At 33.3% G+C, this 68,352-nt stretch overlaps 6 protein-coding genes across 22 annotated transcripts in view; 4 read left to right on the top strand and 2 right to left on the bottom strand.

Moving 5' to 3' along the window:
• Positions 1-63: 63 nt before the first annotated feature.
• On the top strand, positions 64-6,305 carry LOC105152020 (pyruvate dehydrogenase phosphatase regulatory subunit, mitochondrial). 2 transcript variants are annotated; one of them, XM_011066056.2, is made up of 15 exons: positions 64-225; positions 793-1,074; positions 1,205-1,417; positions 1,487-1,650; positions 1,754-1,917; positions 1,986-2,169; positions 2,292-2,497; positions 2,574-2,889; positions 2,969-3,126; positions 3,209-3,357; positions 3,618-3,825; positions 3,888-3,977; positions 4,189-4,368; positions 4,448-4,648; positions 5,999-6,305. In XM_011066056.2, exons 2-15 carry the CDS (start codon positions 827-829, stop codon positions 6,206-6,208), a joined length of 2,691 nt encoding a protein of 896 aa, XP_011064358.1. In that variant the 5' UTR covers positions 64-225; positions 793-826; the 3' UTR covers positions 6,209-6,305. The 2 variants fall into 2 exon arrangements, with proteins under 2 accessions (XP_011064358.1, XP_011064363.1); XM_011066061.2 differs by having other exon boundaries at positions 64-313.
• A 1,361-nt stretch (positions 6,306-7,666) lies between these two features.
• On the bottom strand, positions 7,667-20,847 carry Not1 (CCR4-NOT transcription complex subunit 1). Of its 2 annotated transcripts, none has more exons than XM_011066116.2 (19): positions 19,706-20,847; positions 18,607-18,819; positions 18,096-18,530; positions 17,733-18,029; positions 16,545-17,488; positions 16,295-16,448; positions 15,132-16,121; positions 14,718-15,050; positions 14,466-14,579; positions 14,135-14,383; positions 13,714-14,007; positions 13,351-13,593; positions 12,492-12,908; positions 12,119-12,382; positions 11,803-12,023; positions 11,523-11,729; positions 10,567-10,690; positions 8,822-10,350; positions 7,667-8,279 (listed from the first exon to the last, which is right to left on the bottom strand). In XM_011066116.2, exons 1-19 carry the CDS (start codon positions 19,805-19,807, stop codon positions 8,204-8,206), a joined length of 7,206 nt encoding a protein of 2,401 aa, XP_011064418.1. In that variant the 5' UTR covers positions 19,808-20,847; the 3' UTR covers positions 7,667-8,203. The 2 variants fall into 2 exon arrangements, with proteins under 2 accessions (XP_011064418.1, XP_011064411.1); XM_011066109.2 differs by having other exon boundaries at positions 10,561-10,690; positions 19,706-20,846.
• Positions 20,848-24,373: 3,526 nt separating this feature from the next.
• Positions 24,374-30,218, top strand: LOC105152072 (uncharacterized). 2 transcript variants are annotated; one of them, XM_011066126.2, is made up of 4 exons: positions 24,374-24,691; positions 26,351-26,709; positions 27,379-27,573; positions 30,003-30,218. In XM_011066126.2, exons 2-4 carry the CDS (start codon positions 26,351-26,353, stop codon positions 30,013-30,015), a joined length of 567 nt encoding a protein of 188 aa, XP_011064428.1. In that variant the 5' UTR covers positions 24,374-24,691; the 3' UTR covers positions 30,016-30,218. The 2 variants fall into 2 exon arrangements, 1 of the variants encoding a protein (XP_011064428.1); XR_846903.2 differs by having other exon boundaries at positions 24,392-24,691; positions 27,379-27,633.
• Positions 30,219-31,232: 1,014 nt separating this feature from the next.
• Pop1 (POP1 ribonuclease P/MRP subunit) lies at positions 31,233-37,748 on the bottom strand. 9 transcript variants are annotated; one of them, XM_011066160.2, is made up of 4 exons: positions 36,490-36,910; positions 36,277-36,402; positions 33,964-35,412; positions 31,233-32,404 (listed from the first exon to the last, which is right to left on the bottom strand). In XM_011066160.2, exons 2-4 carry the CDS (start codon positions 36,395-36,397, stop codon positions 31,371-31,373), a joined length of 2,604 nt encoding a protein of 867 aa, XP_011064462.1. In that variant the 5' UTR covers positions 36,398-36,402; positions 36,490-36,910; the 3' UTR covers positions 31,233-31,370. The 9 variants fall into 9 exon arrangements, 8 of the variants coding, with proteins under 8 accessions (XP_011064462.1, XP_011064453.1, XP_011064472.1 ...); XM_011066151.2 differs by having other exon boundaries at positions 36,473-36,904; XM_087403514.1 differs by having other exon boundaries at positions 31,660-31,918; positions 32,299-32,404; positions 36,277-37,748.
• Positions 37,749-37,893: 145 nt separating this feature from the next.
• On the top strand, positions 37,894-66,450 carry pps (protein partner of snf). Of its 6 annotated transcripts, XM_011066184.2 has the most exons (17): positions 37,894-38,016; positions 38,101-38,377; positions 38,633-38,825; positions 39,415-39,550; positions 39,667-39,933; positions 40,153-40,385; positions 40,447-40,618; positions 40,707-41,003; positions 41,076-41,741; positions 41,827-42,258; positions 45,591-45,715; positions 48,600-48,916; positions 51,097-51,332; positions 51,410-51,853; positions 53,573-53,712; positions 56,078-58,645; positions 59,424-66,450. In XM_011066184.2, exons 4-17 carry the CDS (start codon positions 39,424-39,426, stop codon positions 60,279-60,281), a joined length of 6,882 nt encoding a protein of 2,293 aa, XP_011064486.1. In that variant the 5' UTR covers positions 37,894-38,016; positions 38,101-38,377; positions 38,633-38,825; positions 39,415-39,423; the 3' UTR covers positions 60,282-66,450. The 6 variants fall into 6 exon arrangements, with proteins under 6 accessions (XP_011064486.1, XP_011064508.1, XP_011064501.1 ...); XM_011066206.2 differs by having other exon boundaries at positions 37,967-38,377; positions 40,153-40,364; XM_011066199.2 differs by having other exon boundaries at positions 37,967-38,377; positions 40,153-40,370.
• A 1,249-nt stretch (positions 66,451-67,699) lies between these two features.
• LOC105152257 (dynein regulatory complex subunit 2) overlaps positions 67,700-68,352 on the top strand; it is a 6,701-nt gene continuing 6,048 nt past the window's right edge. Inside the window, exon 1 of the mRNA XM_087403519.1 lies at positions 67,700-68,049. Within this exon, the coding sequence (XP_087259645.1) occupies positions 68,038-68,049 (12 nt within the window). The 5' untranslated portion in view covers positions 67,700-68,037. The remainder of the gene's footprint in view (positions 68,050-68,352) is intronic.

Genomic DNA, 68,352 nt, shown 5'->3' with positions numbered 1-68,352 from the left:
AAATTGTATCTACGCATAAAATTATTATCCAACAAGAGATACAGAAGTGACACGATATGACACGACAAATCGTTACATCCTTGTTGTTCGCCAATGTTAAATAAGGATGAAGTGATCGCTGTGTCGTAGATGGAAAGCACCTGATGTTAGTGCGTTAACATGCTATAATTTACGTTACGCATACTATAGAATTTCAGAAATAAAAGCGCGCTTTTATCGATAAAGGTAACTATTCAGGCAACTATTCAGGTTAGTTTAAGTAGTTAATTGTCAATTTCCATTCCATGGGACGCCGACCTCAACTGAACGCTTAGTGAGTTCTGCATCTGGCATATTCCATTAGAATTAAAAATATAATAGCCTAAGGCTACGTTCCAAAACTTCCTCTCTGAGGAAAATTTTACTCAAAATATATAGTACATGTAACGTATACTATAGCATATAGATCTTTCTTGGAGAGAAAGTTTTGGAACGTAGCCCAAAAGCCGGTTCTACATTAGTTGCAAACTGATCGCAAGTTTATTGCGATAGCCAATATGAAGCGTTGATTTCAAAATGCAAGCTTCAGAATGTAGAACCAGCTTTAAAGATCTTCACCCCTGAGCAAATTTTCAGCTGAGCTGCGTCAGGCTGCGTTTAACAGAAAAAGCAGCTTTGCAAATTGTTTAATTTTAATGGTGTTAGGATTAATAGTATTTCGATTCGCTGGGGCAGTGATTTTTCTTGTGAAATATTTATTTTTAAGTACATGTAAACAGATCGATTGAGCATATTTTTTTATCAAAATTTAAGGTGGACGGAGCATTCTTTACCTTAGGAACACCAAATGTGGAAACAATGTAAACTGTTGTGTAGTAGAGGCGTAGTGCAAGGGAGAAAGATTTTTTCTCGCAGTTACCAAACTCGGGAAACGGTCACAAAAGTAATCGACGTGACATCAGATGATTCGGAATATGTATTTCCTAAGGAAGCACGAGTTGTTATATGCGGAGGTGGAGTTATGGGTGGTGCTGTGGCATACCACTTATCCCTCATAGGACTGGGACCAGAGACTATTTTAGTAGAAAGTGGCAGGTACACAAGTATTCTGCTTTCAATTGTACTTTTCTTAACAAACTATTAAAAATATCTACACATAAGCATAAAAAAAAAATTATTACCTTTATATAGTTTTCTCTTATATATTCTTTATATTTGTCATCAGACTAGGAGGTGGAACAACATGGCATGCATCAGGATTAGTAGGAGCTTTTAAACCAAGTCTGGCACAAGTAAAACTTGCCCAGGATAGTATCGCTTTATACAAGGAGTTGGAGAAAAAAGGTCTTTCGACAGGATGGAAGCAATGCGGCAGCCTTTCTTTGGCACGAACTAGAGACCGCATGACGTCGTTCAGACGAATGAAAGCACAATCTGTGTAAATTATTTAATAAATATATGAGATACCATGGTGGACATTTCTGTTTAAACTTCATTAATATTTTAGGTCACGTAATATTGAGTGCCACTTAGTTTCACCAGAAGAAATTCATGATCTGTGTCCATTGTTACACGTTGAGGATTTAATTGGAGGATTGTGGATTCCAGGAGATGGTGTTGGTGATCCATATCAGATCTGTTTGACATTGATGCAAGAGGCACAACAAAGAGGTGTCATACAATTAAAAAAAAAATAAATAAATCAAATAAGAATATCCAGAAGAATTCAATTGTCAACTACTCTTAAATTAAATATATTCTTTGTTATATTCAGGTGTTAGAGTATTTGAGAATTGCACGGTTACCAAAGTTATTAATCACAGTGGCCAAATAGAAGCAGTAGAAACAACGCGCGGTATGATCAAATGTCAACATTTTGTAAATTGTGCTGGATTTTGGGCACGAAATGTGGGTAAACTCAGTGAGCCACATGTCAAGGTCTGATACATAATTTATTAAACAAGAAGTAGTCTGGTAAAAAATAATACCTTGCTCATTTTTTTCAGGTACCACTTCATCCAGTAGAACATTATTATTTACACACTAAACCTATTGCTAATTTAGATCCAATGATACCTGTTATACGCGACTTGGATGGATATATCTATTTTCGGGAGAACGAAGGACGCCTGTTAGCTGGTGGCTTTGAGCCAGTTGCAAAGCCAGCATTTGAAGATGGCATAATTCCTGGTTAGAATGAAAATTATGAATAAGAATTATTCTAATGTGTTATATTTATGAAAAATAACTAATTACTCGTCTAATTCCATTTCACTAAATTAACTTGTCAATATTTTCTTTCCGTTTTTTAGAAAGCATGGATAAGCGATTTTTACCAGAAGATTGGGATCATTTTCATATTTTGCTGGAACAGATGTTGCATAGAATTCCAAGTTTGGGAAACGCAATTCTGGAAAGACTCTGTAACGGTCCTGAAGCGTTCTCTCCAGATTGCAGATGGATTGTGGGAGAGGCACCGGAAATACGTAATTACTACATCGCTGCTGGAATGAAAACGGTTAGTCAATTAGCTAGTTAGATATCTAATTATATAGGCTTTCGAAATTCTTTGATATAAGTGATGATTTCCAAAGGTCGGAATATCCGCCGCTGGCGGAGTCGGTCGCGCAACGGCGGAATTAATAGTTAACGGCTCGACTTCGTTAGATATGTACGAGTTAGATGTCTCACGTTTCCTTGGGCTGCATAATAATCGCAAATTTCTACGCGACCGAGTGCGAGAGGTACCTGGAATGCACTACGCGCTGCAATATCCGCACCTCGAGTTCAAAACCGGAAGAAACCTGAGAATGTCACCGATTTATCCAAAGCTACGAGATGCGGGCGCCGTTTTCGGTCAAGTCATGGGCTATGAGAGACCCTCCTGGTTTCAGCCGGACCATGACTGTGGTAATTTTTATACATCATACAAAAAAAACTCTTTCTAATAAAATTCCATTTCATTCAATATCACAAGTATTCTTAATAGATTTGGAGTTTCCCGACGGTTTCCAGAGATATAAAATAGCTTACACGAATACTTTCGGTAAGCCACCTTGGTTCGACGCGGTTGCACAGGAATACGCCGCTTGCAGAGAAGCAATTGGTTTAAGTGATTATTCCTCCTTTACTAAAATCGATTTATGGGTAACTATTCAAAGATTCGTCTATCTTACTGCCAGTAAAATTGCAATAAGATGCTCACATCTCACTTTTGTATATGTTGCAGTCAAATGACACGGAAGTTGTGGATTTGTTGCAGTATTTATGCTCAAATGATGTGGATGTGCCTGTGGGAAGTATTATTCACACCGGTATGCAAAATTATCTTGGTGGCTATGAGAACGATTGCAGTTTAGCGCGAATCGCACCGAATCAGTAAGTCGGAATGACTGCATCGCATGGTGATAGTCTGTTATTAACACAACTAGGAAGATGAATTCTACATGAGAAAGTAAATAAAAAGCAAATTATATACACACACATATAAAAAAGAAATATATATATATATTTCTTTTTTTAAGAATTGAATTTAAATTTGAATTGTAGAATTATCATATTTTTTGTGTCATCAATAACGCGGATTTTGTGTATAAAGAAGAGAAATGTGTGAATACATTCGGAAACATTTTCGTTAGTTATATGATGATTGCACCAACTATTCAACAAACTCGTTGCAAGAATTGGATTCACCGTCATCTGCCGGTAGATGGTTCTGTTGCCGTGTCCGACGTCACATCAGCGTACACTGCAATTTGCATAATGGGACCGGCCACCAGAAAATTGTTAACTGAATTAACAGACATAGATTTAAATCCAAAGAACTTTCCATTTTTCACATTCAAGGTAATATAATTGAATTAAAAAATTTAATTTATATTATATTATCCATTGCATTCTTTCATCAGGAATTAGACGTTGGACTTGCCAATGGCATTCGTACAATGAATTTAACACACACTGGAGAACTTGGTTATGTACTGTATATACCAAACGAGGTAAAAACAACCTTAGTAATTATCTCTCTCTCTCTCTCTCTCTCTCTCTCTCTCTCTCTCTCTCTCTCTCTCTCTCTCTCTCTCTCTCTCTCCCTCCCTCCCTCCCTCCCCCCTCTCTCACTCTCTTTCAAATTATACCTCCATTGAAAACATTTTTTTCTGATTCATAAAGCATGTTTCAAATCTGTGAAACTTAATTTTATAATTTTAGTTTGCACTGCACGTCTATACAAGGCTGATAGAGGCCGGAGCAAAATACGGGATGAAACATGCTGGTTATTATGCGACAAGAGCGTTACGCGTTGAAAAGTTTTATGCATTTTGGGGACAAGATCTGGATACCTTCACTACTCCTCTAGAATGCGGAAGATCGTGGAGAGTAAAATTCGATGTAAATATTATACATTGAAGATTAACATTTCAACAATATTGTTATATATGAATTTATAAGACAAACTTTCATTTCGCAGAAGGAAGTTAATTTTATAGGCAGAGATGCTCTTTTGAAACAACGTGAGCAAGGAGTCCAACGTAAGTACGTACAATTACTGTTAAACGATCATGACCTTGAATTTGATACTTGGTGCTGGGGTGGTGAGCCTATTTATCGAAATGGAAAATATTGCGGAATGACAACTACCACGGGATACGGTTTTACATTCAAAAAACAGGTGAACATAGTTTTTCTCTATCTTTCTAAGAAAAAAGAAAGGAGGATAAATTAAATTAGAGCTGTTTTGGCCAAAATGAAAAAATACCGAGATGTATAAATTATGTATCATATTAAAGGACTACTTACAGAATCGAGTGGTATATGGCTTATCTTGAGGAAACATCGAGAATACGAGAGAAATCGTGATAAAAAGTCAATAAAACTTATGTTATCACATTTATTAATAAAAAAAATGTTAACTAAAACATCAAAATATACCGAAAATTAAGCAATAAATATTTTGCTTAAACACATAATTTAGAGAAGAATTTTCAAGCAATTGACGAACGACAAAGAGTCATTGAGATAATAATCATTTAGTTTCGAATTCTGGTTTTGAATAACAAACGCTTGCCAAATTATCGTGTTTAAATAATAATACGGTTTTTGTTATTTAATTCATGGAATATTTTGATATCTTATTTAACAATTTTTAATTTTATTGTCTTTAACAACGATTTTTGTTGATGTTTCCCTAAAATAAGCGATATGTCTCGATTTTGCTTAAGGAGGTTGTAAGGCAATATGTTAAGAATTACTTGAAAAAATTACAGATTATTTTAAATTGTACTTAAAAGTAATAAAACAAAATTAGAGACAGTTGAGCATCTGGATCAAAAGTTATTTCAATAAAAAGTAATATTTTCTAAATTTGTACTCTAATAGAAATATATGAAAATGTATTACATAATAATGATAAAAATCTCAATTTTTTAATATAGTACTTTATGAATTCAAAAATATTAGGTGTTGGAATTAATTCGTAGCGTTTTACAAGTGATGGGAAGTACTTTCATTAATGTATTTTTTAATGCTCATGTGAAATAAATAACATTCTTTCATTAAAAAACGCTACGAATTAATTCCAACACCTAATACTTATGTGAAGTTACATTGAGATGTAGACATAATTGTTCAGTAAATAAACAAATTTATTTATTCAAAACTAATTGGTGAATCTCAATGAAACTTTACACAAGTCATTTTTAGTACTTAAAATATTTACATAAAACAATTAAATTTTTATTTTAAAATTTTTTGTAACAAAACTAATATCAAATAAAATAAATAATCTATAAAAATATGTTGCTCAATAAAAACAGAATGAACATAACTTTCACATGTATGTAGTTTGTTTAAAGCGTAAATATTAATGTACCTTACAATCTCCTTTAGCCCTTTAATGATATAATTTGTACATCTCAGAATTTTTCATTTTGTGTAGTCAAGAAATAGCCTTAACTTAATATCCTTTTTACGCAACAATATTTTTTTCTCTTGGAAATAACTTGTTGACTCACGTTCACAGGTGTGTCTTGGATTTGTGCAAAATTTTGATTCGAAGGATCAACCGCAAGAAGTGACAAATGAGTACATATTATCGGGCGATTACGAAGTAAACGTCGCGGGTATTATGTACCCTGCAAAATGTCATTTACACAGTCCGAATTTACCGACCAAATTCCCCGATAAAGAGAGAGACGCTTATCATGCTACGCGCGATCAACAATCTTTATAACCTCCCATTTAGAAATATTTCAAGTCAAACAATGTATGTACAAACAATGTATATAGCAAAAGATTGAATAAATCGTTTAATAAGTATCACTCAAAAACTGCTACATCGAAAAATCTAAAAGTCGTAGTAGAAATTCTCCAGGCCAAATAATCATGTAAATAAATTACATTGGACCTGTTATATCTCATATTATTATTATGTAATAACTTTCTCTTTAAAAAAAATCATATATATATATACATATATATATATATTAGGTGTTGGAATTAATTCGTAGCGTTTTTTAATGAAAGAATGTTATTTATTTCACATGAGCATTAAAAAATACATTAATGAAAGTACTTCCCATCACTTGTAAAACGCTACGAATTAATTCCAACACCTAATATATGTTATTTATACATGCATACACAGGATGTTTCAGAAACTTAAGGTTTCGGAATATTTCAAAAAATGTGAAAGATCGGAAAAATTCAAATGAAAGTTGTACGATCTGAAGGGATGCAAATATTGGTAAAATTTAATTTTTGAATAAAATCAAATTCTCAAGATCGTATGGCGGTTACCGCCATATCATTTCTGAAAGATGAAATTGCATAATTTTTTTACATAATATAATTTCCTTGATTATTTCGAATATAAAAGTATTAAGGTAAAGCTATTTAAAAAATCCAATTTACGAGATAATTTATATATTATATTAGCATTAGAAATTGACAGAAAATATTAAATATCTCAAACTATTATTTTTTTATAATCGTACCTGATATGCTTGTGGCAATTGAATAATCAGTGTGCGCACTACATATGAGAAAGATGTAACATGGGCCAAAGACTTAACCGTAAAAGGAAAAGAAGAAGTACCTGATATTTTGTGAACAGAATGAGATGAATCAACTGATCTAAAGGAAACATATAGTTGCTTGATACTTTTGACTTCACGAGTATTTTCATAGAAGAATATCTCACTATTGGTTTTTCAATAGCTTTATCTTTTTATATACGAAATAATCAGAGAAATCATATTTAAAAAAATCATACAATTTCATTTTAAAAAATGGCGTTAACCATATGACCTCAAAAAATTGTTTTCGAAAATTAATTTTATTATAATTGCAATCCTTCAGATCGTGTAACTTTCATTTAAAACATTTTCCTCTTCATTCATATCAGAGATATTACATTTGAAATACCCTGTATGTGTGTGTGTATGCATATATAGCTATATATATATATATATATATATATATATATATATATATATATATATATATATATTGTTAATATCTACGCTATGTCACAGATTTTTAACCGTGTCATATACTTAATAATAGTTCCTAAAGCGAATACCTCTCTCTACAAATATCTATCTCTTGTACAACATATTCCATGCTTATATACCTTTCTGCAGGAATACAAATTTGCAAAATCGTACGCGAGAAATATTCGTCAATTGCATTTGTTGAACACCATTTGTTATTTTTATGAACTGTTCCACCACGATACACTTTATTATCTATATACTGACATTTGTGTTATTGTGTGTACAATGTCGTTTGGTGTGTGTGTGTGTATATATATATATATATATACACACATATATATATACATATACATACACACATACATATACCATATATATACACACACGCACACACGCGCGCGCGCGCACACGCACATACACGCACACGCACACGCACACACACACATACACACACACACACACACTATGTGAAATACGTTGTCCGAAAGACCGTTCAATGAGGTGTATGAGGTTTTGCTCCCCTTAATCGACGTTCCTTCTTATTAAAATATTAACGCAATAATTATCTCATACATTATATAAATCAATACACACTTATTTAGGATTACTTAGCATCTACCCATCTCAAAAATTTAAACGCGATAGTACATTTATCCCTACAACTTTTTACAAGCAATATTCAGTCATTAACTTTCATTTTACTATACACCAGCAAGAATTAAAACGCTCTATCACTCTGGAATCTCCGTTTCCGTTGTGGGTACCTGCTTCTGTACCATACATGACCTAGCTACAGATTCGAACAATCTGAAACAATAAAAAATGTTTAATTTATTTAAAAAAGAATGAATTGATTGCACGCTAAAATCAAGTTTATGTCTTACATTCAACGCTAAATACATTCAAAACTAATTCTGAATTTTATTTCTTTTATTAATATTTTATCACAATAAAAATCATGTTAAGTTTCAAACGCATTTAACGGCTATAAATTTTGTTCACTTTTCATCATATACGACAAAAGAAATTGAAATCTATCAAAATTAAAGTCTAATTTAAGTTTTAATTTCACATACCATATTGTGAATAATGTCGAAATGATACCGATATAATTTATAGAAATGGTTCGATATTATATCGATATCATACCAATAACGGTGTCATGCAATGCTGGATATCATTTCAAATATAACAATTTAAAAATAGTTCTATAGATAGATAGATAGATAGATAGATGGATAGATAGATAGATAGATAGAGAGAGAGAGAGAGAGAGAGAGAGAGAATTGGTATAAAATAGAAATTATCTCGGCATTTAATTTCTTCAAAAATTAGAAAATAAGACTTACTTCTCAATCTCCGGCGCGCAATGTACAAACTCGTGTGACCAAAATTTATACGTCGGATTCTTGATCAGTTCGATGAAAGTGATGAGAAGTCCCCATGGATGTGGTCTGTTTACAATCAGTCTTTCCAGAAGAACCCTCGTGATTTGTTCCTGTATCGCTTCTGTATTTGCTTCCGCGAATAAGTAGAGAATCGTACAACTGAAGTAATGCGTGTGACTATTAGGATATCGTAATTGATTCGCTATGGCGTTTAGGAACAAATATCGGCCTTCGGTATCCAGATCTACGGCCAAATTCTGGAAGATATCCATGTGTGCGGAATGTGCGATAGTAGACATGTTAGGAGCGTGACCTTTGCTGCGAATAAATAGTATAGCTTGTGTGCCTACGTAGAGCACTAGAGCATTCATCAGCTGAATATTATAACGCACGCCGGCCTCTTGCGACACTTGTAAATTGCTACGAAGTTCGGATAGAAAGGTGACTGGTGCACGAGCCTTCAGATAAGAATCGAGTTCTTTCTTGAAAGTCAACGGTTGTATTGTTGACGCGAAATTGGTGAGAACACGCGGAGGCTGCGCTATTTCCTGCAGCATATCAACCTTCAGATTCGGCGTGAACGGATCGGGTAGACGCATATTTCTCGGAAACGCACTCAAGATTAGATTTCTCATTTGTATGCAATTCGGTGGTATCACATCGCAAAATCCATAATGATAATCGCAAAGGAACTCCGGAAAGTCATGAAGCAATACGAGCAACACACGTAAGGTCCCTTTGTACAGACTCGTCACAGGCTTCGCTAGCTCCGCATTTCGAAGATAAGGTGCGAGGTACTTGAATAGATCGATAAGAAGTTGCGCGTACATCCCCCAACATTTTTGCCCGGGCGTAATAGCCAGCATGCGACCGATGAAGACTCGGTGTGAAACCAACTCCAGCCAAGCGTAACAAAAGCCTGATGCTTTTGCTGGTCGCAAAATGTGCAGAGTATGACAGAAGGCAGTTAGAACTTGGAAATTCACGGCCTCCAGTACCGGCTCGGGCGCGCATAATTCCAAGAACAGCATAATAAAGATTCTATGATACGGCAATTGTTGGAAATCGGCACCACGTATTTCGTGATCCTGTAACAACACACCGGCGACGATACCCAGCACCTTATTCAAAAGATTAATTTTAGTGTGGGTATTGGTAGCATCGCCCGAGTGCTTCACCAGAAGTGCTACGAGACGTACGAACGCATCCAATGAATGGAAGCACTTCGCACGTATTATCGAGGGAGCTAAGCCAGTTTCTGATAGAGTTCGGTAGCAAAGGTCGACGCACATTTGTGTGCTCAACTTGAAGAATCTCGTGATGAGATCGTCAGTCTTCAGGATGCCATGAATGTTCATTTGATGAACAAATATGCTAAACGCTTTCGTGGGATCTCGCGCGTACTGCGGATTATGATGCATTTGCACCCATTCACGTAATAGATATTCTGTCTTATCCATCAGTCCGGGTGGATCGTCAAAATCCCGAGCCTATAAAATGTGAATGCATACCACATGTTAATTATTTACCACATGTTAATTATTTACTTGCGATAATACCGAGAGACGTATTTCGTCTATACTATACACGCAAATTTTTAAATAAAATTATGACATCGATATAATCGATCATCGTCAACGTAATACGAAATATTGCTAGAATAATCTACTTAGATTGAATAATCTGGACAATCTACTTACTCTCACCTGCAGGATTCCAGAGTGAATGTGTGCCGTAGGTCCTGCTGGAGCTCTGTCTACCAATACGGCATTCGTATCGTGATTGGCACGTAGTGACTCTACTAGACTTGTCAATCTATAGAGTGAGATTCTGAAATGTGATGTGAAATATTTATATATGTTTGAATAAATACAAGTACAATATGATTATAACTTAATTGAATAAATATGTCATATCTATTCTCAAAAAAGTATTAAAAGATTTACTAACTGCTTTGCTCTTATTTTGTATTGTAAGGGTAATTGTTAGCGCGAAAATTATGTATTTTCGACAATTGTCGAGAAATATATCAAAAACTTCGATAATCAATAACTATATATTTAAAACTGAAATATGCCTGATATATATTAGAAAACGAAACAAATTATGTGGCAGCTGGATTGAGATAAATATTTTATTTTATAAAGGAGAATTTTGAATTTTCGATACATTTTACACGTAACTCTATCAAATGCAAATATTATTTTATAAAAATATTATTCGAAAAATGTTTGTTCCAATATATTTTGCAAGAATTTTCATGATGTATTTTCTCCTTTGACATCATCAATATGAAGATAGTGAGTAGTCAGAAATTTTAATTTAAATTTTGTATTTTATTTTATTTTTCATATATACATAGTGTTAGAGAATGAATAACAGATACGATGGCATGCGCTTTGTAACGTTCTAATAAAAAAATGAAAATAAATCTGTACGAGTCTACAAATATGTAATAAATTCCTTAAAAAAAAAATCCCCTCTAAAAAAGAACCAAAAAAAAGAACGGAAAAACTGTGATACTGTACAAGGAAAAGAAAAATTCAAAGTGATCTGAATGAATTACATCATTTGTCAAACATTTTCGGAAATTAATATTTAATATTTATAATAATAATAATAATAATAATAATAATAATAATAATAATAATAATAATAATACCCTTCCGGTGGTGTTCGGTGATGTGACATTCGAGCCAATATCTCAAGTGTATGAAATAAGTCAGTTTCGGTAACATGAGTTGCCTGCCTCTCATCAATCAAATAAAGTTGAACCAACTGCATAGCGAATACTGTTGCCAAAGCATTTCCCGCCTCTACAGCTTGCGCTACAGCTATGTCGTATTGCGGAAGACTAATCAAGTGAGATCTACGAAATACCGTCCAATAATTAATAGTGTCTTCCAGATATCTCCTGAAGGATATGATTATCAATGACGTACCTTATGAGATAGTCTACAGCTTCAAAGTTATATCGATAGTCTTCCCGACAATCGATTACACAACGAGTCACGTGCTTGTTGGTCCATTGCATACCGTACGCGCGTGGATCTTGAAGACACTTCAAGATCCGTAAGTGTAGTTCTCTATAACGTTGTATTAGATTATCAGAGTCGATGACGCCACTATTAAAGATGGGTCCGTCTAATAAACCTTCAACAGCCTGTAATAAATTATTGGTCAGTTCTGTTTTATATGCTATAATCTTTTGGTTTATTTGACTGTGAATATCACATTTACTCGCGTGTATTCACTCACTTTCTTTAATAACGTCATAGCTGCATTGACATCTCTTGATCTTCTCGTAAGTATGATCGATTCTAGAAGACTGTGAAGAATAGCATGCTGCTGTGGAGGTACCGCAGGTGCCATCGCAGTCGCCAAGACTTCAACTTCCGTCGCAAGTTTTTCCAGCATTGCACCTACTTCGTCGTTGCTAACTGCTACAGTTGCATAGGCTGTTACTTGTGCTGTAGCGACTGCCATCGCAGAGTTGGGCGTGAATGCAGTGAGAGGAGCCTCCTTTAAAACATAATGAAGAAATAAAAAAGTTAAACGATATTATATCACAAATCTTAAAATTCAGGTATGCTATAATACAATTCAGGTGTATTATAAAACAAATCCTTACAGAAATAGGTTTCGGTATAAAAAGTGTTTGCGTATCTCGTTCGGAAAGCGGTAGAAATCCTGGAATATTTCTAGCAAATTCTTCATATACAGCCATTTGCTGAGGCGTTACGCCACCGGTTTTCAGCCTTATCTGCTCTGGCATCCTCTCGGCTTGATACTTAATAATAGGATCACAGTATCTTCTCCCTTCTTGCCGAGCGAGTTTTCGCAACTCAACTTCGTTTAATAGTCGCTTGTCCATTTCAGGTACTGCTTTCTCAATAGCTGTCTTTTGTACAAATGCACATGCAAGTTCCATGTTTTCAGTAGCGACTTGATTTGCCGCAAGTTCGACAAGTTCTTTCTGCTGCGGAGTCGTACCAATCAACGCTGTGAGGAACGCTTGTTTCAGATTCGTACTAATCGATGCCAGGATCTATACGCAGATAAGAAATTAATAATCGACTGAACATTGTAATCTTTTGATTTAAACGTTAATGTGTAATTATCTTTGTATTTAATGGCAATATGAAAAACTTTTTTTGAGACAGAATTTTTTTGTTGTTAAAATGCCTAAATAGATGTTTGAAACATATTTAAATATTTATTAATTCTTCAAAAGTATTTTAAGCTCACCTATGATTTTCAAACATAGAGAAAATATATTTATTATATAATAGTTTGAATAAAGTAATTTGTTTTTACGTCCGAAATTTTTGTAACTTCTTTTCTACACATTTTTATAATTTTGTAACAGTATCTCTCATAGTGTTTTCTATTTAAAGGCATAATTCTGTCTTTACAACTCATGATATACGACGTAAGATAGAACAACGTTTGTGTCGACATGTGTCACTAAATGGTACCTATAAGTTTACCTGATCACGACATGTAATCATAGCCATGCCAGCGGTTAGATTGCGCGCCATGTGACGCGCTGCTGTACGTATTCGCAATTCTTCTGGATCCAATGCAAAATCTTTTTTCACAATTTGCTCGCTAGTTGTAAGAGCAATTTTAATGGACCTATCCACAACGGGATGGATCCATTCCTGAATTGCTCTTTCAACAGCAGGGCGAATAAATTGTTTCAAATGAGGATGTGTTTGGAATAGAGGTATCTGAAAACCATTTTACATACATCCGTGAAATATATACCCTAATTATATCTAATATGTATATGTTTCATTCTTTTAAATATCTCTTTAATAAAAATAAGAAAAATATAAATTTTTCCATACTTGATTGTTAATGGTAATGTGTTGAGATATATTAGCAATGCCCGTTACGGATATATCCATGTAATTAAATCGTGGCTCGGGTTGACCAGCTGGCAATGAGGGTGTTGTATCCGCAGGTGGTGCAGTTTGAGGATTGATAGTACCGCTCGTCGTCGATCCAACCAACTCTTCCATAGGCCCCTGAGATTGCTGTTGATTACTAGTCGGCTCTGATTTTTTGTTTGGATGTGACAACTGATAATCCAGATTTCGTAATTTTTCAGGATCTTTCAAATAAATGATCGGTTTTAGTTCCTACACAAAAGCCAGAATTCATTTTAATAAATAACAAATTATGTTACAATATCTTAGGAAAGGAAAGATCATAGGAGTTAAATTATGTTACACATTAAAATGGAACAAAGTACAAATATACACTTACCCCAACATCAATGCTGAGATTCTTGCAAAGTACCTCTATTTCAAATTTTAAGTTCAATTTTAAATCAGGCTCTTGATGTAGTTCGGCTAAAACATTCATAATTGCCATAGTCCATGGATTGGGTGGCCGAAATACACGACTTTTTGCACAACTCTCAAGTACTTTTGCAACAAAGGGAACTACATAAAGAAGCTCTTGCTGCCCTTTGTGATATGCTTCAACTAGTAAGCTTTTTAAATCTATATCTATCTGTAAAGTAATTAAAATGTATGATAAAAATTATACATTATCCATAAGTAGTGTACTATAAATATTTGCCATAATAATGTACCTGTAAAATAGGCTTGTTTCTGCCAAGTGTCAACATTCCGAGCCAGTGTCCTAAATTTTTCAATAGAGATCGGTCAGAGAAATTTGCTATTCCCTTATCGCTTCGTAAGAGAACCTAAGATAAAATAAAATTGATATAATATAAAACCGATAATATAAGAGTATTATCTGATACACACGCGCGCGCGCGCGCGCGCGCACACACACACACACACACACACACACACACACGCACAAAGCATTCATAATTCACCTTGATATTTCGGAATGTTTCTCTTGTTACCATTTTATTCACTTCAGGTAATTTTATGCAATCCAAAAAATTGGAGTATAGAGCATGAAAGTTTAATTCTATACTGGCACGTTTCATCACCAAATACTGTGCCATCCACGGCCAGTATTCTTCCGTGACAATCTCACGGATCTCGTCACATTTCTGTTGTAGGTTCAATTGACTGAGATTATTGAAGATGAAAGCAGTTTTATCTTGTAAAGCTTCTGGTGGTGTTGTAATTTTTTCCTCCTTGTCTGTTGCCACAAGTAACGTATCGATATTAGTTGCATTGGCGACCGAGGGCATAGAGGGCTGCGGAAATATGTTGTGTTATGTATGAAATAGAATTCTGAAGCTAAAAAAGATTTCAACAATTTTTATTATTGAACTTACTCTAGCCGAAAGAGACGTAGTCGGAGTCGTAGATGGTTTCGCTTGTGTAGTGCTAGTTGTGATGGTAGTTGTAGTCATAGTTTTATACGGGGTTGTTACTGGAGCCAACATTGCCGCTAAAGTTTTTGGACCTTGTGGCCTCGATGGTGGTTCTTGTCCTTGTAACCCGTATTCGATATATTCCACTAAGTGAGGCGGAAATTCGGTGAAATGCGAAATCGTTCGGACATGTTCGCAATATGTTTGATATTCCTTCAAACGACTCTTAAATCGATCCAAAGCCGTTATACCAAAATAATACATCTTGCTACCTTCAGGTTTTTTAAGCGCATCAAGAACGAATCGTAAAGCTAATCCAAGTGTCATATAACTATTGACAAGACCTTTTTCGATAATACCACCGAACAATTGCGCTGTTATTTGCAATTCCTTTTCTGGGTACTGTGGGAAAAATCTGTATTCTTCGAATAAATTTCGCAACATACAATTAAATACTTCTCTCTCCCGTCTAATACCAGATTCTTGGAATTTTTTCAACATATCAAGCACTTCGTCGATCGATAGAGTCGGATGTGGAGGATGATTGTAAATACGTTGAAAATAACTATTAGCTTCGTCTTCGACCTCTTTGGATACATTTTGTCCCATATCTGGAAACAAATTAGAGGTTTCCGGCATTCTCGCTTTCTCAATACCAGCTGGCGGTCCGAGACGTCCCAATCCACCTATTGTACCACCGGGAAGCACAGATGGTCCCTGAGTACCAACTGGACCTGAGTGTAATTGCGAAGATAACGGCAACATAGGAAATGGACTGGGAGAAGGTCCCATGAGCCGTGAAGGAGATCCGGGTGCCGAAACCAGAGGACCTAGCGCGCCAGGCAAATTGAACGCGGAGCTACTTGGTGGTCCAAGGCCTGTGCCTAGACCCATGGAAGCAAGACTTGAACCAAGATTTCCAAGAGGATCCACTTGTTTTGAGGAAAATAGCTGTGAAAAACAATATAAGTCACATACACATATGATCTTAAATAAAATTTTTAATAGGTAAAAAATTTAGAGAAAGAAAAGAAAGCGGAAAAACAAGAAAAGGAAAGGCTATAAACAAGAAATAGTTTAATATATATTAACAAAAGAATTTACAAAAAAAAAAATCAAAATACTTGGCTTCCCAAAGTTGCCGGATTAAACGGTTCTAATCCTCGATGCCTCAGAACTCCCGGTGGTGGTGGTCTGTTCATAGTGCTCTTACTCAGCATTAGACTACAATTTTGTACCATCGTCATTATTAATTCCGAAAGTTCTTGGGAGACACTTCTACAATATAAAAACAAAAATCTAGATGTAATTACTATTATATAATTAAATATTTATATAAATAATGAATTATATATAATTCCAAAGAAAATATACCCGGCGCAAACTTGCAAGCAAGCCAAAATTGTAGTGAGTGTTTCCTGTGGCAGTTGGCTTGCTTTGGGGACTGTTGGATCTTCTTTGATACCAGGGCCCATGACTTGAGGACACCGTCGTTGTAGAAATTTGACACATGCAGCAACAAAAACTTCTCCATGGTCCCTAATCTTGTCTGTTAACCATTTTTCAAGTTTCAGATACTCTCGTCGAGATGCCAAACAAGCAAGATCAATGACAAATGGAAAAGATTGTGAATTAAGTAAAGCAGATAGTGCTTTTAAATCCTGCGCAACATCCAAGATGCGCGATAATCTCGTTTGATCGTGATCACCACGCGTATACCAATCTGCCATAGCATGCATTATAAGTGTTTTTATTTTGGGATTATTAGCATGCCACGCATGATGCAGTATCACAGCAGAATTTGGATGATTGCCAAGAAAGATTGGCAACAGCGTGGTAAACATTTCCTGCCTCAGTAATGTGAAAGGTGGATTTATCTGTAATAATGCTAAGATGAGCACATCCGGGCAATGTTGGAGTGGCCATTTGAAGATTTCTTGTACGGGATTGTACAAGCCTCTTTCAGCCATATGTAAAAGTAACTCGACTATGTTCAATGATCGCCAAGTTTGCCCTTCCTTACTATCGCCTTCAGGAGCTGCTTTCAATACATCGACTGTTACCGAATGATACGGATAATCAGCGAAACAAAATATGTCTGGGCACTTAAGAATTTGCTGAATTAAAGAAAATTGGCCTTCTATATTTTCCCAGTGCCGATACAAAAGCTCAACAGGAAACATATCGGGTGGATATCCCTGATGTTGTAAACCCAATTTGAGACCTGTGATCAACAAGTTTAAACCTTGCCTATCCTTAATAAGGAATTCTGCATGATCCAATTTCACGATGACCTCGTTCCAAGATAATGTAGATTGCTGGAATGTAAAAAGATAATATTAATAAAAACTGCATCATGTATAATTGAAACTATCAATAGGCATGTTCTTTTGCAGCAGTTTATCTTTCTTCCTTTTCTCTTCAGGAAGAGAACCGGTGCAAAAATTGAGCTAAAAAGAACAGGCCTAGTTTAGAACATAAAAATACAGAATTAAAATTAAAATATAGGATTAAAAAAGATAAATCTTATACATATATATCCTAGACATATCCTAAACTTACTATCTCTTTCAATGTTAGGACGAATACTTCAATGTTCCATGTTGTGGGAATAGTACTGTCCGATGATTTCTCCTTATTGGAGTCTTGCGAGGTAGTTGAATTGCCCCAAAATGTTTGTAGGCCTCCAGCATCATCCAGGTTGCTACAGCTACGTGCCATTTGTGACAATACACGAGCAACACATGCTGGGGATATCTCCCTAGCACCTAAACCTGTTAACGCCGATCGACATTCTTCTATATTACTAGTAAAGCTGTATCCTAATTCCATAATCAACTCTACAAGAGTGTTGCTATCCTAAAATGAAAGAATATAAATGTATTGCAATCTATCAAACCTCAACAAAATAAATAATATTTTTACCATTTGAGTGACGGCCATGTTTAATTCAATTTTGAATTGCAGAGTTTCCTCGTCTGCTGGATACAAGAATGGTGCTAGTACCACTGGTACTAGTTCACGAGGAAAGTCACGTCGCAAATGTTTAAGAAATTTTTCTTTTGTTTCCACAGGTAAATTGTATGGATTGGCAGTATGGAAAGCTTGGCTGAGTATCAAATGAAGGACCTGAGGCAAAGAGTCGTGCAAACCACCTTCCTGATGCTTGTTACTAGTCTCAGAGTTTATATAATTCTTTATCAATTCAGGCAGCTGCTTTTGAGTATGCTCTAAGGCTGAAGCACGAATTTCAGCGTTTTCTGAATGCTGTAATGCAATCGCAAACGTGACCTCTTGTACCAAAGTCAAGCCAAGTGTTTTCTTCAAATTAGTAAAAAACTTTGGAGAGAAATTCAATGACTGAAAAAATATATAGATCATCTTATGTAAATGTATAACCTATTTACAGTAATAGTAATAATGTTTCATAATGTACCTTTTGATGATGTAAAGGATTATCTATAGCAAAGCACAAAGTAGATATAAATGAAGGTTTGCTCAACAAGCTATTGCACTCCTGTTTTAGCAACTTTGTTTGAAAATAATCTTTCGCACTCGAATCTGACAGCTCACCCTTGGAAAAGTCAACGCACGATATCAGACAGCGGAACAAATGTCGATCTGCCTCTAGACCACCACACTGCACCAACTGCAGAAATATGAGAATTAGTCGATAACTGTTTGACCTTTGACGACTTTGATACAAAGGATGTGTTCCATTTGGCGCTCACAACATTCGCGAGCATTTGTTCTTGTTTTAACATTTATTGAATAAGAATAAAATAAACGTTACAAGCGTTAAGTGGAACATATCCATAATACAATATACATTTGTAATTTGTTTATTTGTTACCTACTGATCTAACATTTAACTGTATTTTATAATAAATTGATATTAAAAGTTTAGAAGAAATCTTGATAAATAGTAATAAAAAAGGTAACAAAGAACAGAATATATGTCAGAATGAAAGAATAGAGAGATCTGCTTATGAGGTTAAGATAGAATTAAAGTAAACACTACATTAGTATACAACGCGCGCGCGTGCACATACACGCACACACACAAAAAAAGATTATGTCGCAAGGATACGGTAAGAAGATAACTAGACAGATATTGGTTGGCCAAGCATTTAAAAAAAATGACGTGAATAACACATAATTTCACATGCTCGCCTATATAATTTCCACGTTATTCCGTGAGCGTATATAATGTTCAATCTATTTACTAGGCATGTTCTTTCTTTTTAGTTGAATTTTTGCATCAATTCATCTTTTATCTCCTTCTTTTGTCCTGGAGAGAAAAGGAAGAAAAACTGGTGTAAAAGTTGAGCTAAAAAGGAAACAGGCTTACTGACTGAAGGAAGTCAAAGGCATATCAACATACCACTTTGTGAGAATTATGATCAATGTTAGAAGTAGAAGGGTGAAGAGAGAATTTGTAGAAAATTTTTTGAAAGACATGCATAGGTATAAGGGGGAAAGACAAAGGTGAAAAAGCTTTCTAACTTCTTTTCCAGGATCAATTTGTTACTCACATCCGATATCTCTTGACAGATGTCCTCGAAATTTTTTTTACTCAAATTCGCAACCAAATAACTGATTTGTGACAAAGTAAAAGACAACGAGTCCAGGTTCATAGTTCCATGAATACGACCTCGAAAGCTTCAAACGCGTTTGAAGCTTTCTTCGGTATCCACGAGTTGCCGCCGCCGCCGTCGCCGCCGACGTCGCCGTTGTCGCTGTCGCCGCTGCCGCTGCAGCCGACACTACTACCACCGCCGCCGCTGTTTCTGCTGCTGCTGCTGCTGCTGCCGCTGCCGCCGCTGCCGCCGCCACCGCCGCCGCCCCGGGTTCTCTCCACCACGTTAAAAGCACGAAAGTTACATTGGCACAATCCTATGGCCAACATCGGGATTGATATTATAGATAAGATACGGATTTCACAGCAACGTCATGGCGAGCGCAACGGATGAGGCTCACGAAGACAAATCAGTCGCTAGCACAAATCGGTTCTCCCTTCTCTCCAGCTGACTGTCGCTACTGCTAACAAATTGCGAGATCCGCAATCTTCGTTGGAGATCCGCACGTCGTATACACAGAGCGACACGAACGCGAGTCACTATTGTTCACACTACACTGAGTACCATTCAGTATCGTTACCATCGATGTGCCGTCTCTTTGCGGTCAGATTCGCCCATGATGATGTAAAAATAATACGATAAAGGCTGTACGGAGTCCCTTGAGGATGCGCCTTCGTTCAAGATCAAAGTAATGATACAAGCTGCTTTAGCTCTCCCCCCCCTCTCTCTCTCTCTCTCTCTCTCTCTCTCTCTCTCTCTCTCTCTTTCCTTTTTTCTGTCTTATCGAGATCCGTCGAAAACCAAAACCCAAATGTTGAAACGCAATATGGCACCCAATTGTACAACCGTTTACTGACGAAAAAAAGTCGCATGCGTGTTGCACATTATTCTTCCTGATGCGATATATATTTCTTCCGCGAGATATATTTCTATTCTTATTTAGACGTAACACAATCCCACTTTCACACAAGTAATGATCCCGCACTATTTCGCATCGATTTGCATCGACTTGCATCAACTCGTGTAAACGATAGACCATAGACACCATGGACTAGAGAAAGAGATCATTGGAGAATTCAAAATTCTAGCCTAGTTTACATCGTGCACTTGATATATAGGTACTAACTAGTAACGTTCTACTGAATTAACTTAATTTTAGCGATATGTGTAAATACAATATATTGTATAATATATTATATATATATATATATATATATATATATGTATATATACATGTATGATATGAGCATTTGATTAATCATTTTAATGCATAATTGTACATCATGTATTACGTTTATACAGCTCAATTTATGGCTTCTGTACGTATGTGCATATACAATATATATACATATACCTGACATGGCAACGCTTGCCGCGTGGCAAAATGCGACGCGGTAGCCAATAAGCTTACTCCTAACATGTTCATTGGTTACCACGTTGCATTTTGCCGGGTGGCATTTTTTACGTGTAGCAAACATTTCCACGCCTAGAGCCCAGATTTATCAGAAAAGAGTCGATCGACTTATGTCAGTATCGCAAAAGAATTGAAAAAATATTAGAAAAAATATTAATAATGATGTCGTTTGCAAGATGGATTATAAAACCAATGGCTTAGGCTGGAATCACACTACGCATTGAAAAATGAGATTGAAGATTAAAGATTGAAATTTGACTAATCAAAACAATAAGAATTAAAATTCCTTTGTCCTTATAGGTTGAATTTCAATCTTTAATCTTCAATCTCGATCTTCAATGCGTAGTCTGATTCCGACCTTAAATTTTTTACGAGCTCTGACCGGCTGTTTCAGCGACAAAAAGGATCACGTGATCAAATTGGACGCTTGATATTTGCCAATTTTGACGTGATTCTTTTTTATCGCTGAAGCAGCCGGTTTGCTCATAAAAATTTACCTTTAAACTGCGGAAATTTACAGCGGAACAAAATGGCGCGACCAATCACAACTCTGCAGTAATTAGGCCAGAATCAGATTATGTATTGAAAAATGAAATTGAAGATTAAAAGTTTGAAGTTTGACTAATCAGAACAAAAGGAGCCAAAATTTCTTTGTCCTCATTAGTGAAATTTCAATTTTTAATCTTTAATTTCAATCTTCAATGCGTAGTCTGATTCCGGCCTTACTCTGCTTACTTTTTTGTGATTGTGATTGATCTCGCTGTTCCGTTCCGCTGTAAATTTCTGCTCATGGAACGCCTGCCGGGGCGTTTACACCTTGACGGATAAGCGGAAAGCGAAAAAGCAGCAGCCAATTAGGATAGCGATCATGTAACTTTTGACTCCCGCACATAGAAGGTAGCAACACTTGCCGCGCAACGAAAGATTGGCGAGATAGCCAATCAACGTCTTGCTTGCTCGGAAGTAATAGATATATAACTTTCACCGCGCGACAAAGTTGAACTCGATCCAATAGCTCCTGTACAGAGAACGCGGCAACGGTTGCCACGCGACGGAAGTTGGCACGATAGCCAATTAACATCTCACTTGGTCGGAAGTAATAGATATATAATTTACATTTAATATTACATCATTTCTAGATGTTTTGCATGATGAGGCCGATTTAAGAATATAGAATTATTGGTTACGATAACTTCCGCCGCGCGGCAAGCGTTGCCGCGTTCTGTGTGCAGGAGCCATAAAAGAGACAGTTTTCTCTGTTTAAATCAGCTTAACTAGGTTAGTTTTTATAAATATTCTAAAGATTAGAAAAAGACAAAGAGTAAGTCGAAGAGAGGTTAAAATCAATCTACGTTGGTGCAAATGGGCATTACTACGACACTGGAGCGGTTCAAATATGACGCAGGTGATGGTAGGGATCCGATCTGGTGGTGGGGATTCGATGTCGAATCTATATATAGGACTCTAGCTCCCGCCGTATATAATTAATGTAATCAGCATTAAAATAGATGATTATTTGTGTGAGAACATCATAAAATTAATTCCCGAATTCAGGAAGAAACGTTTCTATTTTTTTAATGATAATTTTAATCGTATTCTTGAATATGCTAATCAATATTATTTTTTAGTAAAATTAGATAAATTAATTTATTTCTCCGAAATTTCATTGAAATTTCATTGAAAAATATTCGAAAACTTAAAACCATTTTCGCGAAATTTCAACAAATTTTTTCCACTAGAGAAGTAATAAGCAAAAAATAGTAATTAAAAATAGAATTGAAGCATGGAAATTAAAATATTTCTGATATAATTTTAAAAATCAATTTTATGACAAATTGTTATAAACATTATTAAATATTGACTGTCGAGATAAATTATATATACCCCAATGGATTTTGCAGGAAAATTAAATTACAAAAAAAAACATAATTTTTACTTTTTCACATATAAGTTTACTGATATCAAATTAAAAGAGTAAAAGTATTATAAATGTAGTTTCATATATAATATATATATATATATATATATATATATATATATATATATATTATTTCATGGCACTTCCAAATGGAAATGAAGATACTAAAAAATAGAAAAAAAGAATCAATGTTCCGGATAAAATGTTTCGGAATTCCCTGTGTACATTCTTATGTTAATTCTATCTAGCATTTATTATGCATTACGTAAAAAAATGGAGACGCACCTGTTTGAATGTACCAAGGTCGCAATGAACATAGCGCGATGAACATTATTTTTTCACACTGATCGTCGCAAATTCGTTCACTTTCTCACTTCAAATTCTCCCTATTTACATTTATTTTTTAACAAATCATTATTATTGCAACTAACATTAACAACAAAAAGTAATGACAGAGAGACATCGAAGCAAAATATAAATTTTTTAATTTCTCAATTACATTTAAAAAAATATTTTTTAATATTAATTTCATATATAAGTTTTATTTCATCAAAATTTTATAAATTTTAATTTCGATTTAATAAAAAGCTATTAAAGCTTTTCACATGTGTTCTGCATAGCATAGATATTTAAAGTATGCAAACGGCACATATATGCTGTTAACAGATTCTTGTTCTTAAAAAATATATATCTATATATAATGTAGTATCTTTTTACGCGGAGGATCATCTCTGTGGAAGGAAAATTTCTATTTTTGTATTTTTGATTGATAATACGAATGCCATGTCAATCATTCAAAATTATCCTATATAATATGATTCACTATTGTAATTCACAAATGAATAAAGCCGCAATATTAACAAATAAAGCAATATGAGCATACCTAGCAAATGCGAATGGATTAAAATAGATTGAAATTTTTTTCTATCCGAATGCGTTTTATATATATATTTATATAAGTAGCGAATACTTTTTTGGATTCAATTGGATTCAATTGGATGCAATTGGATTGAAAAACTGCATTTCCTATTCAAAATTTTGAATTGATCAGTATTCACAGTTGTGTTCGTGTGCACAGAAAAAGCTAATATTATTTTTATATTGAAAGGACAAATGTGCTCCATGCAATTCCTATAAATAAATAAAAATACATTCAGAATTGAAAAGTATTCATTTTAATATTCGTGAATCAATATTTCTGAAAATCTGAATCCATTTCAATTTATTTTAATCCATTCTCGTTTGCTGGGTAACATTGATTCTAGAAATTAATGGGCGACGTCTAAAACTTAAATGGATATGAGAAAAATGATAATTTGGTCGGTAGCACAACTTTACGCTCGAAATTCCTGTCGAGTCGCTAGACTGTTCAATGTCAGCGCGTAAGGAAACGAATCTTCGATCGATTTGGCTCCGACAATTAAGTGTGACCTCGAGAAAGATATACCCAAATGGAAAATATGGGTATATGAGAGAATTAGTAAGAACGTGGAATGTTTAGAAGTTTCTTGTGGTAGGGGCGACCAAGTCCAATCTCATCGTATAAAAGTCTTTGGATCTACTGCTCCAAGAAGAGTCAGTCTTTGTTCGAAAACGTGATCTCAGCAAGGTACGTTACATACCCTTATTTAAAACAAGAGAATAAAAACATAAATCAAACTTAATCAACTTTTCAAGGGACAAGACTTTTTGTCAGTTGAAAAAGAATCCCGTATGTTCAAATTCGCCTATCCAGTAAACGAGAATGGATTAAAATAGATCGAAATTTTTTTCTATCCGTATTTTAAATAGCGAATATTTTTTTTTGGATTCAATTGGATTTAATTATATTTAATTGGATGCAATTGGATTGAAAAACTGTATTTCCTATACAAAATTTAAATTGAACAGTATTCAATACTCACACAGAAAAAGTTAATATTATTTTTAGATTGAAAGGCATAGAGATATGCTACATGCAATTCCTATAAATGAATAAAAATGCATTCAGGATTGGAAAGCATTCCTTTTAACATTCGTGAATCAATATTTCTGAAAATCTGAATCCATTTCAATTCATTTCAATCCATTCTCGTTTGTTGGGTATACTATAAAAATCGTCTAAAAGACGTTTTGAAGACGAACAAATAATAAATTTATAATTTAAAAAAGTAATAATTATAATAATGTTATTTATTATTTATTTATTAAATATAAGTTCGATGAAAATGATAATATCTGAAGACGATAGTGTCTTCTAAGGCGGTGTTAAGACATGGCATGATATTTTTATAATTTATCGTCAGAAATATTATATTTATTTTACATGTTTATTATTTAATCTACGATGTTAAATAATGAAAAATTAAATTATTGTTATGACCATCTTGCTATTTAGAATAATTAATTACAAGTGGTCAAATATATATAGACTTCTTTCTTTTAAAACTTATATGTACGTTTCATACATATACAGGGTGTCCCATTTTAATTGATCACCTGAAATGTCTCTTGAACAGTGCATTTTAGGAAGAAACGCGCCAAAAGTTTTGTTACTTCGAGAGGGACATAAAGATGGTAAAATGAAATTGCGTTATTAACGTTAAAAATAAAGAAATGTAATGATGTTGCTCATCCGCATTACCGAAAAAAAAGTAATTGTAAGGACAGTAGGCGTGTGACACAGTTCAGATCGATTTCTGAAGCATCAAGTCTATGCCATTGATCCTGGAGTATGGGTAGAAAAACTTTCCAAATAACACGTGCATGTCTAAAAGATAGATAAAAGATTAGGAGTATTGATGGTAAAAATGGAGCTGACTAGTTACAAGATAACAGATATCAAATACGTTTAAGATAAAAAATCACTTAATTTCGATAATTCAATATATAATACAATATATAATAAAACCGATAATTCCAATAATTCAAAAAGAAATTAAAAATTGAAATAGAGCCGAAAACTGACCTTATTATCCTTTTACCTAGAAATGAGATAGGATATAAAATCAGAATTATGGGAATAGTAACTCGATCGTTACTTATGTTTTTCAGTATTTGGTAGAATATTTAATAAAAAATGAACTGAAATATTAAATGATCTGACTATGACATCATTGTCGTATTATCGTAGTTTAATATATATATATTTATAACAAAATAACGGTAATATAGCGGAGTTAAGCGTGCACTATAGAAATAGAAGTGTACATACAATACGAATTGTACTGATCGAGTTTATGAGAGATCGACAAATAACAAGAGAATATTATTTTCTATATTTTTTCAGATGGCGATAAGATACATCGTGATGCTAACTATCATGTTGGCTGTAATCTACGTTCAAGCGGAGTCTCACACCGTTGCAGACGGTCAGAATCTGCAACGGACCTTAGTTGCACCTGCGGTATCATCGGAAGTTCCACCGCTAAAACTGGAAGCAGTATCAAGCGAAGTGTCAACCGAAGCAGTATCAACCGAAACTCAATCGCGTAACAAAAGAGCGCTACTTCTGAAAAAGGCCCTCTTAGGTGGTGCCCTCCTCGGTGCTGGAGCTTTAGGTGCCGGAGCTTTGGGTGCCGGAGCTTTGGGTGCCGGAGCTTTAGGTGCCGGAGTTCTCGGTGCCGGAGTTCTTGGCGGTGCTAAATAGTGAGTCAATTAAGTATGTCTAAGGAAACTTGTATACTTAAAAAGATGGAATATCTAAAGTAAAGGAAGACAAGATTTTACGTCAAGTTTATAAATCAAGATGTATCTATAAATATAATATAAGTATAAAAATTCCTGCATTCTCGCTACAACTACATTAAATCGTGATTAAAAGAGAAGTCAAACAAGTCAAGAAGTCACAACTTTTTTTCGAGCTAAAGTCGAGATAAATTAATTGTTTCGCATATTTCCATATTTGATTAAAGTACAAATTAATAAAATATACCGAAGATTCCTTTTTCGATTAGTGGATTAATGGACTGTTCATTGATTTCACGGAATGCTCGTGACTTTACTTGCTCGCAGGATCGCAGTACCGCAGCAAATTGACGAGAACCATTACGGTCGAGTCTGTAATATCCTATTTACTTTTTTAAATTCTTCGATCCCCTCTATAATCTATTGCAATGTTACAGCTACTTGAAATTTTTACTGTTCCTTAATTAAAAGATCCACTTTACACGCACGAGGATTAATTTAATTTACGTGATGCTAATCGGATTTCATATTAGTCTAACTATATCGGATTTCATATTAGTCTAATTATATCGAAAGTCCGTTAAAGATATTAGAATGAAAGTGTCAAGGAAAATGTTGTATTTGTTTTAGCTTTGGAGGACATAGAGGATATGGAGGATATGGAGGATATGGAGGATATGAAGGATATGGAGGATATGGAGGATATGGAGGATATGGACATAACCATTATCATAGCCACTATCCCAATTATGAGTATCACTACCACAGCCATCCCCATTATCATACTTACCACCAATCTGGTGATGGACTAGGTTATGGCTATTGGTAAAGTCTCAAAATAAAGTATTGGTAAAGTGAGACTGACTTCGAATCAATGCATTATAAGTAAGAGTTTTATATATATATATATATATATATATATATATATATATATATATATATTACAAAACTATTATTTGGTATTGTTCTGAATTGTTATTTTCCAATATAATGTATTAAAAAAAATCAAAAATATTACAGTGTGTTTCATAAAGACCATAACACATTTAAGGAAATGCTATGACCAAACTTAACTGATGTTAATAATAAACTTTTTAACCCCAAACTCAGTTAATTCTTACATTATCATTCGCCGTCTTATTCAAACGTCTTGTTCTTGTTCCTTTTTTAATATATTATCATCTCTTGCAAGATCCGATATATACTTCTTACTAGACACAATTATTGCTTTTTTAGGCCACTATTTTATTTGTGTGTTTTTATCATATGAGAAATTTTTCAAGTCTGTTCTCAACTCGGAGTATCTTTCAACAAGTTATCTTTAAACAAGAATAATAAATGATACTCGGGTTGATATAGTCGAGTTTTGGAACACTCCTTAGATGGATTTGAATCAAAAAGAAAAAGAAAAAGAAAAAAATTCAGAATGACACAATACAACAATTAAAAATCAATTAATTAAATAATTTAAGGAACAGAAAGAGATTCAATCACAGAGAAATGTGTTTATGCAAGTCTTTAAAAATAAACATTTTTTAATTCTTTGCAATCCTTTGTTGAAATACAAACGTAACATTACAAACTTTATTTTACACATACAGGGGAGTCACTTAAGGCTGGCCACCCGAATAACACTCACAACTTTGGAGATAGGAAAAAATGTTTTAGATGAAAGTGGAACGATTTCAAGGAAAATGTTTTTTCATGACATGTTGTCTTTTTTCTAGATGGAGGCGTCAAAAAGATGTGAAGGTCACCTTCATTTTTTTAAATGGAATTATATAATTTTTTTTATGTAATATGATATATATTCCTCTAATTATTCGGCATATAAAAGTATTAGAGTAGAGATATAAAAAAACCAATAATTTACGAGATATTTTATACTTTATTGTGACATATATTGACATAATGTTAAATAACTCGTAAACTATTAATTTTTTTATCGTATCTTAATACTTTTACGAAAAGAATAATAAATCAATTGGTGAAAAGAAAACACATTGTTTATTTTAAAAAATCCATTTTGCACATATTTTTTTGTCAGAATAAAATATAAAATATCGTAAACTATTGGTTTTTTGATATTTCTACTCTAATATTTTTATATGCAGAATAATTAGAGGAATCATATTACGTAAAAAAAATCATACAATTATATTTAAAAAAAGTAGAGATGACCTTCATATCTTTTTGAAGCCTCCACCTAGAAGAAAAACAATATGACCAAAACACATCTCCCTTGAAACCGTTCCACTTTCATCTGAAACATTTTTTCCTATATCCAAAAGTATGAGTGTTATTCGGATGGCCGATCTTAGGTAATTCATCCTATATATTAGAACTTGTTTCCATACATGTATATCGCATTATGTATCTACACAGGGTGTTCCGTTTCTACCATATTTCCTTTTAGGACGTATTCTTGAGATAATTTTAAGTCGAAAATTCGAATACGAAAATGTCGAGACTTTTTAAACTAGTAGCGATTAAATTTCATTAATCACGGAGCTGACATTTTATGCGCTCAGGCATGATGATATGACAAGTAAACTGCTCCACGAAGGCAACTTCAAGATCACAAAATATCATTTACGCAATATGCAATGATATTTTTACTTATTTAAGAAATTGTTTTATTGCTTCTATATGAAATCGATTTGTATATGATATACTAATATAATCATATTAATTTCGCTACTGAATTGATATCTTGTGATACATTCAGATATTAAATAAGCGTACGTAATATACAAATCGATTTCGTACAGAAGCAAAAACAATTTCTTAGTAAAAATGTCATTGCATATTTTGTATACATTATATATATATTAGGTGCGCAACTAAGTTCTCGCTGTTATTTTGACGAAAATGCATCAAAATAACAGCGAGAACTTAGTTGCGCACCTAATATATATATATATATATATTGTATGAAGTTATTGAAGTTATTGAAAGAGCCTTCGTGGAATAGTACCTCTACCATTTGTTATATCATTGTGTTTGAGCGCACAAATTAATATCAGTCCTTGTAATAGTAAACTTTAATACTATTAATTTAAAAGATATTATACTCTCGATATCTTGATATTTGAATTTTTTATTTAAAATTTTCTCAAGAGTACCTATTTTTGTATATGAAAAATTTATTTTTCATGTCCGTTTTAATAGCAAATAACATGAATTTTTCAACATTTTTAAATTTTTAACCGCCATTGTGCATATTATATCTTGATATTTTTTTTCTATTTTAGGTTCAATCTATAGAGAGGAATCTCATAAACAAAGTAACACAAAAAAATTGAAAAATTCTAACTCGTTCATCCACAATCGTGGTAAAATCACAGCAGTGTGCAAATGACACAGTCACTTTTCAATTGCCTATATCTCCCTCAAATATTCAAATTTTTTGGACTTTTGCATCTGATTTTGTTCAATAAAGAAATCTTAATGATATATTAAAAAGAAAATTTTCTTTAGAGCTCTTAAAAGGATTTCCGATACATTTAAGGGTCATAGTACCATGAGTATTACACACGAAGCGCATAGATTGCATGAACGCATCAGATGCAACTGCCTCAAGTCAAAATAGAAGAAGTCAATGCACTGGAAAGATTGCTAAGAATTCGGTACGGATAGTGCAATCTAGGAAATTCTCAGCGCTATCAAAGTGCTTCCAATGCGGACATTGATTAAATCGGAACGATTTTCTATGATAGTGTTCATATATTAGGTGTTGGAATTAATTCGTAGCGTTTTTTAATGAAAGAATGTTATTTATTTCACATGAGCATTAAAAAATACATTAATGAAAGTACTTCCCATCACTTGTAAAACGCTACGAATTAATTCCAACACCTAATATTATCGCTAGTTGTTAATACAGTATAGCATATGTAACGAGAAATATAGATATTTTCAATAACGGCAGTTAACTGGCAGTAATATACCTGTGCATAGAATATGGCCTGTGCACTGTAGTCTATGCGTTATTGCGTAACTCGGAACACAACGCACCCCTAAACGGAGCTTTATAACACTTACAACTTGTTCGACTCGATTGCATCAATGTTATTTTAATTTTAAGCATGAAACTCTCTTTAAAAAACTCTCTTTCTCTCTATCGGCTTTAAAAAAAAAGATTTTTAAGCTTCGCTTAAAGTCAAAATAAGTGCAATCGGGTCTTAGCGCGCGCCTATTCGCTAATTCTCGTGCTACAAGCGACCGCGACTGATGCGCATATACTTATATATAGTTCGCAATAGTTCGCGCGGATACGTGTTTATTTAGTGATCTTTAGAAATTAATATTTCCCATAAAGAAAATTAGAAAATGATAAAAGATTTTTCGATTCTGTTCAGTCCGTTTTACTTACTCACGAGAGGCGATCTCGTAGATCAGGGACACTCTATACATCCTTCACTGACTTCCAAAAAATTTCTTATCAAGATAATAAATAAAAATAAAAAATCTTTGCACACATATAAATAACACATTTCATAGAAAATATATTTTGAAGATACAATAATTAACATATAAATAATTATAAGAGTATGCGCCTATCATGTTTTATACATTGTATGCATAAAGTATATAAGTGTAAATAAAATATACATTGTATATCAAACTAATATATTTAATTCTGCTAATCTGTATTGTCGTGTTTGAGGATTTCTGACAAGAACGATGTTAGATTTTTTGTTAATCATTCCAAGTAATGAAATTAATGTAATATATCCGATACCAATACCTTTTGCTTGACTAAATGAAAAGTCCCCTAGTGTTATATATCCCATAACTTCTCTATCGCAAGAATGACGAACTTCTGCACATTTTGGAAGATATAATTCAGACATTTTTATCAGTTGATCAGATATAATTTTACGATGCGATGAAATGATTGTATGTCCATTTTCGTTCAACTTGTCGGATTCTTTTAGTAACTTTAACGCATTGTTTTTCAATATTTGCTTCCGTCGAACTCTTTGTCGTCTTAGTCGTTTTAATAGTATCAAATGATTTTTTCGTAATGCTTTACGAATTTTTTCATTTGGATCGTTATGACATTTTTCTACAGGTCCAAACCATTTCTTATTAGTTTCAATCTTGTTCAAATCTTCGAATGTCGGCATGCATATGATAGCAAATTTTTTTGGCGATCCTTTTCCCACTATAGATATACGAACATGTATTAAACAATTTTTATAATCGTCTAAATTTGGAAAATTAGATGGCGTATTTCGAGCAAGAAATTTTGCATTTTTATTTTTGGCAGGACAAATATCTGCTTGTAAAAGTAGCAAGATATCGCGATTTCTTAGAACATAAAAATCTTCGTTGCCCGACCAGTTTTTCATCAAATTTTTCCAATCGCAAAAGAAAGGACTACGAATTCCAAACTTGACAAAATTAATTCTTCTATTTGGTGGGTAACGGAAATATTTTTTAGTCAATTGTTCCTTTGTAATTAATGCTTCTCTCATGTAGGCAGGACTGTCAGGATCATTGACATCAGGTGAATTTGGATTCAAACTTTCAAAAGCTATTGACCTTGATTCTTGAAGTCCACCTGCTCTTGCACATTGCATTAAAAATGCAAGCCAAAACGGCATTGCCCATCTGGCCGGTATAATAACATCTATGCCAGAACCTAAACCTGTCAACATACGTCATTGCATTATTCTTAATAAATGATATTCAAAGAAAAAAATTAAAAATTAAAAAATTGCATAAAATTATATGTAGGATAAGCTTTTTAAATATATAATCTAATTTTGTATTTTTGTATTTCATACATGTATGTATACGTGTGTGTGTGTGTGTACACACACACACACACACACGCACGCACGCACGCACGCACGCACGCACGCACGCACAGTAAGTCAAGTAAGATCGTGGTCGGCCTTACTCAAAGCTAATAAAAGATATCGCCCTAAATCTATCATGAATCCATAGAGGGTACCTTTATCCTTGATGCACTATCAAGGAAGATTCAATTGTCATTGAACTTTTTTAAGAGAATCACATTTAACGCCATGAGTACCAAATATGCATCACGCTATGAAGCTGTGTTCCTCTGCACTCACCCAAAAATGTCACAATTAGCGGCTGCTAAATATATGAAAAAGTCGAAATCATTCGTACAGAAGTGGGTGTAGCGATATAATGTAGCAAAAAATGTCGATGATTTACCGGAATGTGGCTCGATATGCAAAGTGGACAAAAAAGACGATAAAAAAATAGTGAATCTGTTTTCGCGGAATCCTGGCTTAATACTGAGTCAAGAATAAGCAAAATTGAAGCAGAAAGGTTTAGATATATCATATCTAAACTAATTTAGAAACTATTCGAACCTATCTCAAGGCTAATAACATGAAATGATGCAACACTACGCTGGTCAACCACGCTCTTACTTACTGTGTACACACACACACACGCGCGCGCGCGCGCGCGTATTTATATGTAATTGTATGCATACGCGCGCGCGCGCATGTGTGTGTAATTTGATGCCTCATCCGTCCAAACATGGGTCGCTAGAATCCATCCGTTTTTTTCTCCTATTCAGAATGGTTAAAAAAATCTCTAAAAATTCACCAATATACTTTTAATTTACTAGAATAAATATTGAAACTTTTGGAAAATAATAAAGTGTAGTATAATTTACAATTATTGAAAGACTCAAAGAAACTTGCACAAACAGGAATCGCTCGGTCACTAATGACCCGACCATATACGATAAAGATTACATTTAAATTTAATTAAGTTTAAATTAAATTTATAATTTAATGAAGTTATATATAATCCAATAATTGGATTATATAAAAAAAGGTAGATTAGAAGATAATTAGATGAGTCGGTTAATAATATTTTCATATCTCCTGGTAAGAATTTAATATTTGAGAATTTAAATTATTGAGAATACGACGTTATGCCGCGAGTATGGTCATATGTATTAGTTTATCATCTAACTTTGACCGAAAATAGTGCTTCTTGTATTTAGTTAGAATAACATTAATAATTTCACAAAAAATGCGTGTAATATAAAATTATTGTCCAATTGTATCATATTCCTATCCCAAACTTGTGAACTTTTTATTTAAAATTTTTTTTTCTGAAATGAGAGAAAAATACCTACAAAATAATTTGGATATTATAGAAATTAAAATGGTCTATCTTAATATATTCTTACAAAGAATATCAAGAATTAAATACCTGTGATAGTTCCCGGCTTCTGAATAAGAAGTATAGGTATCTTTGCCATAATGTCTTCAGTATAATATTGATCGTTTGATACACCAGGCACAAGACATTCACTTCTGAGTTTGTTAATAATGTTTGTAGGCATACAAGAACTGCTTACAATACGACGTATTTCTGTATCCCAAATAGGAGAATAGTTAGAATTAGTTACTAGTCGATCAATTAGAATCGATCGAGAAAATGTTTCTGTTATTTCAGTATTACATTTTGTTCTTTTCTCAGATAAATAGAAGCGTGGATCTAAAATAGTTACTCCAATAATCATATTTGTTGGTAAATAATTTGGTGATCCCAAGGACATCAATATTTGCCATAATTGTTCTTGCACCTTGAAAGCCTCCTTATTTTCTTTTTTTTTATAGTAATTAATATACCATGTATTTTTACCAAGTTCTGTATTTAGATATTTAGAAATCATAATATCTTCATTTATTTTGTCAATCACTTTTTTCTCTGTAGGTTGCACATTATCTATTGATATTTTACTCCTTAATGAGTTGTCATTATCTTTTAAAATAGTGTTATCCGTACAAAAATCTAATTTACTTAAGGATGGCAAATGTAATGCTTTTGTTAGTACATTTAGAGTTAATGCTCCACAAAGCCGAAATCTATTTAATGCATTTCTTAATATAATCATTGTACAACCTACATTATTCGTGTATAAATAGTTTAAGTTATGGATAGTACTAGCTACATCTTGTTCAATATTATTCTGCTTAAATTCAAAACTTGATATAATTTCATTAAGAAAATCATCATAAAAAGCAGGATGTACCCAGATCCAAATAGTCCTGACATTTGTTTGAACATCTGATTTGTTTGGTTGCCAGAAAAAATCCACATTACCAATAGGAAATTGCGGATAACCATTTTTCTTATAAAACATTAAAGTACCTTCTCTATGGCCATTAATATATTTTTTCGCTGTGAAAGTTAACATTGATGTGTTACAATGTGTTTTCAAAGTTGTCTTTAATAATTTTTCTTCTCCTGTTATTTCGATACAAGTATAGTAAGAAATATCTTGTAGGAGACAATATTTTGTAGCGGCTCGATAATTAGCTCTAAAACATTTATCATTTGGATGACTAGCAATTCTATATCCCCATTTGTCAATCATGTAAAAACGTTTTGCATGCCAGATATGCGTTTCTAACCACATTTTATCGCGTTGTCTACGATTATATTCGGAAAGTAAATTGCGTGGTCTTCTACGATACTTCCGAGACAATCGTTTGTTTGTGGATGGTAAATCTTTGCCATTTCCTGATTTTGCCATTTGTGCTAAATGTGCCTCTCGCAATCTACATGGCAATCTTTTGACATTATGAGACATGACACGTCTACGCATATATATTGGAAGTTTTTGAAATATTAATTTGGTCTGTTTAGGATTTTCTGTAAGTAAAAAAAAAAAATTCAATCAATATGTAATATAACAATAACAACAAATTCATCTAGCTAGAATAGAATCATAAACTATGACCGGTATTCATAATCAGTTTTCTTATATTTAAGATTATTTTAAGTACAATTTTAAGATGTCAATCAGATAAACCAATCAGAGAATCGTATTAATATCTAAAGACATTACTTAAGACGGTTTTAAAATAAGAATGGACTATGAATACCGCCTTACGTGATAATTAACTTATTTGGATGAGCAAAAGAGTAAAAGAAGGTGTAGAGGAGAGAAGGAGCGAAACCCTCCATAATCGCTAGGTACAAATGTATATGCGAACAATTCTCCGTTTTTATACCTCGTAAAATCTCATAAAATCAAAGTAAATTTTTTTTTAAATCTCGCTTTGCGTGCAAACATAGGTTCCTACATGGAACCGCGCTTCGCGTGGAAAGTCATAAACGATTCCACAAGTTTACAACTTCTCACATATAGCTAGAGTAGCGCAGAATTTTTTTAACATATATTTTTTTTGCGAATATTTCATTGCGCTCTATTCGCTTCAAAATATTAAATTCATATTTCGTGCACTCTACTATAGCGAGAAATACCAAAAACTAATGCACAAGTGACCATTGGTCGTAGAGCTTGACAATGTGACCAGTATTTCGTGATTGTGATAGATTTTTTAATTTCAATAATTGTTAAATTTAATGCTTAATCTTGACTCGTAAGACAGAGCAATGCTTTTTTGACCAGATTCATTCGTTATGGACAAAAACGCGTCGATTGAGCAGAATTTTATCGATTTTTAAGAAGACATAAACTTAACAATTACCATTCGAATTAAAGTATTTTACCTATTGAAGATGTCATCGCAGAAATTTCATGAGCTCGTGAAGAGACAAAGTTCATAATAGACACCTCGTGTGGAAGAGACGGAAATTCTCCCAAGAACTCATCAAATTGTTTCTTCTTCATGGTATCTAAACTTGTAAATATATATTACCACACACACACACACACACATATATATATATATATATATTTATGTACAATTTTTTTAAGCACACCGCAGATCAAATGTTTATTTTTCTTATTCTTCTTCTTCTTCTATATTTAAGTGCCCTAGGTTCTGATGCAGTTTACTTCTCTTCGTTCAAACAAGCATGGAAATCGATGATCATAGAGACTATGGCACGTAGAAAGACTTAAGATTTAGGGAGAGTTAAGAGTAGATATAAAGAGAGTGACGCCAATGTGTGCATGTGCTTGCGGCTGCATTTTCATGCTTTCGGCGCTCGATTAGAGCGATTTTGATCACGTGACTCGTATTGACACTGAAAATGAGCGTCAAGCGTTAGCATGGAAAAGCAGCCTAAAGATAAATTTTCGTGCACTTGATACGGGTACTAACTAGTAACTTTCTATCGAATGAATTAATTTTGGCGATACATGTAAACATATTGTATATATGATATGTGTATTTAATTAATTATTTTGATGCATATTTTCAATTTATTTATTACAATCATCAATACATCAATTTATTTAATACATCATTTTTTGAATACATCGCTGAAATTAAAATAATTTAATAGAAATTAATTTCGACCCGACCGGGTTTGCACCAACTTGGATTAGAAAATAGCTTCGCTATTGATTGACGTTGTACCCTAAGAGTGAAATCATACGATGCGGGAAAGAGCTGTGGAATAGAGAATGCGTCATTGAAACAATTAGCGCTATTCGGAATAACGTAGAAGAACGCTGATTGATTGCTTCTATGACGCATTCTCTATTCCGCAGTCGTTTTCCACACCGTGTGATTTTACCATAAGGATGTATTCCACAGTCCTATTCCGGACCATGTGATTTCACCCTAAGGCATTAGAGATAAGCAACCTAACGCTTTAGCGAAGAGCGTTGACTTTATTTATGGCAGAGTGGTAACTGTGGTCTTTATTCGCATGCAAGCGTTAAGCGGAGCAGTAATCAATCAGCAAGGCGATATTGTTTATGCCACTCTAAATATTGTCTCACTGATTGCTGCTCCGCTGCTTGACGCTTGCTGTGTCCAGTGTGAATTAGGCATAAAGATGCATTCACATGCAAGCGTCAAACAACGGAAGCAGCAACCAATCAACGAGACGATTTTTACAGTGGCGCGAAAAATATTTTTTACACCACTGCTCACATCACCCAGCTGATTGGTTGCTTCCGCTGCTTGACGCTTGCTGCGTCCAGTGTGAATTAGGCATTAACCAGCGAAGCTTCGCTGCATGAAATTATATATGTATATCAGGCAATACCAGGTATCTTAACATGTTCATTGACTACATAGCTATTGCAATATATTTTGCTGCACGGCAAGCATTACCTCGTCTAATGTGCAGAAACCTTAAGCCATAAGAAATTAACCAATCATAGTCAATTATTTTTTTCATATTCAATTGTGATTGGCCAATTTCTTACGGCTTACGGCTTCGACGTAAAACAGGGATAAAACTGAAGCACTGAAAGCGTCCAAACTGAACGTCGAACCATTGTGATCAATAGTGTATCTTAAAACATCTTGAAATGAGATGAAAATTACAAAAGTGAGCAAATTAGCTGTGTGTTAACTAATGAAATATTTTAGTGAATTTGTTCATTTTTCATCTCATTTTCAATCGATCCCCTAGTTGCGCAATGCACCGTACACGACGCACAACGTATGTATGTCATGGCATATGTACATACCTATATATCTGCGTAATCAGCCCGACGGATGATGCGGTAAATCATTGATGAATGTGGAACTTTGAGCGGAAAGTTTTGTATAAGGAAATTGCATCGTCATCATAAGGAAGTAATATCGAGGGTTCATTTGCGAGGAATGAGTTGACAACGAGAGAGCGCAACGGGTACGCTGCAACGCAACTGGACGGTTACGGCTACCACCGATCGACGATATCAAACGTAGGTCAAACAAAATGGCCGCTCGCTCGATAGCGTTTGGCGGTATTGTACCGTTGTTTACTAGTTAGGAAGACGATTGCTTCAAAGTACGCTTATCGATTTCTCGCTACCGCTTTCGTTATTCGTTACTCACTCCGCGTCTCAGCAACGTAAAGTGATACAACGACATTCCACTCGATCGTGATATTACCAATCGCTTAATTTCCGCCTCATTTCCGTTTCGTTTTTATGTACAGAAGAACGATATCGTTACAGTGTTAGTCAGTACTGGTTTTCACGATTATGGCATGGACGCCGTGGACAGGTGAATTTTGATGTGGGAGCATAACGTGTTTCCATCGACATGGCCGTGCAGTGCCCGAGAATGCATACAACATTGTAATGCTATTGATCAATAAGCTCAATTTTGTGGAACTTTTGGAGAACATTTGTACAATTACGCATCCAGGTAATCGTAACCTTACGTTCCCTAATAAGGGAATTAGATTCCAAAAAGATTCGTCTTTCAAGGAAAATTTTATTATAATGTGGTATACATATACTGTATACTTGGAATAAAATTTTTTTTAGAAAAGATATTTTGGAATGTAGCCCTATTGAATTATCTAAAACTGACACGCTATATTGAAAATCTATAAAATACAAAATACAGATTCTGAATACATATCAATATATATTGGAATATATAACCTATGACTTTATTGAGTATACGTTTAATAGTGAATCAAAATTAATAAATTCTTTCCCTGTCAGTCGATGATTCAGTAAATCGTGTTAGATTAATTAGTAACTTTGGTTGTAACTTTGGTTAAAACTTTTGAATGAATGAATACATTCAGCAGGTACGATAATGAATAAACGATCTGTAATTTTTCTCTTTGATTGAAATAAGTCCGTGATAAATCTGAAATAACATGTACTCGTTAAGCTGTTGTATCTGTGTTCATTGTAATACTGGAAACATTTATTGCATACTAATCCTTTATGGAAACAAAAAATGAAAGTATATATAAGTACAAAAAAAATTTGTTTTGCAGGCAAACAGAATGTCTAGTTCATATGTCATTGAGCCCCAGGAAAGCAATTCCGAGAAAAAGGATGATACATTAATCATTGTTGTCACTGATGATGGGATAATATCTGTTGATCAAGCAACTCTACAAAATTTGATAAGTAAGCAATTGCAAACAAGTTAATAAAGTAAAACATATAATAATGTCTTGTGAAGGATTGACATAAATGAATAATACCGCATAACAACTGCAATAATAACTGAATCGTCATTTCAGTGAATCAATCAAGTGCTAATGTTAGTGTGGTACGATTAGGACAAGCTGATACAGATACTGAAAATGGAGATATAACCTTGACAGTAGATCCACCGACATTTGCTCATTCTACAGCAAGCTCGGTAAGCACAAATGTCAGTACCGATCCAGGTGGATTAGTAGATCCTTTTATGGAGATGGATCCAGAACAGTTGGAAAGATTAGAAACAGCTCTGCAAAGTGAAGAGGCAAAGCAGATACTTGGAGAAAATGTTACTGCGATGCTTGGTATTTTGTATATATATATATATATATATAATTTTTTTTTTTCGTTAAAGTTCTTTTTTATTCCAGTCTTATAATTGCAATGATAAAGAAGTTTTTGTCTACATTATCAAATTTTATTATTAGTGTCAATACAAAACTTGAGATATTGCACAAATTTACTTTTTATTTCTGATTTTATAATTAATCTATGCAACTTTTGTATGTATTAATTCTTTTTAGATATGTTATCAATAGAAGAGTTACAGAATACGATGCGATATAATATACAGCTGGACCATTGTTACACAAGCAGATTGTCACCCAATGATCCTGTGCCAAGGGATCCCTTACCAATTATTGATGATTTATCTGAACCCAATGATATACAATATATACATCAATCATCCTCTCCTCGAACTATTATGTCACCGCCCATTAACGACATGGACAATGTTGGGGTTAAGAACATAAATGTAATTACATATATTTATAGTAAACAACATTGTTACTAATTATTTTATTCCTGCATTATAGATATCATTGCAAAGCAAACAGATGAATAGATCAATACGTAAGACGATTATATCTACACCACCAAATACAACTGGACCTTCTAGAGCCAATACAAGCATTATTGGGACTCCTAAATTGTCAGGGCATTCAGTGTCGAGAAGTATAACAAATGCTCATCAAGGAATAACTAAATGTATCATTTCAATAATTATTTTTTATACCAATTATATTCTTTATATTGATATTATAACGGCAAAATGTTATTATAATCATGTTTACAGTACAAACCAAAAATAACAAGGAAGAAGAAGAAAATGATATCACAGAATCGTCTACAGAATCTTCGGAATCAGAACCATCTGATAATGATAACGATTCAGATTTTGGCCTTCGTAAGAGAAGTAATGCTAGAGCTCGAGGAGGACGAAAAGGTCTTACTACAAGAGGTGGTAGCATGACAGCTGCTCGAAGGAGAGGTCAAAATAAGCAACTGGATATGGAACAGGTGCGACGATTGGATATGGAGATGGCTGCTGCTGTTAACGCAATGAAAACGCCTGAAAAAGACGACAAATCGGGTGCGTAATTAGTTTATTGGAAAATATTTGATTTTATAGCCGAGGAAAATAATATTATTTTTCAATTATTAGAGAGATTTAGCCCTACTAAGAATAAGAGACAAGTCAAGACACTCTGTGGAAAGAAAAAGGAAGAATTGCAGCTTACAGAAGTGTCTTCATCTGTGCTTCAAGAATCGCCACCAGCATATGAGAAAATATTACAAACAACAAATCAAGTGAAAGCAAATTTAATTAATACCAATATGATTAAGGGTGATATGATATTGACCAAACCAGGTCAAGGAAGAAGCAATCAGAAGGTTACTTTTATTCAAAAACAAGTTCCGATGAAACCGAATGAATTAAAAAATGTCGGTCTTAAAAAGACCCTATTGATTTCTAAGGAAAAGTTTGTAAATTCAGCGGGTGCAAAATTTTTTACGACCAAAGATGGGAAATTACTACAACTACCAATAGCATCTAAAACGGTGAGTTCGAACGCGCAGGTTTCTCCAGTAAAGGCAGTATTGACGCAACAACTCGCGTCACAACAGTCTATGACACAACAACAAAGTGCAAACCAAAGCTCGCCAATACAGCAACAATCGAAAACAGTTTTTTCTATCGGCAACACGCCGATAAAAATCAAGCCTAGCGATATAAAGAGAGAAAAGAGAAAATCTGACACCAGTATAGAATCAATTTTGAAAGGGGAAGAAAATTCCGCAAAACCTATAGAGATCAAGACATTAGATAGTTAGTATTTCTTTACTTCGTTACTTAAGAGCGAATCAAAGTGAATTTTACACATTAAATTATATTTCTAAAATATTTTTTACAGATGCGAAGAAGCTTAAAAGAGATAATCGAAAGGCTCCGGGCGATACTCTAGGTCCCGCACTTTTCTCAACACCAGATATAATTCGACGTGTGAGTTCGAATAATGACGGGAAAGTTGTAGATAGTGCTGCAACAACTATGACTCTGCCTACGTCTTTTGCAACAGCAATATCTACATCTGAATCGCCAACTGGTTATATTTCCACAGCCGTTTCATTAAATATTGGCATCTCTGCTGCTTCAAATGTGCAGAATACTTCTAATCTTTCTAATAAGAAGACAATATTTAATACATCTGAACAGTCTATTCAGCCAGAATCGCAATTAAATCTTGACGGAAGTAACAGTAATGTAATGCCAGGAAGTGAAAATGAACAAAAATCAGAAACTAAGACACCTTCGACTGAAGAATTGCAACCATCGTTAGATACAGGTAAAATTAAGCCTTATATTAAACTGATTTTGTAATATCGTTTTCTTAATACCAATTTGTTATTTATTTTCAAATAATTTTAAAAAAACTATTGTTTATTATTTCTGTTCATATTTTACAATGGAGAATTTCTTATATATACTATTATTGTTCTATTTTCTCTTATTTTTATAAACTACATAATGCTATTGTAATAAGTACATTGCAATATATTTTGTACTTTTGTTCGTTCAGTTCTTTAATTTGTTCATATTATAATTTTATTAGTAAAAACATTTCGTTCTTTACATTATGAAATCATGTAATATACTCGTACAATATTATTGATCATGTATATGTAATATATGAATTTTATATTTTACATTGCTGTCTCTAGCATCATACTGCTTCATTAGAGAGTATTATTTAATTTATGATATTGCTCCTTTTCCCCCTCCTCTACTATATTTTAAATTATGTTATCTAAAATAATAAAAGTTTTATTTTCAAAATATTCTCTACTGATAAAAATATATGCGTGTATCTTTCTCTTTATAATGATAAATGTATTCCCCCATCTATAATTTAAATTTACCTTACTTCAGGATTTCTTCATCTTGTATGGATTGTTATCCATTTTTTAAAACATCTCTATCCCCCTTTGTCTCTTTTTCTTCTTTCCTCTCTAGTCTCTTCTTCCTTTCCATTTCCTCTCTATTTTCTTTCGGCTTCCCCCCCTCTCCCTCTCCCTCTCCCGTTTTAGTAAATATTATAAAGAACGGAGGAAAGAATTGATTTTTATACTTTTTAATTTTTTATTTCATATAATTTTATAAATAGGATATGGAAAAAGTACTGGGCTCCCTGGGAAAAATATATTTGAAAGTATATTTAAATTAATAGTAGGGTAAGTAACGTCTTATATAGCAATGTGAATGTGATTTTGAATAACATTGTTAAGGTCATGTAAAAATCACTTTGAAATGTTGAAATGGGAATACCTTAACTTTTTATTGCACATTCATGTAGCTGACTTTGAGAGTTTTTTAAGATGTTATAATAAAGTTTTTATTAAGAAACTTTTAAAGCTTGAAAGTTACATTATCGATATTAACTCTTAATACATATCTTTAAATCATTCGTGTCCTGCGCATTTCTTTTCTATTATTAAAAAACGTTTGGCAACAAGTTTTATGCGTTGCCGGCCTCAATTTGTACGTATCCTTTAATTGATATAACTCTGAAATTCATCTCTGGGTCACAAATGACCCAATATGTGTACAGAATATATATTTTTTGTAATTAAAAAATTTATTTTTTTCTTTATTTTCAACTAATTCTCGGTTGTATTGCGGGAATATTTCGCGAATTATTTAAAAAAGAATTTAACCCTAGAATAACACATGTTAGCTTAGTAAACACGATTTTTGGCACCCTTGTGCTAAAAGTCAGTAATATTATATATTATGTTGTCTGTAATGTTATAAAGAACATTTTCCTAATAAATTATAAGTTTTTTTAATACAATAGCAATAATAAAATGCATTGTTTAAAATGTAAATGCAGTATATCTTCAATTTATAGTTATTCATGCATATTAAAAAAATATTTTCAGGTTACTCAATAACTAAATTTTTTGGATAGTCGAGACTTAAACTATTTTTTTTTTTTAGTAGTTTGGAATATCAATTTTAAGATATTGAACTATATTTTTCCTGTAAACATTTTTGTTTCAGTTTTACATTTTTATATGAAACAGTGCATTTTTCTCATTTTATTGACTATATTTAGTTATAACATTTATCTATGATTATTTGTTATGAATATATAACTATACAGATATTTTCTAAAGATATCAAAATATATGTAAAAATGTTTAATAATTTACATATACTTTACATATACTAAAAGATGAAAATTAATTCACGACACGAATGACCGTATACAGGGTGCCAAAAACTAAGAGGTGTACTAAGGATTAACATTATCCAAAATGTCTGACTGACGGCTAAAATCTTTGAATGTTGGTCACATTGTTAGATTTACCTCGATGTGATTACCTTGACCTTGGGTGCATTTCAAGTTGCGCATGCTGTATCTTTCTTTATTATTTGGTGAACAATAAGGTCAAATGATGCATCATGCGCTTCATGCGTAACTCGGAATGCATATGTCAGCCCTTGACATATATCAGCAAGATCAGTTGTTATTAGGGCTGTGGTCAAAGTCTCGCTATAAATGAAGCGTTTGATGGATCAAGAAGAATTTTACAAACCAATTAAAAAATGCTTCACAGCGTTTGCAACATCGCGTTGACCATATCCTAGGTCTTGAAAAATACTAATGTCGGTAGTAGTGTAATTTTCAAGTATATTCTTATAATTCGAAAAGTTTTTAATGAAAACTAACTTTATTATAGTGTTTTGAAAAGCTTTTGAAGTCAGCTACAAAGATGTAATGAAAAAGGGAACTTCCATTTCAAAATTTTAAAGTGATTTTTATGTAACCTGAATACTATTCATGGTCACATTCACATTGCCATGTAATGCGTTACTTAAAACCCTACAATTTTTAATTGAAATATTTTTTGTAAAACTTATTTTTCTCGAGATATTCCAGGGTCCCGATTTTTTCCATATCCTATATAATGAGGTATGTGTAAAGAATGCGCTTATTTCTTACATCTATTAATAATAATTTTGTTATTGATATCGATGCATGTCATTTTCAGATGAAAGGAATTGGTAATTTTTAAATGTAAGAAGTTGATATTATAAACAATACAAAAAGATAAATATAGTAGGCTAATGAGAATCAGCAACGATAAACGGTACTATTATTTAGTGAACAATCAATAATCAGATATTGGATTGATGTCTTCTTTATTTTAAAAAATTTATATTTAATATTTAATATTTTGCAAAATAAAGAAGACATCAATCCAATATCTGATTATTGATTGTTCACTAAATAATTCTGCCATTTATCATTGCTGACTCTCATTAGCCTACTATTTATCTTTTTGTATTGTTTACAATTCGAGAGTCCTAATATAATTATTGTTGATATTATAGTTTTAATATTAGAATATCGAATTTCTACCATTGTTGAAATTTAATTTTATATACATATATGAACTTGTGAAAAAAAGAATGCGTAAATTTGTACAGTTACATGAAGTAATGAAATGTAATTCACTGTAAATTGATCTCTCTCCCACCAAATGTCAATTTGTGATTCATTTTGAGGAATCTCCTTTCCCTTTTTTTTCTTCTCTCATTTTCTCTTTCTATGTTTTAAAAATTATGTTAGAATAATAATTATTAAAAGCATTTTATATATACTTGTTTAAGTTGGAATTGAAGGAGAAGAACATTTATTGGCTACTTTAGAAATGGAAGCTAGCAAACATGAAGAAGAATTACTTGCTGAAGCATTATTGTTACAAGAGGAACTTGGAGTCGATTTAGCTGAACATGTAAGTGTATTTGTGTAACGTTATTTTAAAAGTGATTCTACACAGTCAATAATACCATTATTATTAACAAATACTAATAATATTATTGATCGTCTGTGATTAATATTGATGGATTGATGTAGAATACTGATGATGATTTAGATTTTTCTCGAGCATCAATATTGCTTTATTAGGATCGCTTTATTGGGTGTCACAGTATATGTCATAGTGAAAGAGATATTGTACGTAAAATTAAAGTAAAATATATTGCCAAGAATATTGATCATGTAAGGTTGTAAAAATATTAAAAATATTGATGTGTATTGTCATTATTACTGATTCAATGTTACTGATCAATATTATTGATCGTGTAGAGTTATCTTAAAATGTTTTTATATGAATGATACATATGTCATATAAAGCTTTAATCAGATTTAGAATTGTGAGAAAAATTAAATATACACTATTTTATATTTTAAAAAATACTTAGTTTTGTATTTAAATAATAGTTCAGAGATTAAATATTTTTTTATGTATTACATGTGTATATATTGCAATGAATTTCTTATACTATACCGTAAATTTTGCGGATTTAATTGTAGAAAATGATAAATATATTTCGTGGAATTTTTATTTTCTATTAATCATTAATATATTTGCGTTGTTTGCACTTGATTTTGTTTGAAGTTGAATTAAGAGGGTATTCTACTTTGGAAGTCGTAGACTTCGTTTTTAAGACGATTTTTAGGAATTAAATTTGTAAATATGATTAAATCTATATAGCTAATGTTATGTATTTTACATTTATCTTTATTTAAAATAATACCTCAAATTTTTACAAAGCGTTTTATTGTTAATTATAAAAGTTATAAATAAATCCACAGATCATGCTCGAAAAATTTGTTTTCATCGGACGGTGATTGCTTGTCGTCATCTGAAACAAACGAATTTTTCTTTGTTTTATTTTTCACAAATGTAGTTATCGTAAATGTAGTTCGGTCCTCTAATAAATAATTGGAGAAAAAAATTGACAAAATGGCGGCGCTTGAAAGTATTTCGATTTTTACTAAAAAATATTCATTTCCGGAAAAATAGTAATTTTGAAGATATCAAAAAGTTGGAGAGTCAAACGATAGCCTAATATGTACACTATATATGTGTCAAAGCGCAAGTCGATTGGCCCAGTAGTTTGTAAGAAAAATACACGCTCGATTTGAAAAAAGTCGTTTCGAGAAAAATGCGTTTAAAGTTTCTTATGCATTTACGAAGTGAATAATTTCAGTAACTTACCTTTAGTCGGCTATAGCATCACATAAAATACCTTCCTTGAAAAGTTCGAGAACACACTAATCCCTGTAACAGAAATTTTGAACGAAATTTCACAGATTAGGATTTCACAGATGCGTTCGGAAATATCACCCGTGTCCCCGTGTACCGTTTTATTCTTATTCACTCAATGTTAAATAAGGATAATACATGAGGGCACACACCCGGATGATGTTTCCAAACGCATCCTTATAAAAAATCATCCTGAGCTACATACGGTACCATCTGACTGCATAGAGTAAGGGTCATGGCAAACAAAAACTTAAGGCAGTAAGACGTAAGCAGTAAGGAAATCAACATATTGGATTGGCTACTGCTTATATTATAGTCTTACGGACTTTACGGTAATTAATCAATTTGCTTACTGTTTACGTATTACTACTTCAGTTTTTTTGTATGCCATGGCCTTAATACTACTTGATGCAAATGGACTTGCCGGACGTAATCTCGCGTCGTATGGGCGCTGCGTCCTCTAAACCTTTAGTAGCTCGGTCAATTTGACGAATTTCGTCTCAACGTTTTAGGGACACATTTTTAAGATCCCAAATTACAAGAAAATGAAAAAAAAAATTTTTTCCGTTAAAATAAAATACCCTCTTAAAAAATAGTCTAATGTTACTTGGAATTTTAAACAAAAATATTTAGGAAATTCGGGAATTCTCAGGGAATTTTTTTACAAGATCTCAACATCCTATTTTATTCACTCTATAAAGAAGAGAATAGGGAGAATTATTTAGTATGTTGATCCTTAAACAAGCTATTGCTAAAATAATTCTGAAGATGGTCTTGATAAGAAGTATAGAGAACATTTATTACAATCTCCAACATGCGAAATTGCATAGTGAGTACTCGGATACAGTAAAACTAACAGATATTGACATAAGGATTAAGCAATACCAAATTTACCTTGACGGTCAAAATATTAGTAGAAATAGTTCATAATAATAACAATGATAACGATGATAATAATAATAGATCTATAGGGTAATTCTCTTCAATAATTCGTTTATGGCAATTAGATTAAATATTATGCCTCTTTATTTCTAACTAGATTAAGATAGGGTCGCATTTTGTCAAAAGAAAAAAATCCGAGTTCAGCAATTGGTATCTTAGTCAAGTATATGCTAAATATCGGCTGAGGATGTGGAGATTAATCTCGATCTCATCTATAATTGAATATATAATAGAAACTTATACTTGCGATAATTGGTACTATACCTCATTAACAATTGCACTACCACCTTGGCGTCACCTTTTCGTTAGCAATTTTATGCTATTAATTAGGTTCTCCACTAGGCGAATCTTCTAGTAGAATTTTACTTCTACATTTAATTTTTTCCCTTCAGAAATCAAGATACAGCTTTCTCATAAATAGTCTTCTCTTGATCTTTGTCCTATCTAAACTGTAACACACCGACCTCGAATATCAGTCAATTTTTGCTAGCTGATCAGCTCAGTGTCTTTGATTTTTGAATGTCAATGGACAACCCCTCTCCCCCTTAAAACAATTAACTAAATACATAATTGTTTTATAAGATAATTAGAATTTTATTCCTAAAGTATTTTTTGTTGCTTACAGTCTACACTAAGTGATCCCAAGCCACGAATGATACCAGAGTCATTGGCATCAGATAGCATGCTTATGCCTACATTAATATCACCCGAACAAGATTCTAAGTTAGCAGAGACAACATCAACGGCACAAACAAATGTGTCGAAAGAAACAAGCAAAAAATCTTCAAAGGACGATAAAGAGACTATTCAAATCATTCGAGGTAATCGTGTGATTAAGTTACCACCTATCGAAGCACCTGCCACCAGAAGTAAACGATTGCAAGAAAAAATCGAGGTGCCGCAGACAAATCCCGAACCTACAAAGAAAATGCAGAAGCTTACGTAAGCTTATACTATATTATTATAAGTTGAAGATTTGGATGCAGTAACAAATAGTTTTATCTAAAATCTGTTACACAAGAGCGTATATTCGATTATTTCTATATTATTATCTTAAAATAAAAAAATTTTTATATAGTTTGATAGATTATTATAAATATATTTTTATTTAATATAAAATCTATTATCTAATATATATATATATATATATATATATATACATAAAATAATAATGCAGTTTTTATTATCAAATATTGCTTTATTAACATAATAATAGTATGAGAATAAAGTATAAATATATGATATAATATATTATAGGACCATATATGTGATAACACAAACTAAAAATCAATGCCTTAACGGTCTAGCTGGATCTTAAATGCTTGTACGATTTTTTGTAAATTTATATATTTACGTATGTATATATTTATGTATGTAGTCCTTTGAAACGCGCGCCGAAATGATTTTTCGGTCTTGAAACGCTAACTGTACTAAACTATCACAGTAATATTACGAATTAAATTGAATAGCAATTTAACAATTTGATGCTTTTCCGCATTTTCGAATGATCTTAATAATGCTGAGTACATATTAAAATGAAGACATGTTATTAGGTGTTGGAATTAATTCGTAGCGTTTTTTAATGAAAGAATGTTATTTATTTCACATGAGCATTAAAAAATACATTAATGAAAGTACTTCCCATCACTTGTAAAACGCTACGAATTAATTCCAACACCTAATAAAATCTGCAAATAATTCTTATTGCGAAAAATATTATCTCGATTGAAAGTCTAACCTGGATTTTTTTTTATTAGCTTAAAGGGTGAACTAAAAAAATCCTACAGTTTTTGCTTAAACATTAAATTCAAAAATTTGAGAATTTTTAATCCAAAGTAATCATTTTTTGCAAATTTTTCCAATAAAATTTCTTTGAAGCATTGTAATTAATTGAAAATAAAATATTATTTATTTCATATTTATTCATATTTATATGTCTTTGTCTGACTTCGAGATATAAATGTTACTTAATTTTGAGCTAAAAAATACGTATTCTGTCCAAAAATATAGCATGACAAAGTTGCAGGACCCTGATGTGGCCGGGAAGGTAACCAAAAATAACAGTGTGCTAGGGTTAAGATCGTTCGAAGATGCGGAAAAGCATCAAATTGTTAAATTGCTAGTCAATTTAATTCGTGATATACTGCGGTAGTTTAGTAGAGTTAGCATTTCAAGATCGAAAAATCATTTCGGCGCGCGTTTCGAAGAACTACGTACGTAGTATATAAATTTACACAAATTGGACAAGCATTTAAGATCCAGCTAGACCGTTTAAGACATTGATTTCTATAGTCAGTAAAAAATATATGGTTCTCAAATAACATAAGTAAATATTAAGGCGACACTACACAATCAATAATACTGCCAATATTAATAAATACTGACAATATTACTGATCTTGTGCAGTGTTAATATTGATAGATTGACGTAAAATGCTAATGATGATCTGGATTTTGATTCTCAAGCAGTATCGCTTTATTAGGATCCATGTCACAGTATGTCACAGTACAATAGTTAATGTTTGTCAAATTAAAATAAAAAAAATATATCGTCAATAATATTGATCGTCTGATTGAAAAAAATACTAAAAATATTAACGCATATATATATTGTCAGTAATACTAAAGTCCGATCTACATAAGACGCAAATGCAGATCGTAAATGAAACGTATTTCAGATCGTAAACAATATGTAGGACGCAGGACGCGAAAGTGGAAGCTGTCCCAACTTTCTGCGTTCAGCATCTTACAACCTATTATGATTGCAATATATAATATTAAGTTAGTTTCTAGTTTTACGACCTGCGACCCATGTTCTGCGTCTTAAACATCATCTAAATACAATGGGCAGTAGCAGTAGTAATAAGGCTGCAAGACACATCGGAAACAAGCTAATTTTCCAGTATAATAGGACGTAAAGTAAGTTCGCAAGTGAATGGCTACATTCTATTCTGTTGTTGCTTACGGATTTACTATTGTCCTATTATACCGGAAAAATCAGCTTACTCCTGACGTGTCTTACAGTCTTATCACTACTGCTACTGCCCATTGTAGACGAACCTTTAAATATCATTGCTACTTGGATACTTTTGATTAAATTTTAATAATTGTTTTAACATACAGTCAGATATCAGTTCAACAACAGCTACATAACAAGGATGAATTGAAAACGGAACAAGTAATAAATGAAGAAGAAGAAGATGACGAAGATGATGAGGAAGATAATTCAGATTCCGAAGATGATCCAGATCGATTATGGTGTATCTGCAAACGACCACATAACAATCGATTTATGATATGCTGTGATGTTTGTGAAGATTGGTTCCATGGAAAATGTGTACATGTCAGTAAAGCTATGGGTAAGTATATATGACGAGAGAAAATATTTATTTTAATTTATGTTATACGATATCTATTTTATACAAATGTATGATAGGTCAACAAATGGAGGAAAAAGGCATAGAGTGGGTTTGTCCGAATTGTCTAAAAAAGAAAGCCGAAGAAGAAAAGATAAAGTCAAATTTGCAATCACTACCCGGAAAACAAAAAGCAAAAGTCGAATCAGTGGATGAAAATTCATTATCGCAAGATGTGTTACCGAAAGAAATATCTCCGTCGAGTTCTTCCATTGACCACAGTGTTGCTTCAGCTTCCAGCACAATGCAATGTGTTGTTTGTAAGAAAGAAGCCAGAAATTCTAGCATTTATTGTTCAGATGCGTGTATTCTTGCACATGCTCAGGAAACTTTAACTAAGGACAAACCTGTGCCATCTGGATCAAATATAAAATCTGTAAAATTGCCTACGTCAGAAACTATGAAGGCAAAACATGAGACTAGAGTAGTAGTCTTTGATAAAAAAACTGGTAAAGTTCTTACTGGTAAGTTAATCATATATGGTTCTCATTAAATATTAAAAATATTTAAATCCCTCTATTCTATATCATTTTTTTTAGAAATTTAATTTCTTCTGTGTTGCTATTTTATTATTCATTTTCTATGTAATCACGTGGAATTATAGCAAACGCGATATTTTTTGTTTTTTACTTGCTTTGTTTCTAAATTGTTTGTAGGTATATTTTATTTTGCATATTTATCATTAGATAATAGTAACAATTCAGAGGAAAATTGAGAATAAAAAGGGAGTTTGTTCATAATAGACGGACTTCATTACATATGCATGCACATACGCGTGTACATACAGGGTGTTTATAATTTTCTACTATCTTTTGAACTATTTGTTATTTAAAAGCAAAATGTTTTAAGTAAAATCTAAAATGCCAGAGCACATAGAGAAAAACTTAAGCAGTAAGAAAAAACATGTTTATTTTCTTCTCTCTGATTTGTTACTGCTTACTTTACGAACTCATGGTCTCTACTGTGATTGGCCAATTCACTTACTGCTTACGTTTTATTGCTCAAGTTTTTTTGTATGCCATAGTTCTTGTTCTATTTCGTGGGAGATATTTTTTGGACACATATTTTTTCCAAATAGAGATGTCTCTGAGATTTCAAGGTGACTTACTTTTTAAAATGAAACAGTATCTTTTTTTTTTTTTTAATTAGTGCGTATAGCCTATTTCGAGCTTATTAATTTATAATATGTTGGTCTTCCAAAATAATTCAAAGCCATTTACTATCGTTCAAGCCTTTTATTTTCTTACCAGTGAACTTCAAAATCTTCTGGAAGATGTTCCACTTGTCATTAGAGTACATATGAGTATATGGCAATTGCCACGATCCAATTGCGCACAAGCCTATCACAGCGTTAAAAAAAAAATAACCCTAAACTCTCTATGCAGAAGTCACTGTGATTGGCAATGGGCAATTGTTACAGTTGCACCGCTCCCCATGATAGTACTTCTCATAATGACCACCAAATTCAAGAATGTTTAGTCATTGAATAGGAAGAGGAAGTATGATACCCTTCTTACTAACAAGTTCTTGGATCTGACGATTATAGAGTTTTCTTGTGGAACTTTATAAAAAATAAAGTGTATCAACAAGAATTCACCATTTCTGATAATGAGGATCCAGATATCATGATTGCCTATTTACAAATTACTATTACTATCCACGGAGAGAACGTTTGGGCAGCTCAAGGTTACGACAATAATGCATGCGGAACTAAATAACGCGCTCGAGTCTTTCAATCTGATCACAAAATGTGTAGATCATGATAGATCTCTCCCTGGACGCGGTATAGGATAACTTCTTCCTAACCAATCGAGAAACATTTTGTTATATATTTCTCGAACTCGGTGGTCATTATAAGAAGCACCAGCATGCTGGAAACACATCCTTTTTCTGGTGACGAGTGGAACGTCTTCGATAGATTTTGAAGTTTATTGATAAGAAAATAAAAGACTTCAAAATTTTAAACAATTAAATGATCTTGAATGACCGTGGAGGATTATATCATGAGTCAACGGACTTTCTCGAAGTAGACAACTTAACCTTTTTAAGTTAAAAAAAAGATATTGTTCCAAAAAAAAAAACAAAGATGACCTTCAAAAGTTTGAGAGCTTCACCTAGAAAAAATTGTATGTGTTGCGCGCTTGCCTATGTGCGTGTGTAACATACATGACTTATTATTTTAGGCGCAGATGCTCCTCTCAGATCCAGTTTGCGAACATGGTTGAAAGAGAATCCAACTTTTGAAATAGTAGAGGCTAATAACATCAATACACTTCAAATAGGCGGAAAGCTCGTCACGCAGATCCAAACATCTGGAAAACCTGTATGTGTTAAATAAAATAAATCTAACAATATATATAAGTAAAAAATACAATTAAATTAAAATACAATTTATATATCAGATATTCATGAAAAAGATCGAGACGTAAAGGATAGATAGTGTATATACTCAGTAAGAATTGTTTAATGAGCATATCGAAAGATTGATTCTCAGATTAGAAGCGATTTTTTTATGTTTGTTAAACAATTTATTTGTTTATTTTTACATAAAAAAAAATTATTACATGCGAAAACGTGAAAACGAAATTATCTTATATATTTTTTGATATCTAAGAAAAATATTTTATATATTTTCTTCCATTTTTTCGTGTTCATTTTATAACAAACAATCTTATTATTTTGCTTTTAAATAAAAATATAAGTTAGTCATTCGTTTTAATAATTACACACTTATGTAGCAATTATATTCAGATTGAATTTAATAATATCAATCTAATAATATCAATCTAATAATATCAATCGAATCTAAGAAGTGACAGAAATGCACTTTATATACATAAGATGCTTCAAAATCTATTTTTTTTTATAATTGGATTTTTTGGAACATTCTAATTGCAAGATGAAAATTGTAATACATAAAAATGTTGCGGCTATAATAGTTATTAAATTATCAGAAAATTTATAAATTACAGGTGAAATTTCGCACTCTCAGGCATGGTGACAAGTGCTATCACGAATTGGAGGGGAAGGGAGGGGGAGGGGTTTAATAAGAGATTAACATAAATATGCAATTTTTTATTAAGATTACATTATTGCTGTGTTTCTATACAGAATCTATTTGTCATTACTATGCATAATATCGGAATAATATTACAAAATATCAATTCAATTACGACACATGTGTCAGGTCTCAAAATAAATTCATAATCGTGTTCATTTGCCTTGTATATGGTAAAAATTTTTAAAATAACTTTTTATTTAAAATATCAATGTGTGTTTGTATGACAACTTACAGCGTTTCCCACTGCGAAAACTAGTGCAAAATTGGTGGAATTAAGTATAAATCGTTTTACATATTTTTAGTGTTAATAATTGAATCATTTTAAGATTATAAAATTATCATAATAAGGAATATAATTAAAGGATTAAATTATTTATTAAAATATGAATTAATTTATTTATTATAATTGCACTCAGTGTTGTACTAGTTTTTTCATTGGAAAACGCTATTAAAGGCCCACAATGGAAGAAATATTAGAAACAAAAATAAGTATTAACCCCGGATCTATAAAAAATTTTTAAGCCTTAAGTCATAAGGAATGGACAAATCACAATCACTTAACTTTTTAAGCTTTAAGCCGTAAGAAATTGACCAACTACAGTCGAATGCGAGGAGAATAATTGATTGTGATTCGTCCATTTCTTATGGCTTAAGAATTAAAAATCTGTTGTAAATTCGGGGTTATTCTTCTTCCATTCGACTGTAGTTGGTCAATTTTTTACGGCTTAAGACTTAAAACGCCTATTGTACATCCGGACTAAGATTTTAATCTATCAAAATTCAATTACACAGTTTCTGATAAGTTGAAATCTTTATGCCTATTCTTAATATTTCTTCCATTCTGCATAGGACCTTAGATGTTGTTAAAGACAAGAACATTTGTTATATCGTCATGCTTAAGCAGATAAAACATCAGTTCTGTGATTCGTGAATTTCAATTGCTTATAATTTAAAAATTATTATAGTCTCGACATTATTGTATTAAGTTTTTCGTCTTAGAATACAATATGTTAAAAAAAAATTTCTTAAAAGGAAATGCAGAGATTTTGGGACATCCTGTATCTATGGTTGCCACCTTTTAACTAATGTCCTGCCGGTAATTGACTGCGTTCAACAGAGAAAATTGATCAATGATTCTTTAATATAATTGGTTCCTACACACTTAGAAGTTCTTATCTAACGAAGAACTAAAAGCATGAATCAATTATATAAAGAATTACTAAGTTAGCTCTCTCTGCTGAATACAGCTAATGGAGATACAATCAAACTTGTGCGGAAGTTTCCAAATCGAATGATTTTCATCAGCATTGCATACAAATTTGCAACTATTTTTGTTTTCCTGTAATATGTCATAAATAAAAGCATCAACTTATAAAATTCTGACTTTACAACTCTGACTTCTAACTCAGAGTTAATTTTCTTACTACATTCATACATTATATATTTTTTATTCATAGTTTAATGAGTACTTTTAAATAATCCTGAATTTTTTTTATATAACTTGTATTTTTACTTGTACAAAAGTATAGGTAAAAAATAATATAAAATATTTAGAATTTCTAGATTATTTAGAAATTTCTTTAAAATATATCTTAAGTTAACGGAAAGACATGGGAATTGTTTTCAGGCAAAAATTACGCAGATATCTCCAGTTAAAGTGCAAAATATGCCAAAGACGATCTATACCAAGGTATCTGGATCAAAACAAACTGTTTTAGTACCCAACAAGAAAATTACAATAATTCCCTCTATACAACAAGTATCGTCGGGCAGTAAATCGGCACAGCTAAAACAGACGATATTCACTACAACGCCAGGAAAGAATCCTGTAACATTGAAAACATCAAAGAACGTCACACAGACACAATTGAAAATCCAATCAGCAGGTTCGCCAAAGCAAACGCCGATTAAGAAGCAAGAATCAAAGTCATCACCGTCTCAATTGAAACAAACTAAGCTAACACCGGTAAAAAAGCCAGAAACAGAACCTATACGAGTGAATATCCGAAAATCGCTGACAGAATTACTATCCAGCCGTATAAAAGAAACTAAAGATCTGAAACTAACTGATGAGGAAATTGCCGATTTGGCTTTTAACATAGAATTCGAGATGTACAAGTATTTTAAGGACACCGGTTCTAAATACAAAGCGAAATACAGGAGTCTAGTATTTAACATAAAGGATACCAAGAATCTGACATTGTTTAGAAAGATTGCGGATCACTCATTAACGCCGGATGCGGTGGTGCGATTAAGTCCGGATGAGATGGCCAGTCAGGAATTAGCCGAGTGGCGCGAGAAGGAGACTAAACATCAGCTGGAAATGATAAAGAAGAACGAACTGGATTTGATGGCTCAGGCCAAGTCGATTGTTGTTAAGACTCACAAGGGCGAACAGATAATCGAGAACGATGGTGGAATCGATCACGTTGATCCTAAAACTCCGGTGCAGGATATCGTTTCTGCATTAAATAACGGCGATAACATAAGTTCCACAGTTAACGATTTAAAGGATAAGAATAAGGATAAGGAGGATAAATTAACGGCGCAAATGGAAACAAAAAAATTCAAGAACATAGACGATCGAAGAAAGAAGGATAAGGAGAGAGGAAGAAATCGCGACAGTGCAAAGTCTAAGAGTAAGGATCGACGAGAGAGAAGTCACAGTCGGCATCGTCATAGTCGGGATCGAGATCATAGTAAGACGCGAGACAAGAGTAAGGAGCGAAAATCGAGCAGGAATAAAGAGAGCAAACGTGACAGAGAGCGAGAAAAGGATAAAGATCGAGATCGAAATAAAGATCGAGACAAGATGAGTAGAAAGGAGAGCAGGGAGAGAGAGCGGCAGAGAGAAAAAGACAGACACAAGAGTAATGATAATCGTACAAGAAATCGTAGCGGTAGTAGAGAATCTAAGGACATTGATAAACGAGAAGAGGAACATAAAAGAGAAACAGAGAAGAAGAAGGAGATGTCTCCACCACCTGTGGAAAAACTGATAGAAGACCGTCTCTGGCGGCACATAGAGGACGAGGCGACAACGAATACGATTGATGGGAACGATTCCGATATATCGGACAGAGAACCCAGCTCTACTGTTACGATTAAGACGCCCGATATCAATGAGGAATCCGAGAGAGACAAAGAGCAGGTGATGGACAAGGAAACATCAGCAAAGGGTAGTTGGCAGACCGTTTGGCGTGGTTTTGTTAATATGGTTGATGTCGCTAAATTCTTTATAACCGCGCAAGAGGTAAGTGGTAACGCCAAGGATCTTATGGACGATTTACCAGATACTGTCGACGTTGTCGGTAGGATTAGTCACGAGACCGTTTGGGATTATATTTCAAAGATGAAAAGAAGCGGCTCGAAAGAGATTCTAATTATTCGATTAACAGCTGCGAACGACGAAGAGAAGATTCCCTACATAACTCTGTATAGTTATTTGAACAGTAGAAGCCGTTTGGGCGTTGTGGGTAATGTTTCCAAAAATATCAAAGATTTTTATATAATGCCATTTTCGAATCAGAGTACGATACCGTCAGTTCTAATGCCACTTAACGGTCCGGGATTTGAGGAGCACCGGCCACATCTACTTCTCGGCATTATAGTTCGCAACAAGAAGAAGCGATTGTCGGTTGTGTCGACAATACCTTCGAAAACATCCAAGACGTCCGATAGAAGTTATACTCCGCCATTGATCAGCGTGCCAAAGGAGAAAACCTTGTCACCGTCACCTTCTTCATCTCCCATGTTATACAAAGCGACCGCGTTAGACTCGACAAAAGAAAAAGCGCCGGCGGCAGTAACACAAATGACTCTGGAATCTTTGAATAAGGCACACATAGGTATGTCACGCGGCGTCATAGATACCGCAACGATATGCAAGATTGTGCCGGAATTGTCATCAAAGATCGACCTGACCTCATCGCCCGGTAAAGTCACGTTGGACGATGACGGAGATGAACCATATAGTCCTGGCGAGATGGACGATGATATAAATAATCTGCAGCCCACTGTTGACAATACCGCTGGTATCTTATCTTCATCCAGCAAGAATTCCACAGAGTTACAAAGAAAGATGGATGAGTTGAATCGGCAGATCGAGGAGCAGAAGCAACAAATTGAGGAACAGAGGCAACAAATACAGAATATTAGCTCGTCGTTTCTCGACGAAACAATTCCTACTTTGCCGGTGAGAATTTCCACTTATTTTTTTTTGCAACCTCAATTTGTTATTGCGTTACTACGTCTTGTTATTTGCCTTGTATAAATAACATTGATTTTGAATTCTGCTGCAATACATCCCGATCTAATTTCCTAAGTTGCTCTAGATTCTCACTCATTGAAAGAACTTGAGTTTCTTATCGTCGTAGATATTAGAAGCCTTACGTTAATCAAACATTATGAGAAAGTTGATCATTTAGCAGCATGTAAGAGAATTGAGTCAACACTTGTATAATGTAGAATGAAGATAAATAAATTTTTCTTATTTTTTTTAATATGAAATCCTGATATGATAGCTGCATCTTTATATAATATTATTGTAAAGGATAATATCGCAAATTGTGATCTTTTTAATGATCTGTAGATTCCAGAGAAATATATGCATCTTCAAATAACCAAATCAATCATTCTATCACCGAAGTAGAAATCTGTAGTAGCTCTATCCATAGATGTAATCTTATTGAATGATATCTTTTAAAATACATTTATGGAATGTAAAAGTAGTAGATTCAATCGATAAGTTTTCTATTAAAGCTGTAATGGATTTTATCTGTTAATTTCTTTATTATTTACCTAATAATTTCTAATCGGTAAAATATAGATGGATTTTTGAAAATATGTTCGCTTGTTTCCATTAATCACGCGCGTTATTGATACGCGATCAATCGTGAAAATTTCTACCTTCATTATCTAGCTCTGTTGATCTCTCTTACATATTTGTACATCTTCATCTACAATTGTTTCAGGGTTTAGGACTAGATCCGCCCACCGACGCTTGCGAGGAAGCTTACAGTCCATCAAACGCACGGTCTTTCACACCTCCGCCACCTATTTCCAAATTCACGCAGCCTATTCTCGATAAAGTCTCGGACATTACTATACCGCCGAATTTACAAGAGATCCTAGCAAACGTCAAGCGGCAGGAATCCTCTAAAGTGGATCCTTATCTTCCGTCTAAGCCTGGCGCGTCATTCTTACCCACGCTCTATCAAAACCCGGAGAGGTATTCACCTTCGTCCTCTTCCAAGATTAGTCAATCAGAGAAAGCGTCGCTAGAAGTTCCCAAGGAGAGCAAGAGTACATTGAGTACTTTGAGCGATCTGGATCTGATCCGAAAGGCCGAAGAAGAATTGGCTGCAGTCGCGGCAGCGACGGTAGCGCAATCTGTAGTGTCAGCCCTGCCACCGTCCTCTTCTTCCTCGTCGTCGTCGTCATCGTCAACATCCTTGCTCGTTTTAACGCCTCCTGTTGGTTCCGTAAGTGACGCACCGATATCGCCTCAGGTTCTGTCCTCTCTTCCGCTTTCCGCGGAGCCTTCATTGGAAGCGAATAAATCATACAAGCCAAGTCCTTCGGATTCTTTCAAGAAGAATTTCACTCCTGAGCAGCCGAAGCCGCCCGGTCTTGAAGATGAAGATTTTCCTATTTTTCCATCAACTCCGCCGACAATAGACATCTCTAAAATGACATCCCACTCAAAAATTTCATCCAAAAGCGGTATTGTGCTGAACGTCAAACGGAAATTGAGCGACAGTGATAGCTCGTCGTTACCCACTAGATTACCGAGGACAAAATCGCGCTGGGGTCAAAGACCATCCGAATAAGACAATACAAGATCTATTTTCTGTGGCTCAGCTAGTGTACAACTAGTTTTGGAACTTAAAGTGAGATAGCTATGTTTGACGAAAGCGAGAAAGAGAATTTTAGTGCAGTGATAAAAAATACTGCAGGGATAAAAAATAGATCTATAATTGTTGCGGTCTGCGATTTGCAGTATGGTGACTTTCCGACATATATAGTCTTTCTACGTTCGCTTTTTACCCAATGAATGTTTGTCTTATACGAAGTGAAATTGTATTTCTTTTGCGTAAGAAGGAAAAAATGAGCCAATAGAACGATAAATTACTAAAAGAGTTTGCTATATTTTAAATATATAGAAGAGAAGGCGATCTCTCTCTGTTATGTATATATCCGTGTGTGCATGGAACTTGTATACGATGAACGAAAAAGATATGAGAATGAAATTGTATGAGGAAGAGAAAAAAGGGGGGAAATGAGAATGAGATTGTAAATTGAAAGCTCACATAATAGTAAATCGTATGTATTTCCATAAATGTTTGTTGAGAAAAACACTATATTTTCAGTATGTACCAAATGTAGAGATGCAAGAAAAGTTTCTTTACTATTTTAATTAGGCTGCTTTCCTTTTACGAAATATAATTAGTACAAATCGTTTTATCTTCGTTATTCATTGAATATCAAAAAAGATAGAATGATGTTCGTGTCGATTGTCTTTTAAAAGAAAAACAGCCTATTAAAAATGTTAATACTTTTGAGTTACAAATATCAATAATGGGTGCTTTCCATTTAGTGACACAAGTCGACCCAAGCATCGTTCCATCTTTCTTTACATTTAGCAAGTAATAACAATAGAACGATGCTTGTGTCGATTTGTGTTATCAAATGGAAAGTACCTAATAATTATTGATACTTCCGATTGACTGTTGCGAAGCATTGTACAATGCCCTTAGAAGTACATTTTCACAAACTGCTCAAATCTTATCAGCGATAAAAAGGATCACGTGATCAAAATTAATAATATTCGATGTTGACCCTTTTTATCGCTGAAACGGCCAGTTTTTAATATCTCGTGAAAATGTATCTTTAGAAAAAGAGACAGCAATTCCACAAAAGTACACGTTTTGTTGCTAGAATTTTGTCCGCAAGAATATCCTGACAATTGTATGTACCTTTCTCTATTCACCGTATTTCTCCTATCTGCCGCTAGAATGAATTCTTTACGAGTAGAAAAAATGTATCTTCCAACGTAGCTTCGTGTTTATTGACAACGTCAACGAGAGGAAGACAAAAATCAAAGAGGATTAAATCCTTTTTGGCAAACAAGATAGTTTTGAGAGATCATCTAATCTAGATAAACCATCTGTCGTTTACATTGAAGCTAACGTTATATAAACGCGAGGCTAATTATTGCTGATGTATTAGCTGCTGTTCAACGCATCGACATATAATACTGGATATAATGGAGCGAAATCTTTTTGATCTTTCGTCTTGATAGGCCTAAAAAGAGTAAGATAAATGTTTGGGCACTCTTTTCTACTATTGTCCTATTGGTCGCATTGTTTCAGGAGAGGGAAGACATACTATTACCCCCAAACATCTTTCTTTTTCTAGATCTTTTTCAAGATGACTTCAATACTATGCTCTATCCAGTATTACATATGGATGGTTCAATGTATCGCCAAGGTGTGTGTAAAAGCGAACAAGGTTCAGATACGATGCATTTGCAGTGTGACACACTCATGTGTGCTTGAATCAGTGACTGGTACCACCGAAAGTACGCATATTATTCTTGTAAATATAATACTAAAGCGAAAAGGTGAACAAAATTCTGCGATTGTGCTCACATCACCTTTACATATGACGCAGTTTCTGCGTGAGCACGTACATGTGTATACATACATATACGTGTGTGTGTGTGTGTGTGTGTGTGTGTGTGTGTGTGTGTGTGTGTGTGTGTGTGTGTGTGTGTGTGTGTGTGTGTGTGTGTGTGTGTGTGTGTGTGTGTGTGTGTGTGTGTGTGTGTGTGTGTGTGTGTGTGCACATCTCTATTCTGTAATTCTCAATGATAGTGGTAATGTTGTTACATTATTGCATAAATTTTATACATACAAGGTAAAAAAAAACTACGTAACGACAATGGATTCACACTGTTGTTAAAAATTACAGAATAAGGGCTTTTATTAAGGTTACTGTCACTGTGAATAGTCATCACAGTCATATTGAATCATGACGTCAGAAGCGAGAAATGACACGTTAATTTTTAATACGTGTCACTTGTAAATAAAAATAATTTGGATAAAATGATTGTTTTAAAATATTTGTAAAAATAGACGAAAACTATTCTTATTCTCCCTGACAGTAAATAATCGTAGTGATAAAAGACACTAAGTGAAAATAAGCTACGCATGCGCATTGAATAAAAACATTTAATGTACCTTTTATCACTATGATTATCTACTGTCAGGGAGGATAAGAATAGTTTTCGTCTATTTTTATAAATATTTTAAAGCAATCTCGTTTTATCCAAATTGTCTTTATTTATAAATGGCATGTAATAAAAATTAACAAACATATCATTTCTCGTTTTTAACAAATTTGATTTAATGTGGTTGTGATGACTACTCAGGAGCCTTAAAGATTTAGGGTGCTTTCCATTTGATGACACAAGTCGACACAAATGTCGTTCTATCCTTCTTGATATTCAAAAAATGACAAAGATAAAACAACACTTAAGTCATCAAATGGAAAGCAGCCTTATTCGGTGATCTGTGATCGTCGAAGGTAAACTGAGGTTCTTTCGCGTAAGATTGAGTATATGGGAATATCTTTCGAATACTAATTAATTTCGTCTCCGAAGAGATTGATAAAGCTGATTTTTGAAAAATTTCAATTAAAAGAAATATATATGATAAAAATTGTGGTGTGTGTGTGTGTGTGTGTGTGTGAGCGCGCGCGCGCGCTCACGTATGTGTATACATATATACATATATATAACTTGTAATGTATTTTTAAGAATATATTTAACACAATATAGCTATAAAATTTGAAGATAGTTTGGACATAATGCAAGCATGGTGTTTAAATTATTTTCTTTGTAGATAAAAACTTATCCAAGATACTTAATTCAATTGTTGTTATAATTGAATTATTCTTGATATGAAAAACCCTTGATTGAAAAATGGCGAAAAGTGTCACTTGTAATATTATTCATTGGAAGTGCAGCACCATAAGCATTGCGATGTGAAAATATAGTTGTGTGTTTTAGGATGAATTCTGTACCTTAAACAAGCAGCAGTGTATAGTATAATTCAATGTTGCTCTAATAGTATACGGGCGCACGCGCGCGCGCGCATATACATTATACATACAATCGAAATTTGATTGCAATTACACACAAAGCGCGGCTAATATATGTACGCACTCGTGTATAGTCAGGATCTAAAAGGTTGCAGCACTTTTTTTTTAAATGGGTTTCGGAATGCAGCTTGTTCGTCGAGCGATTAGTTCTTATTCGTGGATCGACAAATAAAAACCAATTGCTCGGTAAGTAGGTCGCATTCTGAAACTCATTAAAAAAAGTATTGCAACTTTTTAGATCCTGACCATACATATTGGGTCATCTAAAAAGTATCCGCGGTTTTTTGTCACTAGATGTGTGTGATGGTCATATATCTAGTGACAAAGTACCGCGGATACTTTTTAGATGACCCAATATAATGTATATACTATATAATTTAAGACTATAAATATATATTTTATATATTATTATGTGTACACACACACACACACACACACACACACACACACACACACACACACACACACACATGTAAATAATGTGTTCATACAGAGTGTTAACTACATAATCTCTGATGGGAAGAGAGAGCAAACTAAATTGACAATGAGTTGAAAAGTTCTGTACCATTTTATAATAGTTAACGAGAAATTAATTCCTAAAGATCTCTAAATTGTCTCACCGCCAAATACAAATTCGTGGCAATATATGACCATCTATCATCATAAGTTGTTTGGCGTGCAAGGAGTTGTTTATTACAAGTAGCAAGGGCAACGCACGAACGATGAAGAAAAATATTAATATATCTTCCCCTCATTAAGTGATTGTATCTTGTAGCGTGCTTGTCGATAGGTCGAATACATATTCGGCCTTTAGCAATTAATATCCCGTTAACTATTACAAAAAGTGCAAAATGTAGGATTTCAATTTAGTTCAATCTGTTCTATTTGTCCATGAGAAATTATGCGATCATTATCGGATACCCTGTACGTATGTCGTGTGCACGCGTACACACACACACACACACACACACACACACACACACACACACCCACACACACACACACACACACACACACACACACACACACCCACACACACAGAGTGTCTTAGAAAATTTAGGAAAACTTGTATCGTACAGATAGAGTGAATTAAGCTGAGTTGTAAAGTCCTCTATTATTTTGAAATTTTTACAGTAGTTAAGATATTTCTAAATATCGCTAAATTTTAAGTAGTGTCTATAACAATTTTTTAAAGCAAAACACTTAAGCTTTTATGCCCCAAGCCGTAAGAAATTAATCAATCATAATGAATTTTTCTTATGGACCTTCTATATAACAAGTTATTAGTCATAAGAAGTCATAAGCTATAATAAGCCATTAGTAATAAGAAGTCAGAAGCTAAAAATTGACGACTATAATTAGTCAATTTCTAGCTTGTAACTTCTAATTTATGACTAATGGCTTATTGTAGAATGCTTCTAACATCCTATCGTAATCGGTTAATTTGTTAGGACTTAAAGTTTAAGATTTTGGCCTTAAAATTTCATTGTACTGTCGCTTAAATATGTATCCATCCGTTTACTGCCAAATGCTAGAACGAGATACGATCGCCCAGTTCAGGGCTGCGTTCAGTATATCAATCATGAAATTTTATCCCTAGGATGAAAAGTGAAAAGTGAAAATTTTCATCATTGAAATTAATAGAGAAATTTTTCACTTTTCACTTTCCTAGGAATAAAATTTCATGATTGATATCCGGAATCGTTGTCCGGATGCACCCAGATGTCGATTTATCCTTGTTGTTCGCACGAATATTAAACAAGGATAAAAGAACATCTGGGTATATCCAGATGATAATTCTGAACGCAGCCCAGGCAGTTATTTTCTTTTATCATCATGCGTAACTATTCACTATTATCGCTTGTAGTAAACAATTTGTTCGCATGTTTATGCCTACTGCTCACTGAACGTGATAAGCGATGAGCGATCTCCAATGAGAGCTTCGCTTTGTATTATCATATGAAAAAAAGCAAAGCTTTTATTGGATATCACTTGTCGTTGATCACTTATCGCATTTAGTTTGCAGTAGGCATTAGCCATCATAATCGATGGACGTATAAACATTTGACCTGTCGGATACACGTTTTTTTAGCAATTGGCTACGTTTACAAAGCTCGATTTGTGCCGAAGTTACAACATCGATGTTATGAATTGACTAATCATAGCTATTTCTCTAAAGAATGAAATGACTGTGATTGGTCATTTCATAACATCAATGTTATAACTTTGGCGTAAATTGAGCCGTGTATAAACGTAGTTATTTATGATTACAATCAATATCTCGTTAACTATTGCGAAAATTGCAACAAAGTGATAGTGAACTTTTCGACTTGGTTTAGTCTTTATCTGGATATTAGCGTACCAAATATTCTGGGACACTCTGTATTTATGTGTATATAATACATAAAATATATTAGAGCTATAATTTTATCCTCTTTCTCTTCCGTAATAACGCGATAACTCTACATATTGAAATCGATAATATATTTGGAACATTTTATTTTGTAGTGAACATCGTTAAAATCCGATGTAATATCACATATCGTGATCTTAATGCAGTTAATTCACTTTTTAGCGATTCTAAAAAATTACGCATTTATTGGTATGATAAATATTGATGTAACATTTACATTTATATTGTGAAATTTTCTGCGTTACCTACAAAGGCAATTTACTTCAAAATCTTGATACATTTAAAAGAAATTTAGGGAAGTATAGTTGTAAGAAATTTTCATATTGATAGGACGATATCGAAATAAGTATATTTTATTTCTGTTCATTTTTGCAAGTTTTCTTCATTATACTTTAGAGAAGAAAATGTAATTCACGCTCTTATATTCTTGTCTGTGTTCTTACCAATTTTTTCTGTCCTCTCATTAAATATAACAGAGCACGAGGTACAACGTGCGTGTATGTACATACAGAGAGAAGTGTATAACTTGAATTTATTTATGATATAATTTGGATATAATTTAAATATAATTTGAATTTGTTTAAAGAAGAAGAAAGAACGTCGGCTGCGTTCGGGAAGCGCGTTGCTAGCGCTACATCATTCTCTTTTCATTTTATATCTAATGAATGATTGATAGATGCGAATGGCATAATAGTGTCGATAACGCGCTCCTCGAACACGGTTAAATATAGACTGTGCATTTTTTTTCTCTAAGTTGTCACTATCGGTTTAGAAGGATTCTAATAGCATCCTAGGATCTGCGCATCCCCGTCCTCTCTTTCTTTCTCATTCACTCAAATATCGAGTTGAAGAGAGATGCAGTTCAATATGCATTTTAACGAAACACAAATACTAAGGTCAGGGAATGCGCAGGCTATATCCATTCTGTCTATATCAAGATAATACTTACAACTTTCTTTTTCTTTAATAATTTAAATGAGTATTCAAAATTATAATTTTATCTACATACATACTATTTGGTTACGGCACTGTTCAATATTTAAGCAGTCTGAATAGCCTTTTTTTATTAGCAGAACCAGTGCACATTAAAGCTGTTGTACATTGTTATAATTTAAATGTAAAAGTGAGATATCTCAATTGATAAAATGCCCAATGTGTATTTTATCAAATGATACAATAAAATGTATCAAATATTCCCCGGTTTAATTCATTTCTATATTTTTATTAAATACCTACATCTTTATGTCGATTTTTGTATGTAAATACAACGGCTTTAAAGTGCATTGAGTTCATGCGCACTAGTTCTGCTTAATGAAAAACGCTAAGAGTAATCATTACAGCCATATTGAATCGTAACGTCAGCGAGAAATGACACGTTAATTTTTATTATGTGCTATTTGTAAATAAAAACCATTGAATAAAATAAAATAAGATTGCTTTAAGTTTACAAATAAGAAATAAAGTTTATAACGGTCACGGCTGGATCGTAATCTAATTTAAATATTTCCATGTGAATTTATGTGTTAAACTGCGCGCCGAATTGATTGTTCGGACTTAGGATGAAATTACATGGTGCGGAAAACGCAGGACTGCGAAATAGAGAAGGCGTCAAAGAAACAACCAATCAGCGTTATCTGCGTTATTCCGAAAAGCATTGATTGGTTGCTTCTATGACGCATTCTCTATTCCGCACCATATGATTTCATCCTTACGCAATGAAATTGTAGTGAATTCAATTTTTTAGTAAGAAATCCGTTTCATTCCGATTCCGTACATACATATGTATGTATGTATATATATATATATATATATATATATATATATGTATATACATGAGACGGCACCCTACGTAAACGTCATAAACCATAGATTTTCAGTGCTGGCAGTGAATTTTGAAACACAGCCAAAATAAGAAAATCATAAAAAACACATGAGTTTCGCATAGAGAAATTTAGCCTGAAACATTTCACGTCGATGCAACTTTGTCCAATCATTAATATGATTTAAAAATGTATCCAGTGGTGAGTAGTACATTATAACATTTTTATATATCATATTAATTTTTACAATTAAATTAGTAGCTCTCTAAAAAAGACCAATGAGAGCGACATCAGTTATTGTAGTGTATTTGACATTTTAATATTTAGTTTATACAGTTTCGATACATGCTTTATATATTATATATATTAAATCTACATTTCGAATGTTTTGACTTATTTTAAACCATCTTCAACGATAATTGATTGAGAAAAGACGATGATATATACTCTCAGTGAACGTAATGAATTTTACTACACTTTTAGGTTTAGAATATCTATCTTAAT

Source organism: Acromyrmex echinatior, chromosome 2, assembly GCF_024713525.1.
Source record: "Acromyrmex echinatior isolate Ae372 chromosome 2, ASM2471352v2, whole genome shotgun sequence".
Taxonomy (NCBI): Eukaryota; Metazoa; Arthropoda; class Insecta; order Hymenoptera; family Formicidae; genus Acromyrmex; species Acromyrmex echinatior.
Note: the sequence above shows the minus strand (reverse complement) of the source record. Positions and strands in the feature narration are given on the sequence as shown.

Bases quoted from the DNA above. Each gene is read 5' to 3' on its own strand.
- LOC105152020 (XM_011066056.2), top strand. From the start codon at position 827: ATGTGGAAACAATGTAAACTGTTGTGTAGTAGAGGCGTAGTGCAAGGG. The intron at 1,418-1,486 runs GTAAATTATTTA...TTAATATTTTAG, and splicing joins CGAATGAAAGCACAATCTGT to GTCACGTAATATTGAGTGCC. The intron at 1,651-1,753 runs GTGTCATACAAT...TGTTATATTCAG, and splicing joins GCAAGAGGCACAACAAAGAG to GTGTTAGAGTATTTGAGAAT.
- Not1 (XM_011066109.2), bottom strand. From the start codon at position 19,807: ATGAACCTGGACTCGTTGTCTTTTACTTTGTCACAAATCAGTTATTTG. The intron at 15,051-15,131 runs GTAAGTTCAATA...ATATTTCCGCAG, and splicing joins CTACGTCTCTTTCGGCTAGA to CCCTCTATGCCCTCGGTCGC. The intron at 14,580-14,717 runs GTGAATTATGAA...ATTTTATCTTAG, and splicing joins AAACATTCCGAAATATCAAG to GTTCTCTTACGAAGCGATAA.
- Pop1 (XM_011066160.2), bottom strand. From the start codon at position 36,397: ATGAAGAAGAAACAATTTGATGAGTTCTTGGGAGAATTTCCGTCTCTT. The intron at 35,413-36,276 runs GTAAAATACTTT...TTTTACTTACAG, and splicing joins TGCGATGACATCTTCAATAG to AAAATCCTAAACAGACCAAA. The intron at 32,405-33,963 runs GTATTTAATTCT...GTATGTTGACAG, and splicing joins GAAGCCGGGAACTATCACAG to GTTTAGGTTCTGGCATAGAT.
- LOC105152072 (XM_011066126.2), top strand. From the start codon at position 26,351: ATGGCGATAAGATACATCGTGATGCTAACTATCATGTTGGCTGTAATC. The intron at 26,710-27,378 runs GTGAGTCAATTA...TATTTGTTTTAG, and splicing joins GTTCTTGGCGGTGCTAAATA to CTTTGGAGGACATAGAGGAT.
- pps (XM_011066184.2), top strand. From the start codon at position 39,424: ATGTCTAGTTCATATGTCATTGAGCCCCAGGAAAGCAATTCCGAGAAA. The intron at 41,004-41,075 runs GTGCGTAATTAG...TTCAATTATTAG, and splicing joins TGAAAAAGACGACAAATCGG to AGAGATTTAGCCCTACTAAG. The intron at 58,646-59,423 runs GTGAGAATTTCC...CAATTGTTTCAG, and splicing joins AAACAATTCCTACTTTGCCG to GGTTTAGGACTAGATCCGCC.